A 71,320-nucleotide genomic window follows, 5' to 3' on the forward strand; every position below is an offset into this window, starting at 1 on the left:
AACTGGTTGCCGTTGCATTCCTTTCAGTACTTTAACGATAGGCTTCTTAGTTTACCATACCAATACCTGAACAATAACAGAACAATGATGTGCATTTATTTAATAAAATACTATTTCTTTTAAATGTGTATCATTTATTTAAGCTGAAACAACCAAGTAGTGTTTGGTTAGTTTTAGGGACAATGTGCAAAAAACATTAATTAAAGATGCTTACCACCAGATATAGCTTGAGCTAGTTTCCATCTGCAGTGTAGAGTCAACCACTAACAAAATAAACAATAATTTCAGCATTTAGCACCAGGACTAGACTTTTGGCAGTTTTGTGTGAGTACACATTGCATGTGACCCAGAGAGGTCAGCCCTGTGACCAGGCAGGCTCGATGGAAAATAAAAAATATGGGCCCCCTCTCTGTATTGGACTGTTGTGGTGAAGAGGAAGCTGAGTTGGGGGCAAAGCTCTTGATCTATCTATGTTCCTACCCACATATACAGTTTGGTCATGAGATCTGGGTAATGAAATACAAGATCACGGATACAGGTGGCAGACATGAGTTTCCTTTGCTGGGTGGTTGGGTGCAACCTTAGAGATAGAGCTGCTCAGTCACCCAGAAGGAGCTCAGAGTAAAGCCGCTGCTCTTTCACATCGTGTACTGAGGTGGCTCGGGCATCTGTTTCGGATGCCTCCTATCACCTCCCTCGGGAGGTGTTCCAGGCATGACCTACTAGGAAGAGGCCTCGGGAGCTGTCTCTGAGGTGGGCCCTGGTGTCGCCCAGAACAGCTGGAGGAGGTGTGCGTGGATTGGGAAGTCTGGGCATCTCTGCTGCCTCTGCGACCCGGCCCCAGATAAAGCAGAAGAAAATGGATGGATGTCTTGTCACCACATGGAAGATAATGAGGTTCCTCTTCATCTCCAACACAATGGACACCTGAATGTAACCAAATCAGCTGAACTGGAAAAAGGATGGCATGCAAAGTGTGTTACTATACACATAATATAACAGTATGTCCATATGCAAATGCTTACCATTTTGTAGTTTGCATTTATATAATAATATGTGTGTATTTCATAATTCCCTTTGAAGTAAAAGCAAACAGCGGACAGAGGCAGCAGGTGTGTCTTTGTGAAGCTGCTTGTTCTTCAGTGTCAGGTTTCCAAGGACTGGGCCTAATCATGTTTGAAGGGTCCATTTATTCATCGGTCGCCATGGTAACGCACTACATTTTGGCTCATTTCCATCCATCTGACTATACCCTACCCTACCTGCATTTGATATGTTTGTCCACCAGCTCACTTTACAGTTAGCTGGTACTTTTTTCAGTGCCTGCTCGGAGCCGTGGCGTTCAAGCGTATGTGGACAGTTAGCAAGTAGGCTTGGCCAAGCCGAGTCATAAAAAGTCTAATGGTGGTAACTGCCCGATTTAGATCACGGGACCAAGTTCATCAACTCTCAATGGTCCTCACTCAGTCCATTAACTAGGCGTAACATATGTCTGCAAATGAAAAACTGCAAATGATTTAGAATTTGGTGGTTAAATAACGTAGATAATAAATTATATAAACTTAAAAACATTTAAAACAAGTATAGTCTTCACACCTTACAGCTTGAGACTTTTGGGTACAAGCACTACTAAAGCATGCCAATAAACTATTCTAGGCTTCCATTTTCTGATAATCTTGCATCTCCAGTAAGATTTAAAAAATATTCCACTGATCAAAGAGGCCTGTTCCAATTTGACAATTGACTTATACCACCAGCATTTCACAAGCTCTATAGAACCAGCAGATGGCAATATGTAGTCACTAATTCAGTGTGCAAGAGAGCAGCTAGCCACAAGGAGCATGATTGTTGAGGAAATGTTCACACTTGTATTTGTGATTGCTTTAAAGCTTGATTTTATTGTACATGTTAGTAGGGAAATGGGAAAACCAGGAAACCTGGCTGGAGGATTAAATTGCATCTCTCCATACATGTTCTGAAAAGCATGTGATTCTTCTCAAAAGCTAATGCTTTCTATTTATAAAAAAAAAGAATAAAAGTAAAATAAAAGTAAAATAGAAAAGAAAAAGTGCAGCATTTGTACTGTACCTGCTGTGCATTTAAAGAATATTATTCAAACTATATACAATTAATTAATACACTTCAACTCAACAATCATTTTCATCTTCCAGAATATCCCCCCGTAAATTAGACAAAGCTGCACAAATTCTGAGGATTTTATCACATTTCTGAACCAAGTTAATTGGAACGGATTGGGACAGGATTCTGAAGTTCTTGAGGCGACGAATAACTCTTTCGATATGGACTCGGACGTTTGCAGTGGGCATGGTGCGAGGGGTGTCCTCCTCGGAAAGTTGCTGACTTCTTTTTGTGAAGGCAGGGACGACAAGCTGCACCTGTCGCTCTTGCAGCAGATCTGATATGAGAAAGCCTCGGTCTGCCATGACCACGTCTCCTGGGTGTAGGTACTCCAAAAAGCCACTGTCTGAGGTGATAAATTTGTCACTGCATTTACCTCGGTATGCAGTAGAGACGAACATTATCAGACCACAGGGAGCAAGTGCCAACAGATACTTGATAGTATTTTGGCCATAATAATGACTAGAAGACTCCCCCCTAGAGTCAAGGTGGTGTGGTTCCTGTAGGGGAGTCTCGGCGCAGTCAATCACACAGGTAGTTGTGGGGTAATGCTCTTTAAAACACTGTGGCATTGTTGCGAGGATTGTCTCTCGGGGCAGCCATGGGATGAAACGCCTCATCTTCTCCTCCATGATGTCAAACCACACAGACATGATCTTGCTCACCTGAGACTGTGACACATGAAACCGCTCAGCCAGGTCAGCCTGCAGCAAATTCAACCGTAGCTTCATGAGGGTCATGAGCACCTGATCACGAGCATCAAGTTGAAAGGTGTTAATATAATCTTTCAACAGCTGATCAGCTAAAAAGGAAAATTCTTGCAAAGAAAGACCAGTGTAGAGCAGGCTGAGGTGGTCAGTGCGAAGGAGTTCTTTATGGAGCTCAGCTGGACCTGAGCACTGTGTTGCCCGGTCACACTTAAGGGGTTGTTCCAGTAAAGGACTGGCCAAAGTGTAGTCATGATCAGGTGGTGGTGCAGACATCACTTCTTCATGGCACTGTGTGGCTGTGTCTTTCGCGGCGGCATTGATGGTAGATGCATCTGAGGAAAAACAGTTCGGTAACAGCATACTTTTCCCAAAAAAAATTTTTTTGGGGTAATTTTACACCAGTACAGAAATATACAACAAGCACTTAAGTTATGAATAACATGGTATGGACTATGAAAAAATGTATCTGTATTTATTTTCCATATTATATTCACATGCACTGATGAAAAGAAGAGGCTACAGCAATAGAGTTCGGGAATGTGACGTCACATCGCTAAGCATTATGGGATTAGCAGCCATTGTAAACTAATGGAGATTTTAAAAGTTAAAATACTGGAGTTATTGTTCACATTAAAACACTTGGAGACCACAGTGTGTTAGATGTATTTACCAGCAGTAACTCAGCAGCTAACGGAGTCGTTCCACTGGTTTTTTCTCCATTTTTTAATACTGTTTTAAGCTAATGTTAGTCTATGCAAAGATGGCGGATCTCCATGGTAACTGTGGACATTCCCGAACTCTATTGACACTTCTTATATAGTGATGGGATTAATGGGTCTTTACTGCCCTTTACTAATCTTTCAAACATTGTTCAAAAGAGCACATAACGTATTCTGACATAAATGTGAATTATTTTGGTGCTCAGAGGTTAATGATGTCAATTAATGCAGTGCGTGGTTGCATTAAAACTTTGTGTCAGTGTGAATAAGAAGCTAAACTAGTTACTCACCCGTTTGTCTCACTCCCACCCCGCGTGGCTTCTTCAAGGGGGCGGTGTAGCCCAACCATTTTTCGGGGTATGGATGCAATGTGGTTGGTTTCTTGTCTACAAAATGAAAAGAGCAAACATACGGGCGTTTTGGTGGATGTTTTAAATTCAGCGCCTTGAGCCAGCAGCGAAGATCCTCGTCTTTAGATGGAGGCGGGTATAGGTTAAATGCTGGCCCACAGCACTCTGATTTCACCGTCCCATGCTCAAAACAATGCTGTGAGAGAGATAAATTCTTCTTCTTCCAGTTATTATGGCACCCGCGGACAGAGCAACAAATGCTTGACATATTTGCATAGCTGCAGAAAGGTTCCCGTTAAACAGGACAACCGGAAGTAGCCAGACAAAACATGGCGACGCCTCACGCGATTTCCGGACTTAGCGGGCAGTTTTTATGTGTTTTTTCTGTCCAAATTGTATTGAAAATAAACGCGTGACAAAGGACATAAATTAACATAAAACGAAAAAAAAAAACTAAAAAAAAAAAAAAAAAAATGGGGAAAAACAAACCGGGGGTTACGGTGCAGCAGGCGAGCGCTTCTTCCCCATGTGAACACCAGGGGGAGGTGTTGCACAAACTTTCTTTAAAAGATACTTACCTCAAAAACAAAGCAGGTTGCCTAGGGTACGTAGGATAAGTTACCTTTTGGGTCATTTTATTTTATTATTTTATGCAGAATATCACTAAAAGACACAACTTAACAATCTAGGCTTCTTCTGACAAACGAAAGTGCAAAGATGATCACGATAGGCCTACGGTAGCCTACATATTTCTTTGTTTTGCACCTCTAAGAATGAAATGATTTGTGTTTTGTACCAACAGAACAAGGAAGGGGGTGCGTTATTTTCAGGTTTACTTAGAAGGTCCTTTTAGGTTTGTAAAATCCCGTATAAATGTTACGTAAGCACTCTCAATAACAGAGCCTTTGAAGCCGTTTCCATCCCAGACACAGAGTTGTCAATTTCACCATTAGCCTTTAACTTTCTGTGCGTGGAAAATCTTGAGTCATTCCCATTGGCCCCCTCTCTGTTCGGCTCTCACATTACATCATCCGAGAGGTATGAGAAAACAATCTGAAAACTGGATTTGATTAAAGAGAGGAGAGCGTGCGCCTCCCAAACAAGATCATGTTCTTCTGGGATTCGAGAAACATGGGCAAGATGGGGCATGCTATGCAGAGATGGGGGTGTTGTAGCAGATGCACAGTTCTACTAGATTAGATCATGCATCTTTAAAGGCACATTTTGGATTATACTGCAAAACATTCTCCTATATTCACTAGCTGGACATTAAGTGCTTTTTTTGCAGTGGGTTATCAAAGAATTAATTTGGATGTTGAGGACCTAACATTTAATATTAAATATTTTTTCTGCATTTAGTCAACATCTTCATGGAGATGTCAGTGCTCCCAATAGTTACAAATGTGTCACAATTAGCAAACCACAAAACATGTTGTTTAGGTAATGTCCTCTGCAAGGAACAAAACAGCCTCCACCTTGTCCAAATGTGTCTTATACATAACTAACAGAGTGCAGGGGCAAGTTTTCTTGGCGGAGGGGCCGATTTTCTTTATTGTTAATAGACTGAGGGAAGCCGCTGATTATAAGCCCAAAGTAAAGCACAACACTTGAAAAATGACCATGAGATAAATGACTTGAATTGCTTGAATTAAAGTTTGTCTATGTTGAATTTGAGTCGGTTTGAACTAATCCAAGATACAAATGCTATAGCGCCAATGGAACAATAAAACACACTTGAAATCAGACAAATAATTGATTTTCACGTGAAATGACACAAAATAAAAGAACTACTACTAGAGGTTTTATCTCGTCTAAGACCAGAATTTACTCAAACCTTACATTTAATCTCTTAAAGTAGATTTATGTAATTTCTTCTTTAAAACGATTATTCTTTTTCCAGTGCACTTCTTTCAAATGCCAGTGTTGTACATAATATATGACCTAATTGGGTGTATTGACAGTATTTACCTTTATTTCTCCCACTTAACTCTAATAGTGTTAAAAGTACTCTCTAATTTGTGTAACAATGTTTCTCAAAATCATCTTGAGGGCCAGAGGTTCTGTGCTGAAGGGCCGGATTTGGCCCTCGGGCCTGACGTTGCCTACCCCTGGTTAAGAGCCTCTAAATCTTCTTAAAGTAATTAACGTAGACATATATCAGATGCTAATAGTCATGGACGTGTTGAACTACTGAATTAACCAAGCTGAATCAAGAAGTCGAATCATCATATACATGAACACAGTCAGGAAGGGCATCTGGTTTTAAAAGCTATTCCAAATCCCAATTTTTACTTCAATACAGGTCAGCAAAGTCAGCCAGAAAGAGCTGTGCAACTTTCCTGAAACACAATGTCCCACACTCTGTCCTAACACCAAAGAGCTAAAGAAGCCAAAGCCACATTTATGTAAAAACATTTATTATTGGGAATATCAGCAGTGCGGTTTAACCGTTACATACAATAGTATATTTAATCTGGGCCCACCTTCCACCTGTGTCTTTCTGCCAAGCATCTTAACAGCGACCCCTAGAGGATACATACGTGTGTGCACTTTTCAATTTGAGATGGCATTTTACAATTAATATACATTTTTAAGGAATGCAAATAGTATCGACAAGCCCATTTCAGAAGAGACTCCACCACTGAAAGCGCAAGGAAGTAAAAAAAAAAAAAAAACTTGAAAAGACATAATAAAAGCAGTGTGAAGTTATAATACAGTTACAATATAAAGGTCCCAAACTAAACTATCACTTTTTACCACATTCAGAAATTAGCAATTGCTTTCATATGTAGTTTAGACTGTGTTGTTTCTCAAGTTGTTAATGTGGTCAACTACCATTGACTTAAACGTCTAATGAACATTTTGTTTTGACGTATTTCTTTTCCACACGTTACTAAAATGTCTAAAGCACCAAAGCCAAGTTGTTTAAACGTTACAAGAAAAAGCCTAAGTAAAGCATAGGACCTTTAAAAGTGATGATTTCATGCCAGCTCGATGTTCCTATTACACAAATATGTACATGCTTCAAGTAACCCCTGCTTAAGCGTGGTTGGTCTGACGCGAGTCTTCACAAAAATAGAAAAGTCACGATACATACAGTATTATGTGGTTTGTGTATGAGCATGTTGTAGCCGCTTGTTCCCATAGTGATAAAACTGCAAAAGTGTGTCTTTGGTTCAGATCTGCAGAAAATAACAGCTTGTTTATTAAAGGGAAGGTGCAGGTTTAAAAATGTATTGTGAGGTCAAAATGGACAGGGGATCGTCAAGTAGAAGTAAAGGCCAATTAGGCAAATGCTGTACGACGACAAAGTGACAACACTAGTTAAATTGAGCAGGAATAAATGTCCCAACTGTGATTTATATCATTTCTGTGGCTAAGGCTGTGTTCACACTTGGTCCACTGCGCTTCAACCAAACCAAAGACCATCAGGACCATATCAACTAACAACATGCAAGTAAAAGTAAGGTCCATGTTTGTGTTCCTGTCCAACATTGACACACTGACCCCTGCTGGCTGAAGCACTTACTACGCCCTGTGATTGAAATCCAGACCAAAGAAGCCTGACGTGAAGCAACCAAGTGGACTAAGTGTGTACATGCCCTTCTTTATGCAGAGCTAGATTATTTTCAAAGATAAAAAAAAACAACTCTGCATGTCCACATAATTCACTGTTATTTATATGTTAAAACGCTGCCCGTTTCTTTTGAATCTCTGAAGTACAGGCTCACATACCTCATATAAACGCTGCACATTCCCTTTAAATCTCTGATGCTGTGAATATTTCAAAACGGCTCAAACATAACCAGTACAATTTGACTTCTTCCAGATAAACGTTATTAGCCACCAAGGATTTTGCACCAAGAGGAAAGGGCTATAGTTACAATAAAACAAAGCTAAAACATCCAGTACAGTATTTACTTTGATATAGGGGGAGCTTATTATGAGTACAGCGGCAGGCGAGCACTAAACCATAACCCAAGGCATCTTAAAACAACCTCAATGTGTACGATTCGTAATATTTTACTTAAGTCGATATATGTCTGTTATTGGTTCTTGTTTCCCATGATTACAGCAAAACATGTACAAAAAATGGACAGGCTCGATAAGGGGCAAATGAAATGAAAACGACAGAAACAGATAAAAAAAAAGAAAAAAAAAACTAAACCATTTTACAGCGACAACATAATAATAATAAAGTATAAACATAAGGAAGTTTGTAGAAGGAGATTCCAGTTTTTCCCTTCTTGTCCGACCCATGTGCCGTTGCTCCACAGTTTGGCACAAGATTCCCCGAAGTTGAGATGAGAGCGTTGGCTGAAATATTAGATGAGATGAAACGGGATGGTCGTCCTCACAGGTCGCCCTCCACTCGCCTCCTGCGCACTGGAGAGAAAAGACAGAGGAAACACAAGCGTTACAAGACATGAAACCTGTCGCGCAGTTTAGACCTGGGTTTAGGTGCAAAACACACTCCATGCATTTGTGACATTGCTGCAGTCAAATCAGAAACGCTCTTGTTACGTACAATTTACAAACTCTATACAGAATAAATTGCTAAAATGGGGGGAAAATGTCATTCTTCTGAGCGATTTTCACATTAATCTAACAAGGAAAGACTAGCTGAAGACTCGGTGCTTCAGACAGTGCAGGAGACAGGGACATTACCCTTCTAGCCTGAGCACCTGACAGTGTTTTAACCTCCAAAAATATCAATAAGGACGTCCTGGCTACAGAGGGGACCTATTATCCATGTTGTTAGTGGGAGAGACTGGAGCATCTGGAGGGAGAACATCCCACACACTTCAGCTCATAGAAAAGGCCCCTCGTGGACAAGGACTGGGATGGAGGACGGACAGTTAGTCCATGGATACAATCTGGTGTGGCGTGTTTACATGCATGAGTTCATTAACATGCACTGTCCCGACCATATAAAGAAATTAAAAAAAAAAGGTTTTGATGCCTGTTGGGTATAATATAGTATCATTCAGGTATTGGCTTCTGTCTGAAATAGATTTTTTTCCGTCTATTATTCTAGAAAGCTGCTCCTTCATCAAAGACGTACTTAAAGTCATGTTTTGTTTTCATTCATGCATGTCTGAGTAATCTTTTAATCAGTGCTCCTGTGGTCTTTTCCTGCTGAAACACTTTGATCGTACTAACCCCAATGTTTTTAGGAGCGTGACTGAAGGACCTTTGTCGAGGTTTGTAAGACCTGTTAAACATCTTGTTTGGTTTCGTTGTAAATGTTTAGCTTGTTTCATTTCCAATTAAATAAAGTGACAAAAAAGTTGTTGAACACGCCACGCCATCCAACAATTTGTGTGGACAGTTTAAAAAAAAACTTGACGTTTCCCTTTAAAGTCAACATTATAGCGTCATAAAACGCAGCAGAAAGCAGTGAAAAGGCCTAAAAACAGTTGCTTCTGTTGCTTGTAAAATTATACAGTGGAAATCCTTCGTCATGCGTTGCACTCTTTGACCTCTAGGGGGCTGTTAGTGACTCAAGAATGTGGTAAAAGGTTTCTCAACAGCGTGAAGTGAGAGCTGTCATCTCCTCAAAGTCTGCCGCTCGATTGTTACAGAAACGTGTGCACAAACTCTGAAAGACGACCGGGTTAGTTAGTCTTAAATCACACTCCATGCTCCAGACCTGAGCCACGAGCGCTTTGCCCAGAGACGAGGCTACAAGAGAAAGCAAGTGTTTAAGAATCATCAAATCAACTCTGAACAAAGAGAAATTAATCATTCTCTCAATTAATCTACTTTTATTTCTTGCTTTAATGACCAAAAAAGGATTGTTATAATTATTTAGCTTTCAAAGAACCATTCAATTTAAAGCACATCTAAATCAGGAGTAAATAGGAGTAAAGGACATCATTATTATTATTATTTACAGAACATTTCACCACATGTGAACCAATAGAGAGAAAGCTTTGACTGGACGGGTTGGCGCATAAAAGTATTTTTTTTAAAAGCATACCCAGGTCGTTGTTCTTGGTGATAGCAGCTGCAGCTCTAGATCTCGGTCCTTGTTGAGTGAAGTGATATCCAAATTTTATTATCGAGTTGTTTTCTTCCAACATTTTTGCGATCTCCATCTCTACAGTTGTGCCCAGCTGTTGTCTCTGAAAGACAATGCATTTATACATAATAACATGTAAACAAATACAAAAATCAGCTTTCCGTTAGATAATGTGATCGCTTTATGGCATTATGAATCTTAAAACGATGCATTTAGTAGAGCTATTGTGTTGCAGATGTGCCGTGCTGTAAATAAACATTAACAAAGTCTGGAAGTGTCTACAATAACAGCAGCTGTTAAGCTGAAATGCACTGCCCTTGTATCTGTGTAGCACTTTATTCTTTAAACAAGATTATTTTTAATACTACAAATGCAAAACAAAAATGTGTATTTTTTTTTTTGAATGAGGGGACATTTTGATATTCGATGGAAATTGGATAAACAGCAAGCAATTGAAGAAGCTTTTGAGCCAAAAAAAAAAAACCTGCAGCTGAATGAACATATTTTCTAGTACAAAACATGCTCCTATTGACCAGCTCGACACAAAAAAAATACTATTACTGCAGGGAATAATCAAAGAATGGATTTGGATGAGGACCTAACCTGTTTTAATCTCAAATTCTGCCGACTTCAGTCACATCTCCATGGAGACGAGCTGGAGACGTACCCACTCCCGGTAAAGTTACAGTCGTGTCTTTGGAAAGATGAGCCACTCACAGCAATAACCCATGTTTGATTGTACATTTATGAGGTATTTTTCCAATGACGAAATGATCTATCATAAAATAAATGCTAGTATTTAAATTGTATTTAGAAGTAAAATATAATGCCTTCTGGACTTCAATTGAATGCTTTCTAATGTCCTCTAGCGCCTTCATTTTAGCATTTAAGAATGAATGACTTCTGTTGTGTGGTAAACCTTGTAATACCCTCAACTCGCTAAAACCTTTTTGGTGTTTTTTTTTTTTGTTTTTTTGCAGAGCGTTGACCTTCAGCTCTGCTTCTGATCCAGGAAGTGTGTGACCTCGCAAACGCACTGTGCTTCCTGACACTCTGGCTTCTAATAATGTCCTCCGTTATCAGGGACAGTCCGAAAACAATGACTGTTAAAACAAGTCTGTTGGTAAAAACAATCCCCCATCATCCAGCACGAGACATTACAGGCTGTGATATAGAACTCTATGCCCTTTATTTAGTGAGAGCCTGTTTGTTTGTACCTGGTTGTCTATTTTGATCTCCGTGAGTGTGTCGTTGTCCCGTAGCGCCTCGAGCAGCGCTTTGACGCCGACTCCGGTGATGAAATTCGACTCGATATTCAAACTCTTTAACGTCTTATTCTCCCTCAACATCTCGCTGAACACCTGCGAGAAAACAGGAAGTTACAACCACGTTCAAATGACGGACCAGACATGAGTTACATGGGAAATATAAATAAATCTCACCACAGCGATGGGGTCGTTACTCCGCGTCGCTGCCAGGCTGAACTTTTTCACGGTTGTGTTGGTCTCCATGGCTTTGGCCAAGTCTTTCAACGTGGGGATAGGAATGTTCTGGAAAAAGATACAATTAAACGTGAACAGGGCGGATCGCCAATGCTAACGCTGTGCTATTTTAGCCTCCAACTTCATCATCACGCTGGAGGAAAATCGTTCACAAATGTCGCCTTTACAAGCGGCTCAGATGAAGTTTATGCCACTACAGGAAATTCATTTGATTACCAGAGCTGTACAGTTTTAATTCATTTTGCATTTTCTTGTAGGATAGTACGTTTCTATTGCCTGAAGAAAAACAGACTGTTGTGCGCCCAAATATTGTGCATTTTCACCGAGTGCAAATGCGGCAGAAGAGGAAATTAGTGCCGAGTTTTCTTTGGGGGTCCGTCTAGTTCACTTCACTGTCTCAGGCTCAGATTGAAACTCACATGAACAATCAGGATGAGTAGGAGGGTCTGTTGTTATCGTCCAAAATGGTTCATTATTACAAATGTCAGAAGTAGCCGTAAAGTAGCACCTTGATGTTGTTGAGGTTGACTTCCGTTAGAGTGCTGTCGTTGCTCTTTATCCTCTGCAGAGTTTCCTCGACGTTCGTGGGGTTCGGAGGCTCGTCAAAAACAGGGGTCATCTTCTCTCCTTTCACCACGTCTGAAACAGGAAAACGACAAAAAGCTTTTTAGACTTTTTATGTCTTTGACGATAGAGGACACGGGTCTAACCTGACTCAATAGATCAGTTATAGGCAAACCTTTTGACGCAAGGGCCACATTGGGGTTGTGAACTTACCGGACACCTGGGCCTGTTGCGATTTAGGGCGTTTAAAACAACCGTAATAATTGTAGATAGATTGTAGATAGATATTGTAATCCCTACACATTCTTTATGATACAGAAAGCCTTATGCACGACCACTGCAGTCCGGATAGAAAGGCCAGACAGGCCACATTTAGCTCGTAGGCCTGAGATTGTCAACCTCTGATATAGATATTATGTTAGTGATAGGAACATTTTATTTTTTTTATTTTTTTATCACATTATAGCTTAAGTGGCGCTGTTTGAGGATGTGTTGATGGAGTAAACTAAAGGGAAATGTTTTTTTGAAGGCTCTTTTAATGAAATTTACAATGTACCAAACACTACAGACCCTAAATATAAAATCAAAGTAGGTTTTCATCAAAAATACTACATTTTTTATTTCATATTTGCTCCATTTTAGTCTGTGTGAACCATAAACGATTAATCTATTACTAAAATAGCTGTCGACTATTTCAATAATCGATTAGTCGTCGATTAATCGATTAGTTGTTTCAGCCCTATTACAATTGCAAAACACAAATACAAAACATTACAAATATTTGACAACAGCATAGGGACATGGGGCATAGTTTCAGTTTATAAGATCTTTTTTTCTTAGACATGTATTTTATCACCACTTGTAGATAAAGTGTCTTCTGTGTTCTGATCAATGAAGCATGCATTCAATGAAAGTGCACTCTAGTTTCACTTATGGTTCACTGTTCACACCCAGTCTCTTGACATTTGTGAATTTGCACGTCATGCAAAAGGCTTGAAGATTTAATGATGTTGAACTTGACTTACTGTTGAATCCCCCCTTGCCCCCGGTGCCGTCGTACGTCTGATTGTTGGTGACCAGTGTGTGAACCCCGAGGATCGCTGCAAACAAAGTCACAGCCAAAATCAGCACTTCTGTTTAACACAAGTAATTTAATAAAGCCTTTAGACACTGCGGGGCTTAATAATGGACACACAGGCTAATGCAGAGGTGAGCAGAGTCATGGGAAATGAGACAGAGCAGAAAGCCGTCTGTGTCGGGACGTCCCAGCAGAGCGCAGGGTCAGGCACTTTCAAGGATTCTCAGCAAAATACACAGCCTTCAGCTCAGTGGCTTAGGCAGAAACATGCTTGACAAAGGTCTGTGCGGTGAAATCGAGAGGAGTAGGGAAACAACGTCCAGATAATCAGTGTGTTGAGGTATTAACCGTCATGTACGAGTTTATAAAGGCAGCAGCAAATAAAATGTAACGCCTAAACAAAATATTTTCAATGCATAAATGGAAAAAGATCTGTGCTTTTATCGTTTCTAAATATTTGTATCCATTTGTGTCTATTCCAGAAAAGAGAGTTAAGGAAAATTGGGATATTTAAAGCATATTAGATCCGGCGGGAACATTTTGAACCATGCTTTTTGTATTTTTCATGAACTTCAAGTGTATTAAGATTTCATACCAGTTTTAATGACAGTCAAGGCCAATTCAGTCAATGCATATTTTTAAAGCTTTCCAATGCTCCTAATGCAAGATGGCGGGAAAGCAAAGGAATTTTCTTGTTCTTCTGATCCCACATCAACCCAAAACCAGCAAAACACCTCCTGCTGAAAAGCCCTGACCAAGATCTGGAGATGCACTGCAGTCGCCTACAGCTCCAGGCTAGTTGGCCTGGTTCAGAGATGGTCCAATGTATTTAAAACAGGAGAACAGCATCTCAAAGAATCATTCATTATCAAACTGGGCCATGCCAGTACATGAAAGTCTGTTGTACCATTTGGGCAAAAGCATCAGTAACATCAATGACAGTAGTGAACAGTAGCAGCAGTGTTGGTAGTATCATCTCACCTGCCAGATCGCGCAGCTCTGTGTCGGAGGCGCTGGACAACGCCTCCTCTATTTCGGGGTCGAGGGTCGTGACCTCTTCACGGAGCGATTCAATTGGTTTCTGCTTCGGGACAAAAGCTTTACCTGCAGAGACACAGAGGACAAGGAGGTCAATCAGGTGAAATCTTCTGTCGATTTCTATAAAACATCCTCGTTCTATTAAGACAAAGACCTGGATTTCTTCCTTTGTAAGTTATACTTTTATAAATCCGTTCTCTGCATTTGACCCATCCTCAATGCCGCTGGGGCGACCTGTCGGAGCAGTGTGTTTGTTGCATTTTGCCGAATCTTGATTTGAAATTATACTGTAAATCGCAACTGCTAAAAATGTCAGAAAATTCATATTCAGATAATGCAGGTATTTGACTCTTTCCATGAATATGTTTTTTCACAGAAAGTCTCCTTGTGCCAAAGGCCTGAGACAATGAGCCCATGTGAGAGACTGATTTCTTTTTGCCAAGATGGAAACATTTCCAGCACAAAGAAACTCAAGCATTTAGTTATAGACTTTACAACAGCAGCTAATCCAGGGCTTTTATGAACGTAATCGTCAAATTATAGCTAAGACAGATTTCACAAATAAATTGAACGTACTCAAAACAAAAAGATTATGCACCAGGCAGTTGATGTCTTAAGGGGCAATTTGAAGTCACTTGTGTTTTATACTTGTTAAACAATCTGAAAATGGTTTAAACATATTTCGATGTGGCTACAACATGAGGTAAGGTCATAAGACTGTGTTTCTGTTGTTACCAGAAATATGCTAGAATTCAATTAAATCAGCAACATCTAATAACATTTTATTATATTGTTTGGCAAATGATTGAAGATTTTTTATCACATTACAATGTTGTTCTCTTGTCAAAACCCAACTGGACGGTGGAGCCCTCGACTCATGAGTCTTTGAGTAATCCTCTTCTGGGTATTCTCAACAGCCCGGAGGCAGCTCCCAAAGAAGCTCCTTCTGAGGTCCTCATCATCCCAGGAATACTTTCATTGCGAAGTGAAAACACTTAGCTTAGCTTCACGAGACGGCACACGGGCACGGACTATATTTCTTTCTCTGTATTGAAATAGCTGCGTAGTATATGGAAGCAAGAGGAGGGGGGGAGTAGGAGGGGCTTATGGAAGATCGCTTGATAATCAGGAAGTGAAACTACGGGATATTTTATTTTGGCTGTTTTAATTTAGATCAATATGCATTTTCTAACAGTGTAAGATGGTGAAATATGAAATGTGAACTGTTTGTAAAGGTCCAACTACAAGGATAGCAGGTTTTAATTCTATTGATTTTCAGAGACTTTCATTTGTGACACTCAGAAATTACGTACTTTTCATACATGCATTCTTCCTATCCAAACTTTTCAACTATCCAAGCCTTTCTTTCCAACAACTATGGAAACTGCCATGGCGACCAGTCTGAGAAAAAAGGCATGAAGGAAGTCAGCGAACAATGCCGGAGTCTTGCGTTAACCGCTGGGGCAACTACACTTTCAGTGGCCTTAAAAGCGGTCAGCGGGCGCCTTTGTTTACCAAAAGACTTGAACTAAACCAAGGGAAGTGCCCCATTGCCACCCCCTCCTCCTCCTCCTCCTCCTCTTCGGGCCCAACTGCTCCCAATGGGGGCTCTGGCACTTCCTGTGGACTCATAAATACAGTCATCAGCCACAGTTTAGATGTTGAGGCTAAATGTTACACAAGATCCGGCATGAGCGGTGATCGTCCCAAGAGGAGGGCGTGTGATGATGGGGAGCACATGGCTGGACAAGTCTTTTCCAAAGTCAGGGGTTTTCTCTGGTATCTCTCTCAGGTCTTCAACTGAATTTTGACTCGACAAAGCAGACAAACAGAAATAAGCTGCATCCTGCACATACGGTGTGCATAAAACTTTTGAACAATCTGTCTTAAGATTATTCCTGACTCAGTTTGTGTGTCTTTATGATATTGGCGATGTCTCTCACTGAACACTCTGTACTTCTGGACACTTCAGGTCAGTTACAGCTGCTGATAATGACAGCACCGGTCGGTAACAGATTCATGGTGACTCCACGGCTGATTTTTCTTCTGCTTCGTTTTGCGTGAGAGAAATAAATAAATCTGCACACGATTCATAGCGTGGACCTGCTCTGGCCACACTTCCTCTCATTACACAGATGGGCCATCGCCTGGGACGCTTCAATCCGGCGGCCTTTCAGCTTTATACAGTTTGGAGCTTGAAAATGTGAAGGATCACGGCGGAATCAGTTATGGAAAGCTGACAAAGGAGAGCGCTAAATTATGGTATTCAGTGGTGAAGCGTGTTATAAATGTTACTCTGAAGAAGTCCTAATGGATGAGCGCACACGCAGTCAATTGCTGCGATAGTTCTGCTGTAAAAGATGATTGAGATGCCAGACCTCGCAGTCAGAAGAGGAAAAAAACAATGATATAGACTGAGTAAATTTATAGGGGATTATTTCAGATTAGCAGGATTTATAACGGGATTTTGGCTTCAACGATCCTTCTGGAAAATGCCATTCATCACGAAGAGACTTGAGAGGAATGAGTCTGTGGCTCCAACTGGATTTTCCACCGACGCATAATCACTAGTCAAGCTAATTTTACACCACCATTTAAAAAACGGTTTAGGCTACTACACTGACTCATGCTGTAGTGTTTGTCACTATGTGTGAAACTTTACAGTCCTGGTGCCATCTTCACATCATTCTTCATTATCACATTACGGATTGGGCTTTGTATAATTAGATCGCACCATAGCAGCACTGTGTCACCCACGTTTGATTGGGACATACTTTCGACTTGACAATGGCCACAACCCTTCAGAAGCAGAGGCCGACCAGAGACCTGAAGAGCGAGGTTTGGTTGGTTTGGTGCCTTTCTTACTACAATAAAAAGAAAAGCCTTTCACTCCCCCGTGCGCAGCCATCTCTATTTAATGTACAAACAGGACTAACTCGTTGTAATGATGCTTAAGAGGCTAAATTGCGGCGGCATTTAAAGGATCTGCATTACAGTTGCACACTCACACTGAGGGTTATGAATCAGCGGGGGTCGAGGATAACAAGGGGCTCGTCTGCATTCCTCACATCCATCACTGCGCTGCGAGTTTTCCATGCTGTCAGAATGAGCTCATAAGCAGGCACCGACTCAAACGAAGGGCATTTTGTAAAACTACGAGGTGGATCTGGAACTGTATAATCAACTCTGGACTAAACCGGGTCTAAAAAGGGTCCCAAATAGACCTAAAATGGACTAGACTGGATGTCTAAACCTAAACAATAGATTTTTTTTGAAAGAAATAATGGTTCACTGTAGCTTTGTCCATCTCCACTACCGTATGTCCATGAACATACACAGTTCCAATCGAATAAACACCGACAGAGAATTAAAATCGCCCCCTTTGTCAGCAAGTTGCATGATGTGTTCTGTTATATTCTCATGTTTTCTCAAATTACGCAGACAAAAACAAAGCTAAAGAGTTTATTGGCCGCAGCTGTTTTCCATTTGAGATTGCGTCACCGCTTTGGCTCTGAAAATTAAAAGATTGCATTTGCTCGTACGTACTTAGTTTGAGAACAGCACTGGAAAATTGGCTTCGGCATCAAAATAAAGCGGTGTTTATTGTGAACTTGCAGCTTGGGTTTAGTGCTTACTCAATGTACGAGTTAGTCGAAGTTACAAGGACTGCCTGTTCCTGTCGCTTTAACAAAGACCGACCGCACATACCTGTATCCACGTAACCCCCCTGGGCTCTAAGTCTATGTGTAACTATAGGAAGGTTTACTGTTTAACTCTGAATACATGCAGAATGTACAAGAAATACATGAGCAATGCCAATTCTCTTTGCAATTCTCAACCACGGTCACGGCTCTCAACTTTCTGAGAGGCACATGTTCACATTTTGGATTCAAATAGCCCATAGGTCACTGGACTCTAGATGCAGCGATTATTTACATTTCATTGTAAAAAAGGTTGAATCAATGGTTCAAAACAAGTGACTCAGTGAAAAGCATTTTCAAATACATGTAATTGTTAGATTCCTACTAACAATTCTGTTGGTACATTTTTTACTTGAGTAAAAAATCTGCTCAAATAGGTCTGCAACAAACAATTATCCTTTCAAAGTGTTTAATCTGACAATTGAATAATATTGAATAAATGTAATCACTTCTCAGTAAATTGTAAATGATCCGACACATGGTTAACCTGTTACTTGCCGTCCCCCCTGATCTGTGGTTAGGGTCAGGTTTAGGGTCAGGATTAGGGTTGTGACTAGGGTTAGGAACGGAAAACGTGACGTAAATTGTGTTTCACTCACACAGATTTTACACATGGGGGTCATTTACTAAAGACCTATTCATACTCCACAAGACGCGAGAACTTCATTTTGTTCCCGCAGCTCCTGTTCGGCAGCTCTTCCTGACACTTCGACCCAGCAGAGCTTTGTTCTGGGCTGCGAGAACTCTGGCTGTGATTGGCTGGATTTTTAGTGGGCGGGGTTATTTTGGCGGAAGCGGGAAGCGAGAATCCAATGTTTACTTTGTAACACCGGTGCGGAAAACGGGAGACAACATGGATAGTTTTGAGGCACCGCTCGCGGCAGTAAAATACTGAAGGATTACACGGACACACAAAAGGCAAAAAAGTCCTGGCGAGAAACACGCGGACGTTTTGGGCAAGGACGCAGAGAAAAGCAGAAGAGCCTGGCGCTACCTGCATGAAGTCAATCTTCAAAATGTTTGCAACACTGTGACTGATACATTTTATAATAGTTTGACCTCAAATGGCTCGTTTTATTCATTCCTTGTCTGTTTTGGCTGCGGAAAAAGGGGGCATGGCAGTTCAGCAGCAACACGTCTTGTGGAGTATGAAATGTCAGAGCCCAGACGGACTTTGTTCTCGTTCTTTTAGCCTCAAGAACAAAGTTCTCGCGTCTTGTGGAGTATGAATAGGCCTTAAGCGTTTGCTCATGTGCAAAGCAGGTAGCACGTGCAAAAGTGGATCAGCAGGAGACTCCTTTATGCATTTTTTTTACTCGCGTAGCATTCTCTTGTTTACATATCAGATTTGGGGCCCTAAAACCGTAATACAGGCAACATCTAATGGTAAATTAAGTGCAAAATGGCAACAAAATAGAATATTTTATTTTTGCACCCGCCCTGATAAATGACCCCCAAAGTTTTAGAAACTAGAAGGCCTTGGCTTTTAAATGAGGCATCACACTGGTAAATAGGCTGTGAACTCTCCTGTCAATAAGGTTTGAGATTTGGATGCATAATTGCGAACCCTAATCCTAAACTGGCAGGTAACAGGTTAAACAAAGTTTGAGACGCTTCCTTCTGGCTGTAGGTTCGGGACAAAGTGCAAATACAAATGATAAAAAAAACAAAAAACTGATTTTGTCCTCCATTCAGTTTGTGATTAAAACTGTGCAGGAGTATTTTATTGTTATGCTGCCTCCGTTTTTAGTATGTCTTGTGTGGATGTATCTGAAGCAGCATCATAGTCGCAAGACAAACTTCCCAATTGAGGGACAATAGAGTAAAATACATCATACATGAATCTTGTAAGCGTATAGTCCATAAAAATAGATATTGTGTGAAGAAAAAAACTCTTCCCTCAGAACATAGCTTGTTTTGGAGTCTGTGTTCATTCTACATTACAATCGTTCAATGACTAAATTAGCCAACAATTATTTCAACAGTTTAATAGCGATAGATTAGGCTGATACACGACAGCATCTACAATGTCAATATTAAGCCAAATTAAGATGGAAGCCTAAACCTTCTGGATAAACACTTAACTCTATTACTAAGGAAATTAAAAGGCTCAGATTTCACCAAGAAAACTGATACAATGAAGGTAGAGAGACATCTTTCATTCAAACACGCTGTAACATTTGGGTGTGAAGTTTCCTGCCTTAAGTGCAGTCCATGTTCACCACTGCAGGAGACCTTGAACAAATGAGGCCGTCTAATCTGACACTTATATCGATGCCTGCACTGCACATATGGCCCTATGATATCTCCAGTGACCCCGTATTCTCCAGTGACACTTCCCATGGGGCAAATTCACATCCACTGACTGCACTGCGTTATAAAGAGAAGGGACGGGCATAAATAATAGCTGGTCATTACTGGGAAATACTACACGGACATTCAACACCTCATTTCGACGCTATTGTGAGATCCTTTGTCACGTACAGCGCTAAACAAGGCCTGGGTTTTGTGAACAAGCTTGAGCGGTTCAGCGTTTTGTACTGACACATGTAAGTAACAAGGCGAAGCTGAGAACATTCTACAAACTCGCAAGACTGAACTGAATCTCTGAAAGTGAATTCCTCTTCAAGTAAATAAAAGTAAGTGACATAATGGGCTGCATTAGGCCAGGTAGTGTAGCAATGCAGAAACTTCCAAATAACTACACACTTAAGAGCCGGGGTGTCCAACCTTTTTTACACACTTTTACAAACAAAACCATCAGAGAGCTACTCATGCTTTGGTGTAGCTGGTGTAGATTCTGTTCAAAACCAAAGGAAAATACATTTAAAATGTGACTTAGTGCATGTAGAAACGTAGAAAGCCTTTGAGAGCTAATGTTAGCTGCCTACCGCTTGGAGATCCCTGCTTGGGTACTCAAATTGTAATTTACATTTACAAAGCATTCCTATTCATTTGTTAATCCTTAACCAGCACAAAAGTAGTGATAAACGAAACTGCTAAGATTAAATGTGTTTAGAGGCAGATGCTGGATAAGTGCCTGCGTTACCAAAGATGTTTGAAGTCGTCACTGACCTTTCCTCTCCCCGGTGAAGGGCACGATGTCGTCCCGGTCCTTGTGCTCCATGGCCTCCTTCTCCAGATACTTCATGAGGCTTTCTCTGTTGAAAGGTCCGGTGTCTTTTTTAACCGTCTGGTCTTTCTGGCGCATTCCGGCCGGGAGCAGAGCGTTCTGAGCGGACATCAACACAAACAGAGTTAGATCAAGCAAAATGTAAGGAAACTGACAAAAATGCTGGAACTTTGAACTACTATTTGATCCAAAACTTTTGGGAAAATCTGTATTGCCCATTGTGTTCATTCAAGACAGCTGTACAACAACACACCGCTCTGTAACAGGTAAGTCTATGACATTCATGACAATATAGCATTGTTCACTCTGGAGTCTGCACTGTGTTCAATCTTTATACAGTGTTATAAATTCTAAATATTTGTAATTGCATATTCCCATATATTGCCTCTTAAAGTTCCAGTTCTGCATTATTTTCTATTAATTATTCTCATCATTCTTTTATTCAAACCTTATTATCAGTTCTTAAGTACTATTATAGCGCCGCTGTGATAACGCAGTTTCCCTTTGTCTACGTTTGAGCGTAAGAGTTTATCTGTTAGAGCCAAGATACGCTCGAAGAAGAGGATTCAATAGTACATTATTCCAGTACAGGGCAACACTGTTGTTCAAGACTGACTTTTCAAGGTCAAAGCCAAATGACAACCTTTCACAACAGTTATTACAATCTCAAAACAATGTTCGGGAAATGCACAGTGAAGTTTCTATCCAGATATTTATGGCTCAATTAGCTTCCCACAGTCACTAAGTGCATTTCTCATGTCCCTCTGTTGTCGATAGTTTCCTGTGCGGTTTGAGGATTTGTCTCCAGTGGCTTTGTTTGAATTTAAATAAACGCCGCGGGACGGGCGGGACGTCTCCTCTACACTCCCAAATAAACAAGCTGCTGCTGCACGGACTCCTCTTCAGTCCAACCAAACACTGCAACACTGAGCTTTAAATGTGTCGAATGGGGCTAATGTTTTTAAATCAAACCCCTCTGACCTCTGGGTCCATCTCCTCCAGCGCAGACTCCAGCTGCTTGAGCTCGTCGGCCGACAGTTTGCTGAGGATCTCATCTTCATCCAGATCCTTGTACTTGTCCAGCTCCTTCTTGAACGCTAAAGCCATGACGGCGCCGGGTTTGGGTTCGAACTAAAACAGACAGACAGGACTCGACTGCAGCCGCACCGCTCCTCTGGGGGCACCTACAGACAAAAGCATAGAATTAAAAGAGTGGAGAGTTAGGCATTAGATAATCATGGAAATCCACTAAGAGGTACGTCAAACATTGTCCATACACTAACGTGAGCTTCAAACAATATCAAAATTAAACAAAAGAGCTGTTTCTCCAACACTGTGTCTAAACGCTTTCATGTGAACGATAACTCCACTATTTTACATTTTAAAATCTCCTGAAAATGGTTATGAAATGTGCCAGGAATCTCAGAAATGTTAGTGGGTTTTGAACTAAAATATAAAGATGTAAAAACAGATCTTGCATTGGATGGGAGGCGATTGCAGAACCTGCCAGTATTGTTCTCTATCAATCACTAAAGTTGACTATTAAACAGTAAATTGTACAGACTTGTTCAGTACTGGTTTAGTCGGGGTCTGCTTCTTGTTCAACACACTGTAGTCCTACATTAAAGTCCAAGTTTCAATTGGATTTAGCCCAAGTTCAGCCCATATTCCTGGTTCCTGGTGTAGCTTTAATTTAGTCAGATATATTCAGGATTATATATCTAGCCTAGTCCTGGTCTGGGTTTGCCTTTGTTTGACCCGCGAATCTGGACAATCACCTGCCAGTCCTTTATTTTGGAGAAACCAGGCTAAAGAGCTGCAGTGATAATGGCATTTGTGTTTTTGGAGGCTGTTGATTTCGTCTCTGTTTGACAATGGCAGGTCACAGCTGCTCTGAAACAATGACCAACAGTGATGCAACGCACAGCTGCAGCGATGAGCCAGCTTTCCCCGAAACCACAGCAAAACTCAAGAACACTTCCTGATGGCCACGAAATGTGCAAACTTCAAATCCATTTAATTGAAGTGACCAACCCGAGACTACAGTCACATGCCGTAAGAAAAGGATCAAAAGTACCAGGGGACTGAGAAGTGCACTGTACCAGACTGACGGAAGTCTGAAGAAAAGTTACATAAAACCAGATCAAAGTGGATCTGAGTCAGATCTCACGCTGTGAACGGGACACGGTGACCTCATCTTTTCCATGTTCAGGACTGTCTCACACAGCGCAGTCTCATAAGGAGGAGTCTCAACTGTTTCAACATGAAAGGAGTTTTCAGTGGATAAGCTGTGAGGTTGAGAGCAACAGTGACATAACAGCAGGACTTTTCAAAGATATTCACACCAAGTGTCACCAGGACAAACCTGCAGTCCAGGACGAACACAGGTCTTTCTTATTGGACTGTAATGAAGCAGGACTAAACCAGTCCAGACACAACTAGAATAGACCAGGACTAAACTGTGGAAAAAGCTGCAACTGTCATGGATAATGCAATGACAAAATTATTGCAATTCTACTAAACCATTTCAACACAGTACGTTCCAGTAACAAGAAAGCAATTTGATTTTCAGCAAATTATGTAAAAACAAAAAAATAAAATAATAAAGTCTAGACTAGATTAGACTCACACAATATTGCAGTAACGAAAATTGTGATATAGGCCTACGCAGCAGCCTTAGACTAAACCCAAAACCCGCAAACTAAAACATGTATATGCCCAAGAAAAGCAAGAGTCACAAAAAACAATAAAAACTCCCTCGAAAAAGAGATAAATCTCAAGGAACTTCTTGGTTATATAAAAGGTTGAATAAAAAAGATCACAGGCCTGTGACCTCTTGCTTTAAAGAAGCAGGATTCAAGTGAAAGCTTTTTTTAAACTCATTTGAATTTTCACTTCACAGAAACTCCATTTTACTACGATCAGTGATGGGACACGTATACAAAACAAAACACTGCTATTTGACCTAATGCACTGGATTGGAGTCAAGATGCTGCTCCTCAATCAATCCAGTGTCTGTTTTAATGCGTCTCCTCATCTTCTTCATTACACAAAATTGAGAAAAGCAACTACTGGGCCAAGCAGAAACTGGTGACCAAATTCAATAGAAAAACATTTCATCCAGTTGATTCCAGAACGGATCAAAGGCGTGGAGAAGGAAGACACACTCATGGTTTTACAGTGGCTACACAAATAAGACCTTGAGCATCGATTATTGAAAAAACAATAATCACGATTATTTTAGTCATAATTGAAATCACGATTATTCAAACGATTATTTGTTGCCTTTAAAAAAATATATATTTATTTTATTTATATATTTATTAAGAAAAAACAATGCTGAATATTTTCTGTTTTCTGAACAGTCACAAAAGTACAAATGATTTCAAGTTTGCCTCGATTAAGGAGAGGTCTCTGTTTCACACCTGCCCCCTGCTGGCCAGCCCTCACACCTGCGCAAGTAAACTGAGCAGCACGGCCTGATGACATCATCACACAACAACTGATGGCTCATGGCATGAGCCATGAGCCGAGATCGTGTTCACTACCAAACGCTCAGTGACTGATGCGCACGGAACACGCGGTGGTGGATGGCTGCCACGAGTGTTTGGCGTGTGTGCTGAAACTAACATGTGCTTAACTTCAGCTAAATAGCCAGCTTTTTTTCCACCTCCTAACCTACATTGAAGACGAGCGACCAAATATCATATGAACTTTTCAAACACCGTCCTAAAGGACTCCTTGGATTTCCAACTACAGCTACTTAACTGCAAACAACTAACCATCAAGCGGCCCTGCTCACGTGAGGAGATAGACTGTGTTTTGAGGCGTCATCGCAGACGTCTCCACATGAGAGAGAAAAGGAGGAGAAGCAGCCGAGGCAAAGGCAAGCGTACGAACCAGCAGCCTCAAAACCCAGGTGAGAGCCCGGAGATGGAAGGCCAGGGTGCGGAGGAGGTATTCCACTCCTACGCTGCTTCGGCAGCGAGTGCAGAGGAAACCCCTCTCAACGTATCCCTGACCTCTACACCCGAAGCCAAAAAAGGCAAAATGGCTCTCTCACTAGACGAGGTTCATGCAGACATAATAAAGACTCTTAATGCCTGTACAGACAGTTTGCTCTCAAAAATTGAAAACAACGCAAAATCTATCAGAGATGTTGACGAGAAAATAAAATGTCTGTTCACTGATATGGAGGATATGAAAGAAACTGTCCAAGCTGTGAAACAGGACTCCACTGAGCAGGAGAAGCGGATCAAAGCCTTGGAAGAAAAAAACAACGAGCTAGAGGCCTACCAAAGACGCTGGAACCTGCGCCTCTACGGAGTGAAAGAGGATGAAGGAGAGAACCGGAGAACTCTCAAGCGAAAAGTTACTGATATCTGCGGCATGGTGGCACCTGAGGTAGCCGACAGACTACACATCCACCTGGACGTCTGTCACAGGGTCGGGATCCGACAGGACGGGAGGACCCGGCCTCTAATCATCAGATTCACATCCAGGGACGTGAAGGAGACCATATGGAGCGCCACTAAAGATTCTGCTCTTCTGAAGACCCAGAAGCTCCGATTTGCCCTCGACTTGACCACACAGGACAAAGAGACGCGCATGATCCTCTGGCCCCGGGTCGACGCGGCGAGGAAGGCTGGGAAGAGGGCCTTCTTTGTCGGGGCCAAAGCCATTATCGACGGCAAAGTTGTGACACGGTAACGGTTTTGATATGATTTCTAAGGGACGACAGACTGAGTTATGACGCGGAATGGTATCGGACAAAGTCATTTCCCCCTATGTGTTTAATTCCTTCAATAGAAGAAAAGTGAGAGGGAGAAAAAAAGTTAGGAGGAAGAGAAAAAAAAAAAGAAAAAAAAAAAAAAAAAGGGAAATGTGAGAAAAGGAAAAAAAATAAAAAAAATAAACAATGACGCTTTGGTGCATTGGTTCTGTACTCTTTCAGTTGATGATTTATCATGGGTGGACACGCCCCTCTTTGGGTTATAATGCATGGAAAAATGTAATTAAATTGATAAACTTTTTTATTTTAGTTTATTTTTTTTACCCGCAACGGCTACGAAAGGTTAATTCCTATAAGCAACTTAATGCTGGCTAAAAGTCAATCAAACTCTGATCAGCACCTCTTTTAGTTATATTCTTCTCGAGACATACATTTCGATTGTTTTGTTCCCAACTACCTATTTTGTTTTGTTTTTGTTTGTTTTTTAATCTATGATCAAGGACTGCATTTTTAGTTCCTTAACAATTATTTCCTTAAATGTAAGAGGCATCCGTGATAGCATTAAAAGAAAAGCCATTTTTTTGTTTTGTAGACAGCAAAATTCTGACATTGTCTTTCTACAAGAAACTCACTCTACTGGTAACGACGTTAAAATCTGGAAGTCTCAATGGGGCGACCAATGTTTTTTCAGCCATGCATCTTCACAGTCAGCAGGGGTCGCCATTCTTCTCAACAAATTCAAAGGTGACATAATAGAATCATTTACCTCGGATGATGGAAGATGGATTATACTCACGGTCAAATTGGATAATACACTATTTTGTCTGTGTAATGTATATAATCATAATAATGTAACACTTTCCAAAACTATGTTTACTCAGCTATGTTCCAAAGTCAAGGAAACTCAAATGAAATATAAAGATGCTCTTCTCGTTATGGGTGGGGACTACAACGATGCCCCCGACGACACTGTGGATAGAATACCACCAAGACTTATCCAAAATTCCAGATTCAAAAGTACAACATATATCTCCAACGAGCTCTCTGTGATAGATGCATGGCGTTTTCTGAACCCACATATAAAGGAATACACTTGGAGTAATGCTAACAGATCCCTTCAGTCCAGAATCGATCTGTGGTTTACATCCCCACAATCCCTTCAATTTATACATGATATTCAACACAAGTACGCCCCGTTAACGGACCATAAAATAATTACCATTTCCTTGAAAGGGAAAAGCCAGATGAATAATAAAGGAATGCGGGGGTATTGGAAATTTAACAACTCTTTGCTTGATGATACTGTATTTTGTGAAGATGTAAAAAAGTTAATTATGGATACGTTTGATGGCAGAGCTTCGAACCAAATACAAAAATGGGAATATCTTAAATTTCAAATAAGAAGTGAAGCAATTAAAAGAAGTAAGGAAATTAAGAAACAGAAATTGAAAAAAGAAACAAAATTGATGGATGATTTAAATAAACTATTAACAAAAGATACTCTTGTAGAAGAAGATGAAATTGAAATAAAACGTATACAAGAGGAAATAAACAATATGTATATCCAACTTGCTAAAGGCGCATACGTTAGATCAAGGACCAAATGGCTCGAGGAAGGGGAGAGGAACTCAAGTTATTTTTTCTCTCTAGAAAAACGCAATTATAAAAGAAACAATGTTTCTGCCTTGAAAATAAATGATCAACTTAACTCAAATATTAAAGATATCTCCAGTCATGTGTATACGTTCTACAGTAACATATATAAGTCAGGAATTGAGAAGACTAAATGCGAGCAATTCCTATCACTAGTTGGAAACAGCGTACCGAAAATGTCTAAACAAGTTAAACAAAATTGTGAAAAGCAAATAACGAGAATAGAAATGGCCGAAGCAGTAAAATCAATGAAAAAAGGGAAATCCCCAGGCAGTGATGGGCTTACATTGGAATTTTATTTACACTTTTGGGGCTTGATAGAAAACCCCCTTTTTGAAGTATTTAATTGTTGTATCGAATATGAAGAAATGTCGACTAGCATGAAACAGGGCACGATCTGCCTCATCCCAAAACCAGGTAAAGACCCGATGTATATTGAAAATTGGAGACCGATAACTTTGTTGAATATAGACTATAAAATTTTAGCTCACATATTTGCAACTAGACTGAAAAAAGGATTAAATGAAATTATTAATGAAACTCAAACGGGTTTTATGGCCAAAAGACATATAAGTTCCAATGTAAGACTGATCCTGGACCTTATTGACTATTCTGAATACATTTACGCAGAGTCTCTTATGGTGTTTCTTGATTTTTACAAAGCCTTTGATACGGTAGAACATCACTTTCTCTTTAAAACCTTGGAATGCTTTGATTTTGGTTCCAATTTTATTTCCGCTATTAATATGTTTTACAAGAATATTGATAGTTGCGTCATGCTGTATCCAAATACAACCCCAAGGTTTCCCGTCCTCCGATCAGTGAGGCAAGGCTGTCCTTTAGCGCCATTTCTCTTCTTGTTGACTGTTGAAACATTATCTTTGTATATTCGGAATAGCTCTGCCATCGAGGGTATTCAAATTTTTGATCGTGAAATAAGAATTACACAATTAGCTGATGATACGGTTTTATTCCTGAAAGATAAAGAACAGGTAAACGCGGCTATATCACTGGTTGAACAATTCTCAGAAGCTTCTGGATTAACTTTAAATAAAACAAAATGTGAAATATTATGTCTTTATAAAACTGTAGACCAGTCAATTTGTAATATTCCTGTGAAAAGTAGTGTGAAATACTTGGGGGTCCACATATGTTTGGATTTTGAGGACAGACAACAACAAAATTTTAGACCTAAGCTGAAGAAAACCCAACAAATATTAAACATGTGGTTACAGCGAGACATTTCAATATATGGTAGAGTTTTGCTGATTAAAGCAGAGGGTATCTCGAGACTTGTATACCCAGCTCTCTCGTTATGTGTGGGAGACTCTACAATCAAAGAAATAAATAAATTATTCTTCAACTTTATTTGGAAAAATAAACGACACCACTTAAAAAGGAACTTGCTCATTGGACCCAAGGACGCAGGAGGAATAGAAATGTTGGACTTCAGCGATTTAAATCAAACATTTAAAGTGAAATGGTTACAAGAATGCATTAAAAAACCCAAATCCATATGGTACTTCATCCCAAATAGTATATATGGCAAAGTGGGTGGTCTACAGTTTTTATTGAAGTGCAACTTCAGCGTTTCTAAACTTCCATTGAAATTATCCAACTTTTACAAACAAGCATTAGATTCATGGAAAATATGTTACAAACATAATTTCTCCCCTCATAAGGTCACCTTGTGGAATAATGAGTGTATTGTAAACAGCAACCGGTCCTTATTCTTTCAATCGTGGATGAACAGGAATATAATCTATGTAAAAGATGTGGTGGACAACAACGGAGAGATATTGAAGTACGAGGTCTTCATAAATAAGCATCAGTTTCCTATAACCTACAAAGAATACCACTCAGTCACTAGAGGAATCCCAAACGGGCTCCGTTTTTTAATGAAAGACCGTCAAGAGGGTGTACGACTCCCAAGTGAAGACAAACTATACATAAACGGAATAGAACTGCTTAGCTGGAAATGTAACAATAAACATATTAGAAGGTGTATCCAAAAAACAAAAATTATACAACCTAAATGTAAGTACTTTTGGAACGCTATATTTGACAAAATTATGTGGAATAAGGCGTGGGCTCTGCCCTTTCAGTTCTGTATTATTAACAAAATAAGAGAAGTACATTACAAAATATTACAAAGATATTATCCTACCAATGAACTTGTCTCTAAATTTACAGATATAGACTCAAAATGTTGCTTCTGTCAGACGCTCACCGAAAATGTCACCCACCTCTTCTATTCCTGTTCATCAAGCTCCAAATTCTGGAAAGACGCCGAAATCTATTTATCCCAAAAATTGTCAATTACGATCTCATTCAAGTTGGCAAACATAATAACTTATTTCATGCACCAAAACAAAAAAATTGAAACAATAGTCAACCTATTTATTCTACTAGGGAAATATCACATACACAAAGCCAAATTCTCACAGTCCAAACCCATATTCAAAGCTCTCCTGATTGAGATTAAAAATCACATTAATGTTACCAAACGTATAACAAACAAAAAATCAATAAACCTAATCAACATATATGAAGAATTGATCCATTAATGCTGTCATTCTCATTTCTGTTCAATTGGTGTTCTTTTATTTCTTTTTATTTCTTTTTGTTTTGCTTTCTTTTATTATTTTGTGATATTTTGTCCTCTCATGTCTCTGTCATAGAGCTACCAAAAAGGAACATGTAAAATGCTATTTAAGTAATGTAAGGATGAACGAATCGAATATGAATGTTTATGAATATAAGATGTAAATAATGTGTATATATATATATATGTATATATGATTTAATGTAAATAAATACATAAAAAAAAAAAAAAAAAAAAAAAAAAAAGGCATGAGCCATGGCACGAGAAATACGAAGGGAAAATAATCCCAGCGCCATGAAATTATGCAAGTCTGCTTTGCAAAAATATATATATATATAAATATAATAAATAAAATAAGAAAAAATATATGTTTTTTTCGATTATGCTAATTTTGTATTCGTTTAGTGTAATAATCGAAATTGTAATCGCATATCAATTAATCGCACAGCCCTACTTGAGCATGTTAACTTGCAGATACACAAATTGACCATGCCTTTAACAGGTAAAAAGAGTAATCAGGTTGCTCGTTTAAAGGTGAAAGAGCTTCATGTAAATCAGAGATGGATTTGGTCAAAGAAAAAGCAACACAATGAGCGCTGCTACTATCGCACAACGACCAATCCTGAGGCGGCGTCCAAAGAGGCTTACAGCTGAGCGCTTATGCACATCCCCTGCATCCAAATCATATGAAAAACAGACGACGCAAGCCAGTCCTGAAAGAATTAACACTGAAAGCTGTTGTTTTTATGCAGGGCAGGTCTGAAGCTCAAACTGTATCAAATGGAAAACCTAACATGGGGTAATCCGAGTCTACAACTCGGCAAAACCGTGAAAGGAGAGGTTTAAGAGAGACTAAAGACTCAGGACAACAACAGGACAAAGAGAAATGATCATGAATCCTTTAACACTGAGGGCCAACACGAGATCCTACAGCCCTATAATAACAAACACTAAACACATCCTTAGGTCAAACACGTTCTGATGATGCTGAACGGGCAGTGGGACAGTTGTACGTAGTAATGTTGCGTGTAGACACAGAGACGATGCATTAGTGAAAACCTGGTTGAGTCCTTTCTCCTCCTCATCTGGGATAATCCTTCAAGAAACAACAGATGGACTCGGGCCAGTTACAGCGCGCAGCACTCACCTGCCCCGGGACGTGCCCTGAACCATTCACATGCTTTAAATACTGGGATCTTAGGGTTGGGATCGTCATTCAGCGATTATTACGACAAGCAAGACAAAGAGAAATGTATGAACTATTATATTATCACTGACAATAGCAAGTTTGTAAATCAATATATTTTTTGCTGTTTGTACAGGCTCCTTGTCGTCCAGGAATTTTCCGCTATGAATTGTAGTCCAGATATGACTAGTTTGTAGGGCGGCTTAATATTGATGCGGGTGTGCTATATTGCTATATTCTTGAAATATTTCCCTAAATCATTTCTACACAGTATGTTCCATTCGAGTAATTTGTTACTTGTTGTTATTCTTTTTTTGTGAAGCACTTTGGGCAGTTGAGGTTGTTGTAAATCTGCTATAGAAATAAAGTTGACCTTGACTTGATATGTTTTTCAGCAAGTCAGAACCAAATCAGGACCAACACTAGGCTAAAATGGAATTAAATTGAACTTGTACACCTTTAGTCAGAAGGAAGAATTCAGTGATTTTGGAATGTATTCTTCATACTATTACGGATATTGCGTCACCTAATGTTACAATACAATATATTTTCCTATGTATTGCTGCATATGTGCACTGTATATAAAAGTAGCCCGACTGGTTAGTGTTAAACCAGTCTGACAATTGACTTTAAGAAAGGGAAGAAGCCACTCAAGAAAAAAGCAAAACATCCTCAACAATCTTTTTTGCTGCTTTGTAAAGAACGTCTTGCTTTATTACTGTATTTCAGAAAAGTGCATAATGCAGCAAATACAAACATGAAACTGTTTTGTTTGTTTGTTTGTGTACTTTATTGTCCCCGTAGGGAAATTTGTTCTCTGTCTGCATTAGACCCATTTGCTTCCAATTTCAGGAAAATATTGTAAAATCTCTCAAACTACAATTAAAAGCAAAATCTGTTTCGCTGTTTCCTTACAGATCATTTATATCGCACAGCCGACAATTACATCAGCTTTAATGTTGTAAATTTCCACAGTAAATGTGTAAGTGTGAAAAATTATGAGTCAGAAAGGATTCACGAAAACTCCCTCAGAGATAAACTATGCCTCCTATGTTTAAATGTTGAAAACACAGTGATCTGTACTGTGATGCTTATTGCTGCCATAACAAATATAAGAAAACTGGGCAATGGATTTCCTCATCTGTGAATTACAGAAAGTCATTCCCAGGAGGCATTATTCAAGTTCACGTCCAAAACTTGCTTGTGGTTTTTAGAAAGAAGCTCTAATACATGGCTTATAACAGAACACATCATCAGCATCCGAACACAGGCAGACTATAGTTAGTTCACTTGGCCCCAGCACTGCTCCATAGGGAACTGCACTTCCTCCTCCCACCTCCTGCTGCTGCTGCTGGATCTGAGCCATTTGTTCAAGATCATGCTCCGAAAACGATAGGAGGAAAACACAAGTGACGCATAAAGTACAAAGGGAAAAAAAAATAGAAAAATGTGCATTGTGCAAGTAGGTGAACAATCAAGAACAACCAGTTATGAGATGATGCCTGCTTGTTTTGCTATTTGGATTTGGCAACACATTACATTTGTCAGTGCCAAAACGATAAATAAACTGGGAGAGACTAAGTGCAACAGCCACTGGTTTTCAGGAGGCTCTTGCAAGCAGCAAACACAGATAACAAAGACAATTGTTGTTTTTTACAACAGAGCCTGAAGGAGACAGAGTTTCTGTTTGCTGTCAGTGTTATCAAAATTAAAAGGTCAGCAAAGGTAAAACAAGCCACTTTAAAACCCACAACAAAAAGTCTCATAGCAGCGCAACATTTTGAAAAACAAAGTAGAGGCAGTGGCATGTATCCTGAAACAAATTGTCTGATATAACAGCTAATTATATTGCGAGCTTGGGTAATGTAGAAACTCCAAATCGGTAAGCTTTTGTGTTTAGTGCACAAATGCAGCATCTAGTCAAAGCAAATCAAAGTAGTGCCAAGATTTCTCTTTAAGTCCAAATAAACATAGTGCAGTGTGGTCCTTCTTGCCTCACATTCTCTGCCCCCTGTGCAGCCAGCAGCAGGAAATGGGTGTTTCCCAAACAAGCAGTCTTGATGTACTGGACATAATCCTTTGCTCTCCTCTGCTTTATTATATAATGAGAAGAGGTTTCAAGGAGCGTCCGGCCGGCCAACCCACCATGCAGGAAAGACCTGTAACAAAGCCTGGTCTGTCATGTCATCTGTAAACAAATGCTTCAGACCTTGATGGGATGGAACCGGAAGGTTTCGCTCTCAAACTATGCACAGTCATAACAGCAGAGCCTGTTTATCAGCAGCTCATTATTATCTGGTTGTAAATGGGCCGTGCTGCTTTCACCCAAAACGGTATGTCAGCGGGAAGTTGACATGAAATTCCACAGTAACAATACCTCCTTCACAGCCACCTGCCCCAAGGCTCTGAAAGGGAAAGACTCTGCGCTGCTTGAACTCCACAGAGGTCCTCTTTAGACGGGCCACACCCTTCACTCACCGCTAAAGCCCTGCTACTGGACAAGCATGAGCATAAACCCTACATTAGTCCACACCAACAGATAAAACAAACCCTGGCCTATGTCACAAGCCGTCTTGCCCAAGATACTACTGCCTCTCCCAGGTCTATGTCAACTATTGAGTCATGCTAGTAAAACCCTCCCCAGCATAAATCAGCTTCTGTCTGGCTTATTAAAGGACATATAGGTGATACATAACTTATGCGTGAAGCAGGATGTTTTATCTATAAATGATCATATTAAAATGAAGTACTGTGAATAGAGAGGAAAAGGAAGAAAAATCATCAACTACACTTGCCCTAATAATGTGTGGGGGGAAATAAGCGTCATCAATCTAAATCATAATCATACATGGCTTCTCAGACATATCAAACATCAACATTGTAGGATAAATGTACACGTTCTAGCAAATTCATTCATCAGCTGAAGTACAGGCAGCGGACTGCAACGATGATACGCTAGCGAAGTGGATCTTGACATGTTTACGATAACAGTTATAAAGATCGTACGAGTGAAGTGCGGGTTTGAGTTTTGTTACAGATAATCGTATATTAAGTAAAGGTGGTGTTTAAAATCCAGCTGCATGATGAGAGGGGGGCAAAATGAAGTGAAGCCTGGAGTTAGCCAGTAGCATGCTAGCCACTGCAGTCGCTCTTGTTGCTTTTAGCCAAACTCTGAAAACTCCGTAAGATTGCACACGTAACACCGTATTTCTATTAAGTTCGGTGTCTGGATCTCTAGCTTCGTGTCTTACCTGGAGACGACAGAAAGTGACGGGAGAAAGTGCAGCTATTCCCTGAGCGTCTGGTGCTTTGCTGGCTCACTACTGTCGCTGCCCAAGGGCGGTGACTCCGGAAGGCACGGGCAGCGAGTCCCTTGAGTGACAGGTGGATCGGCCAATGGGAGTAGAGCTTGCTTGATGACCGACCAATAGTGTTCCGTGGTCATATCCGCCCTCTCTCGCAGCATCCAAGGGAGCCTGGCTGCTTTTTTTGTTGTTGTTGTTTTTATCACTGATAGAAGATTTTTCCTCGTGCAACATGAAACATATGGCATAATTCTTGGTTGAGATAACGGTTAAACTCCCAGGATTAAAATCACTTAGAAATATATAATAATAAATAAATAAATAAATAAATAAATAAATAAAATCCCGCTGTTGTTCTATGTCATTCGATGTTGTCGTCTTATCATATTTTGCGTTCTCGTACAACAGCAATATAAACTATTCTGATTCTAATTGTAACAGACATGAACAAGTGTAAATCTTGGTAAGACAAGCATAGCAACATAATAATTGGTCAATATTTCAGAATACAATGTTTAATAAGTCTTACTGAGTTATCCCAATAAACTCATCTCAATTGTTTAAATAAATATTTTATTTATTCCGTCCAAATATCTCCCTTGTTCTTCACGTCATCTGGTGGTCAATATTATCCATTACAACAACAGAGCAAATCCCGTGAGTAAACTTTTTTCCCTTTTTTATTTTTATTTTTTTTTACAAAATGCTAGGAAAATTATGCAGTCAACAAAACAAGTTCGTACGCTTTATCCCAACAGCAAGTGAAGAAATGATCTTTAATCTCAAAAATGGGGTCAAAATCTGGCACGCGGAGGTTCTGCATATAACACCGGAAACAAAATCTTCAAAGCTCCCCTTCACTTCCGGGAGGTCACGTTTCTCTCTGGCTCGGCAGAAATGGCGGACATGGATGAATTGTTCGGCAGCGACGGAGACAGCGATAATGAACAGAGAGCCAGATCGGGTATGTGAGCTTGATTACAGATGTGAGCTTGATTACAGATGTGAGCTTGATTACAGAGGGCTGCCCGATTTTCAGTTCAGCGATGCCGTTCTCGTTCTCCCAACCGCTGTTTACGTGAGCCAAGTGCATCTCATCTCATCGCATTAGGTGTTCAAGGCATTTCCCGACATTTACTGTTTCAGTCAACAATCCTCCGGTTGCTTCACCACTAAAGTCGTCTTGTTAATGTTGTTTTCTTATGCAGCATTACATTGCAGAGGTTTCAGTTTATTTTCACGCATGATTAGGCAATGGAGATTTACAAGAGCGTCGGTCATATTATACGAAGTTCCAAACATCATGTTCTTGCAAATTTTGTTTAGAAAGAGGCATTAATGTAGAATATCCTGGTTCAATCCGTGCAATTTATACTGACTTTGAAGCACGCTCATTATGTTTTTATTGACGTACATTCATTTCGTGAGCTTGTGTCTTTTCTCTTTGTTTCAGAGTCTGGTTCGGGCTCAGGCTCGGACTCTGAGCAGGAGAGGCCGCGCTCAGCGACTCCTGCCTCGGGAAGCGGCAGCGACAGTGACCGTGGGAGAGATGATGATGATGAGGAGGGACAGGGGAAACCCAGCATGAACAAGGTGAAGAAGTTACACATACTATGCGGAAGTTGTCCAAACTGTTTTACCCCATCAACGGCCGCATATTGCACAGAGCGGAAGACCACAGACTGGTGGTCAGTGCACTGAAATATTGAAATTGGTGTGATTTTTTTTTTTCCCCCCATTATGTTCCTACACCTTATTTCAGGCTTGGAGCCATAGTTTCAGGTCCGTCTTCACAAAATATTAAGGGACAAAGTTTCATTCACTCCATACATGGTGAGGGTAAGCCACAGCTGCTCTTGGGGAAGACTGACAGGAGCACGTCTGCTCACTTCTGAGGCATCCGACCCTTGGACCACCACACACCAAACACTCACACATCACTCACGCAGCCTGGTGTTTCGTCACTGTCTTCCATACGGGTGGTAACCAGGCCCATCCCTACTTGGCTACATATTGGAGACCCCGAGGCAGAATTCATAAGCCTGTTTGTTGTGTGAGCTTCAAACCTGGATAAATGTCGGTGGTTGGTCCAGGAAGTGTCTATATTTCTGTGGTAAAGTCTCTTCTGTTCCTCAGGAGTTGTTTGGAGACGACAGTGAGGACGAGCGGCACAGTCAGCGCAGCGGCAGTGACCGGTCCGAGCGCTCGGGAAACCAATCAGACGCCAGCGTTCACTCAGACCAGGGCGAGCACTCTGACGCAGAGCAGCACAGCGGGTCAGACCGGGGCTCAGACAGGGGTTCAGACCACGGATCCGGGCGAGGCTCTGAAAGGGGGCATGAGGATGAAGATGAGGAGGGGCACAGGTCCGACGGGGGCAGTCCTGCGGGGAGTCTAGGAGGTAGTCCGGCTGGCAGCGCCATATCCAGAGGCTCCAGGGGCTCCAGGGACTCCAGAGGCTCCAGAGGCTCTAGGGACTCCAGGGGGTCCAGGGGCTCTAGAGGGTCTAGAGGGTCCAGGGGTAGCATGAGGTCAGACAGAGGCAGCCCACGTTCAGACAGAAGGTGAGAACAGTTTTATATTTTGTGTTTTGGTTTCCCCTTGAATTATTTTGGGATAACTTTTGACTGCATTGACCGTCATCACAGAAAAAGCTGTTTCTGCCGCTGAACTATCTGGCACATTTACTTTTTAAGTAGCCTTGATATGCAGCACAAAGTGTTCCGATCCAATATTTTGTCCCCAGCCCTTCTATATAGCCACACCAGAAAAGTTTATGCTACTTTATTATTATCCCCTAAGCTACCTACAGATGGCTCTGTCTGATCACATTGTTTGTCAAATTGTGGCTTTCATGTATGGTTTGTTTCCAACTAAAGATTTAATTGTTAAAATGATCATTTCTATAATATATTTATATATTTTTCAGAATTGGTATATTTCAAATCTTGTTTTTTTTCTTTGATGTGACTCCAGTGCGCGTAGTGTTCCAGGCACTCCTCAGTCTGGTCCTGGGACCCCCCCTCAATCCGATGGGGAGGCATCCGGCCGCGAGAATCAATCGGATGACGAGAAATGGGGGCACGGTGCGAAGAGCGACCAATCAGAGGATGAGGAGGGCAAACGGCGCTACTCTGATGAAGAACGCGACAATTCAGATGATGAAGGCCCCAGGAACAGGAAGTCAGGTAGATTTACTGTAGCTGTACGACATGTTCGAACGGCACAAGTTGCACTGTAGGATCGTGCCGAAATCACAGCAAATCCCTTTTAGTAGAACTTCATAAGAATAACTAAACAAGATCTACTTACATCAGGACTTTACTAGATCCAAACCAGGTTTAAAGCGAGACTTGATAAGGACAAAGCCAGGACTCAATGCATATCAAACAAAGATTGTGAAAACTACGAGTATGGTACTTTTTTAAATGTTACCCATGGGCTGTGGCTTTTTATAAACATGCACATTACCATGCATGACGGATACCAGGCGGCTCATGCAAGAGGAACTTCTTATTTTGTACACAGGCCCGCCCTCTTTTCCCACTCAGAGGAGATGCATCCAGGTTCCTTTTACTGAGTGTGGCTGGGGCGGCCGTTTGCTCAGAAAAGCGATGGTCCGTGGTACCGCTTCTTTGAGAGAAACACGCTGCTCACAAAACAGTGTTAGTGCTTCACTTTTCTGTACGGTTAAGGTGCGATGCCAGATCGTGGAAAACATCTTTGCTCCTCTCACTCCACCTGTTACCTTTGCAGCAAATGTAGGCACTCCTTGTTAGTACAATAGGCTTTTTTTTTTTACATTATTGTACAACTTTGAGCAGGAGAGTAGAAGTCTACCGCAGACACAGATTAGCTCTTTGTAAAAGATTTTTGAGATCCAGCTCCTTGGAGTGGAGTGGTTAACCTTTTGAAGTTAATCCCAAAAATGAGTTGGTGTATTAAGTGCCGAGATAAATATATAAATTCTATTAATTACTTTTGATCCTGTTTTTGACTTGTGGAACATTCTGGTCTTCTTCATTTGTCTGTATGTGTAATTCATGATGTGCTGTGTGTGTTTTTTTAGAGTCGGCGAAAGGCAGCGACAGTGAAGACGATTTCATCAGACAGAAAACCAAACCAAAACTTGCGTCAGACTCCGATTCAGACAGCGACATCGGGGGAAAGAAACGTAAGAAATAAAAAAAATCTTTAGGAACCATTTGGTAATTTACTTAGTGTGGCCACTTTCATCCTGTTGTGCAATGTTTCGACATCTACATATTTAAATAGGTAATATTTGTGGTTAGTGGGTAAAAATATGATTAGATCAAGCATTGTGCGTCAGTGGCTCAGTATTTATGTGTTTTGGTTTTTATCTCACAGCAAAAAAGGCTGCTGCAGACGACCTGTTCGGAGAGGCCGATGACATTTCTTCAGACAGTGATGCAGAGAAACCCCCCACACCGGGACAGCCAATGGTGCGTTCCATTCCATACGTCTATTTCATTTCACAGTGGACATATCATGCAAAATTAAGTTAATCCAGCATTATATCGGTTCTGAGCTGTTCTGCGCTCCAAGTGTGTCTATCACGGCGCACTGAAGTTGTAAACCATGCTGTAAATCGAAACTGAAAGTTACATTTTTAATAAACGATTCCTACAGCTGCCAGCAGGAGGAGCCCCAGTCAAAGTTGTCATCAGTCGCCTGTATTGCATTACTATTCCAATATAATTCTGTAACAAATAACGGTCATATTTTCAAATAATAAAACATACAATATTATGAGGCACCCAATGCTTGTCTTTTTTTTTTTAAGCCCCGTATGCAGCAGATATATACTCTAACGTCTCCTTGTATGCTCTCAGGACGGCGAGGAGGGTATGGAGGGGGACCAGGCCGAGGAGGAGCCAGTGCCCGAGACCCGGATCGAGGTGGAAATCCCCAAAGTCAGCACTGACCTGGGATCAGATCTGTACTTCGTCAAACTGCCCAACTTCCTGTCAGTGGAGCCCAGGTGAGAACACGTACTGTTTTCAGTCCTGTATTGGTCTTTGTGCCAAATGGCTGCGTTTACAATATTGGTCGATTGTGGCAAAAGAATTTCCTCCCATACCAGAATATAAATGTGTTAACCCAGCTATAAAGAAGTAAGGTTTAAATGTCTGTCTTTTGTTGTACCTTTTTAACTTTCTATCTGTAACTATCTGTTGTTATGGGTAGTCTATACTTTATTATAGTGGTTCTCAACGTGGGAGGCGCCAGAGATTGTAGGGAAGCGGTTTTTGGCTTTGAACAGGAGCTACAATGATCTGTCTTTTCTCCATAGGCCCTTTGACCCTCAGTATTATGAAGATGAGTTTGAGGATGAGGAGATGTTGGATGAAGAGGGGCGAACCAGGCTCAAATTAAAGGTATATAGCAGTTGATGTTTGTGATGTTATCAACCGGCGCGTTTTAAAACAAAATGTCTGAAAGTGAACGATTCTTGTTCTTGTAGGTTGAGAACACAATCCGGTGGAGAGCGAAGAGAGACGAGGAGGGCAACGAAACCAGAGAAAGTAACGCGCGGATCGTAAAGTGGTCAGACGGCAGGTGCGCGTCAAGAGAGTCTCAAACCATAAAAGAATGATCTGTGCCATCTCGTCTTACTTTTTATCTTCTTTTTGTCACAGCATGTCTCTCCACCTCGGTAATGAAGTGTTCGACGTGTACAAGGCTCCGCTCCAGGGAGACCATAACCACCTGTTCATCCGACAGGGCACCGGGCTGCAGGGACAGGCCGTGTTCAAAACCAAACTCACCTTCAGGTAAAATGAGATGAACACAGCTAATGAACAACAAATGTGCCGTCGTTAACTTGGAAAAAGCAAGAAAACCTCTGAGGCCAAAATTATGCGAAAAGCGACAGTGTCATTATATTGTGAAGCCTCTCAGAGCTTCATTAAGGCATGTCATAACCGAGGGCTAATAAAGTGCTGAAATGTAGCAACAGAACAAATGGAATATTATTCTCTCTTCAGACACAGAAGAAGCCATTTGCCAGGAAAGGTATTACTTTAACAAGAAAAGGAAAACAATAGAGGATAATTTGTGCATTGTCATTGCCAAAACAACATAATGCAGTTAAGCGGCTTTCACGAGTAGAAAGCGATGTCCAATTACTGCAAAGCATCTATGTGTTTATGAATAATCACTCGCATTGCTTCTCATAATGTGACACTGATACGACATAATGGATGCAGTTGTCATAGAAGGGGGCGGGGCTTCGCTGAGGGGGGAAATAGAATGTTTTGGGAATGTTCCACTCTTAACAAGTTTCTGGTGGAATGTGAACTTGTATATCACACATAAATAAAGTCAAGTCAGATTTTTCTGTAGAAGCGAAAAATGGGCAGTCATGGCTAGTGCTAACTAGCGCTAGCATGTAGCACGATGCTAGCTTGAATTATCATGTTAGCATTCTCCGTTATTTAAGGGCTTTTTAACCACTTTGCTCCTCTCCATGTCTTTGTATCTTTACTGGTTAGAAAACTATATCAATAATTCTGCATTTGGTAGGTAGTTTTTGAATGATTAGAGAAAGTTGAGATTTCTCTTTTCGTGGTTTTCCCCCTTAACTGTTTCAAACATGACCATAAAACATGACTATAAAACAGAAATGAGCCCTTTTGCATAAAACAGTGCTTCAGGTCTTTCTTTTCCTCATTTTCTTTATATTATCTGTAATTCTTTCATGGACAAATTGCCCTCTGCTGGTTTAAATGTGTCTGGAACTCCCCTGTTGTTGTTTTTTGTTTTGTTTTTAATCTCAGTCCGTCTGACCCTGAACACCATGCTCACAATAAGGCCCGGGAGACCTTTTTTTTTAAATCCAAGTAAAAAACAATTAAAGCTCTTGTTTAGAAATGTTCTCTATGCGGTTAATCTTTGCGAAAACAAACCAGTCTCTCCCAGTGTGACAGAACTAAGCCTCTTAAGACCAAGTCCAGGGATGTTCTGTTTTCTCTCCAACCACATGGGACGGAGTGGGTCAAGTGCAACAGCTCAACACGACTTAGCAACACCACTGCCGGGGTGTGGAGGGCTAAACGGGGCATCGTTGGATCGTGTAAAACTTTTAGCCAGAGTCAGCGTTAGCATTTTTGTGAGGAAAAAACGCAAGTAATACAGGCAAAGGAAAAACAGGTTTCTAGTGAGTTAACTTTGTATTGTTCTAGATTACAACAATATGGAAAATTGCAGATTATGCAATAATAATATTATCAGTCAGTGTTCTGTATTCGTCTTTTAACCAAACAATCTCAACAATTATGTAAGAGATTATGAAACAAGTTCAATCATTTATGTTTTAATATGATTTAGCCATCATTATTTGTACCCCGCGGTTGATCTAAATCAGTTTTTATGCAACCACAAGCCCAGAGCAGAGAGATTAATGAACTCCAATTGGATTAGTGTTTAGGATTTATTGGGCTTGTGGCCTTGTTTTGGGCAAGTTTTATCTTTTGTGAAATTATCTGCAGTGTGACATAAGAGGTCTCCTGATAAACATGGAAAACCTGAGGCCACAGCAGCGTAAAACTCTGGTGAAGAGAAGTCCAAACTGCTACAGGACAAAAATATTACTCAAGCTAATCCACTCTGGTTGGAACTGCTTCTCAACGTGGCTCTGCATTATGGGCACCACTTTAAAAAAAGAACCCAAAAGCATCCTTAAAAACTGCGTTCAGTACCACAACTTCAATCAATATGACATTTCAATTAATCTTCTACAGCCATATTTTGCATAATAAAAAGAATGTGACCAAGAATTTGATCTAAAAGTGTGGATTTAGACTTAATATTTTAGGTTATTTCTCTCCCACGGATGCAAGAAGAATTTAAAGGAATAGGCCACCGTTTTTACATACCAAGATATGTTTTGACCTACCCTTTGTCCAGTTAATATATCCCCGTCTGGTCTTTGTCCGTGCGCTCTGTCACGCAAACGGAGCACATACGCAGCCTCTCCCACATGTCACATAGCTCGGAAAAAGCTCACGATAGAAGCTACCAAGCTCTTCCACGTGTTCCCTATTTAAATAAAGTTACGTCAAGTGTTTTCATGCGAAGTATATTTACACAGAAATGTAGCATGTCGATTTTATAAGCAGATAAAAAGGGGGACTATATTGTGAGGCGTAATGATATGAGGAGCACAGCGTCCGCACAGTAACTCCTAAAGACTTCCCCAGCTCACTTCCGTCAATAGAAGCTGCGTGACTTGTACAGAGCGTTTTACAACAAGCAGAAAATATATTTTCGGAAAGTGCTCTCGCATTCCTACCTCATGGTGGAGGTCCTGAGTCCTGTGTCGTCGTCCGGGGTGAGTTGGAAATCTGTGAAACATTACTACACTATATACTTTCTGCTTGTTATCACAGCCCGGCACGATGCACGTAAAAGGCATTGTTCACAAGTTATCCACGCTTCTTCAACTGTTCTCTGCGAGCTCTCTACAAGTCACGCAGCTTCTACTGACGGAAGTGAGCGGGGGAAGTCTTTAGGAGTTACTGCGCGGACGTTTTGCTCCTCGTATCATTACGCCTCACAATATAGTGCCCTTTTTATCTGCTTATAAAATCGACACGTTACATTTCTGTGTAAATATACTTCGCATGAACACACTTCACGTAACTTTATTTAAATAGGGAACACGTGGAAGAGCTTGGTAGCTTCTATCGTGAGCTTTTTTGGAGCTATATGACATGTGGGAGAGGCTGCGTATGTGCTCCGTTTGCGTGACAGAGCGCACGGACAAAGACCAGACGGGGATATATTAACTCGACTAAGGGTAGGTAAGAACATATTTTGGTATGTAAAAACGGTGGCCTGTTCCTTTAAAGAACTAAGTAACTTTTAACCTTAATAAATCCTTTTCTTAGTCCCTCTTGGGGTTATTCAAGTGTTGATGGGATGACTGGGGTGTCTTGCATCCCCCCCGGGTGTCTCTAGCCAGAAAACCACACTTGCAACTTTCCCTCCACTAGGTCGGAGGCGCAATTCACTGGAATCACAGAGAAGGAGCTAACAGGCTAACGGGCAAAGCTAACTGCGGGCTAGCAGTTTAGCAGTGTTTACAGCCGAGTTTGAGCTAAAAATAAAATATCTCCATTGCGTAATTGGATGTACAATATCCCTCTCTCCCTTTTGTCTTTTCTGTCATTGTAGGATTTACTCTCACGGACAATTAATGAGTAAAATAAACGCAACATGCTAGTACGATAGTGGAGTGGAGTGGCGCTTACGGCCTCTACGGGCATGAGTTACTTAGTACTGCTTTAATACAGAGATGCTATTCATCAGATGTGTATGATTTGGTTTCTCTTATTGAGGATTAGAAATCCCTGTAAATCCATTAACAATAGACCCATCATTTTTAGCTTGTGCAGTTTAGCACTGGATAGGTTCATTGACCCAAAGAAGGTTGGGTACAGTCCGGGGAGTGTCTGGACTCTGCAGTATTTCGCAGCTCAGTGCAGCCTCGGGGCGGGACACTGCTCTGACCTGGTGTTATTTAACCACATCCAAACATCACTGTCTATGTTGAACCTTTATGTTAAACCTATATGTTAGACCTATATGTGCTGGCTGTTAGGTAAGGAGGAGAATGTAGGGCACAGAAGCACAAGCACTTTTACAGGCTTTTGGCTATGACACCTGCAGTGGCGCTTAAGGCCTTCATGTGCATGAGTTACTTAGTTCTGCTTCAAGTCAAGTGGTGGCCAAATAGTTTGAAAACTCTTACACATTCAAATCGTGACCACTATTTAATCTCTGCATCCTTTTCTTCCATCTCTAGGCCCCACTCCACCGACAGCGCCACCCACAGGAAGATGACCCTGTCTTTGGCCGACCGCTGCTCCAAGACCCAGAAGATCCGCATCCTCCCGATGGCCGGGCGAGATCCTGAGTCGCAGCGCAACGAGATGATAAAGGTTTTATATCTGTTTGTCCTCCCGTTCCTCTGAATGAGTGTTTTAACGACAGGGGAACGCAGGGTCGTCCCAGGGCAGGAGATAGGCAGCTCTCAGCCTGTAGCGTAAAAGCAGCACTTGACAGGATTTTATATTGTGGCTTTCAGAGTGCAGTGTTGATGTGAGGAGTACATAGCGTGGGAGATGGGTGGGGAACTGTTTGTTTTTCTGGTTTTGACCTAAGGTGCACCCATGCAGTTTTCATAATAATCTCCTATTTTAGTTTTAGCCTTAAACTAGAGATCCCCGAACTGCTTTGAAAATGCATTTAATTCATTACAGTAGATATTGACAATATATTTAAATTTACTGTTCATCTTTTGATCAAAGCGTCATTGAGTTTTAGTCTAGATTTAATCATTTTCCGTTTTATTCTACTAAAATTCAATATAGCTTTCAATCCAAGTTATTACATTTATTTTAAATCATTGATCTAAAGGTTCAATCATTGAGTTTACATATGAGGCTTTGTTTTTTATCAGCTGACAGCAATATTTGGTCGTTTTAGTCTTCGTTTTATTTAGTTTTAGACTCATTTTAGTTACATCCAGTTTCGACATGTTATTGTCCTGATCTGATCTCGCGCTAGGCCTGGTGGCACTTGGAAATATTTCATGATGTGATGCTTTGTGTGAAAAGCAGTATATTACTTTACACTTGCGTTCCACCGTTCACAAATCATAACATTTGAAGCAGTGGTTTAATTTTAACGTTTTTTTAAATCTTTTTGCAGAAAGAGGAGGAGCGCTTGCGAGCGTCGATCCGCAGAGAATCTCAGCAGCGGCGAGTGAGGGAGAAGCAGCACCAGCGCGGACTCAGCTCCAGCTACCTCGAGCCCGATCGCTATGACGACGACGAGGAGGGCGAGGAGGGCATCAGTCTGTCCGCAATCAAGAACACGTACAAGGGCGGAGGAGGGCTCAGAGGTGAGATCGGCTGAGGGCCCAAGTGATTTCAAAATAAGACCATACCCTCCCTTCTAGTTATATGTTGCTGTAAATCCCACATGTATTTTGATATAATACTGTGGCGGTTACTGTGGACTCTCACGCCGTTTTATTCTATTTCAGAGGAGCGAGGCGCCAGAATCTACTCCTCTGACAGCGACGAAGGCTCTGATGAAGACAAGGCCCAGCGTTTGATGAAGGCGAAGAAACTGGACAGTGACGAGGTGGGTGTAGTTTCCTGCCTCATAGACAGGGGGCGGTGTGAGACCGGACACTGCAATTCAACAAACCACAACATACTACTGAGTAAATTCACTTTGGTTGCACACAATGTCCTCTGCTCAGCAATGAAAGGGAATCACCCATTTCCTGATACTGGTGAAAACTAGTGTTGATAACATAAGGTATTACTATTACACTGTTTGAACTTGATTCTACATGTTTTTTTGTTGTTGTTTTTTGGCCATAAAATAGTTCAAGTGGCAATAGCTTTTTACTGTCTGGGTCCCGAGATGTTTGTGTAGACAGACATTATTTGAATGACTTGACGTAAAGTATTAATGCTAAGGTTTACAAAAGAATCTTCAATTATACAAAAGAATATGTCACTTTAGTGTCACATTCATTTTTGGATATTTCTTTTTAGTTAAAGCAATTTACCAACACTGTGATGACGGTGACCACAATACTAAAGATTAGTTGTGTTGTTTCTTCTAATTCTCTTTCAGGAGGGCGAGGGGTCCAGCAAGAGAAAGGCAGAGGACGACGATGATGACGACGAGGAGGAGGAACCTTCCACAAAGAAGAAAAAATATGTTATAAGTGACGAAGAGGAGGAGGAGGGAGAGGTGGAGGACGAAGAAGACGATGATGAATAATTACTTTTTTTTTTTTACATTTCTCTGTAACAGCAACCCGACCGTGGGCTGTTAATATTATGTTGTGTATATTTGAATGTGTGGGAGACTGAGTGTGTTTGTTTATGTAAAACAGAGGCGGGAAATAAAGCGCCGTGTCTTATATAACCTGCCTAATGTTATCTATATATGATTCATTCGTGATTCACCTTTAACACGGAGATTATGAAACAGAGCGTAGCATTGTGGTTGCCCAGTTTGCAAACACAAAGCTAGAGGTTAATGGGAATAGGTGAAGAATTTACCTGGGAGGTCACAGAGACCTGATACTGTACGATGACGCACAACCTGAGAAAAGGGTTTTCCCACTCAATGGTGTTGTATAGAACAAGTGTTGGTCTTTTTAGAATCCCCATTTTTCATTTGTAAAGTTAATGCCAGGGTCCCGTCTTCACCTTTAGGAATGACGAGCTGTGACCCAAATAAGGTTTAAGGCGAGACACTGCAGGTGAATAGGGAAAAAATGTAAATGTACAGATATCAATTTGAAACTGTTGCTGTCCATCACTGGCATGAATGTGAGAAAAAAATACTTTGCAAGTTTTCTGTCATTTTATCTTTTCATATAAGAACAAGGTGTTTTATGCCTAAAAATGCCCCAAATTTCCCATCTTTTCAGCAACGAAATCTGAATAATGGATAGAGCTACATTCAAATGTATGGTTTCATTTTATTGAATGAGTTACTAGGACTTTTTCAGAGGGGATTTTGGATATCTTGGATTTCTTTAAAATAAGCTGTGTTTTAGTGTAAAAATTGACATTCAAAACTCAATAAATGGGGCGAGGGATTAAATAATAAAAAATCCTTCTGAAAAAATCTTTCAAATATTGTTCAGTCCAAGGTTGAAAAATTTGAAGTCTTTAGATCCTACTGACGTGGACATAGTGTCGCCACAATGACAGAAAAATGTGTTTTGAGGAAAAAGGCCCTTGAAATTGCATTGTCCCATATAAGTCTATGGGGGAACATTGAATCAGCGCAATATTTAAACATGTTTTTTGTGAAGATTAGACATATTTTTGGTTTCCGGGTGAAAGCTTGTTTGTTCAGAGACCAATTTGGCCCAAAACCTGAAAACTGAAAAAATTGAGTTTTGCCTGTAGTGTCTCCCCTTAAGCACTAAATAACCCTTTAAGTTAGTCTGCTCCAGTCCATTAGGCAGACATCTTTTATTTATGTTAAAGCAAAGAGAATCATCCACCTACACCTCCAATGAGCTCATTGATTGACCAAAAATATCCATAATACTTTGCAAGGCAGTGTGTGTGTTTTACTTTGTCAGTAGATAAATACTGAAAGAAATGGTCCCTAGGAAAAGCTCGCAACGCACCACTGAGAACCACTGTCCTGAATGTTCGCTGCAGCTGGTCAAGCACATCCAACTTGCGCAATACACCTATGAAATACAAAAACACAAGTTCTGTTGCCGACTTCTTAATACAAATGCAGTGGGTAATCAAAGAACAGATTTGGATGAAGACCTCACCTATTTAAATTTCATATTTGAATCTTCAATGCAGGTTCTTGAGTCCTTTTCTGGACTCTGCAGTTAAAGTGTCGAACGTTTCGCTCAAGAACCTGCATTGAAGATGCCGGACAACTCCTGCACGACTGAGAGCACAGACATGTTTGGATGCTTGTCTCATCCCTATGGAGACGCCGGCCCGCTCCCAGTACAGATACAGTCAGGTCTGAGGAGAGGTGAGCTAGTGATGGGTAGATAATACCTCAAAGTCTGCGTCAACCATTGATGTAAATATAAAGTGTCAACTTTCAAAATTGTGTTGCACTGTATCGCAGTGTTGGTAGGCTTCATTGTATAGGCGCCATCTGGTGGTGAAAAAGCATTGCAGCAGCGAGTCTGAAAAAAGCGAAATGGGATGATGAAGAGAATGTCATCATTTATGCATCAGCCAATATACTTTTTTTTCTTTTTTTTTAATTGCTCTGTTATTGCTGCACATGGTTAATTCATCTTTTTTTTTAAAGGGTGATGGAAATGATGCAAATATCTGTCTTTTATTGAAGAAAGGAAGCAATGAAACCACGCTGAAACACTCTGAATTTACGTGTATTTTATTTGACGCAGTCTCATGCTCATGTACAATAACTAAATATACACACAATTTGCAATATTTACATAAGGAAACTTCTAGACAGGAACAGAAGAAGGGGAGACAGGGGCTATCACTTTTTTTTCTGGTGTTTGCTGTTTGCTGCTCATCAACAGAAAATCCCAGAGTCAGACCTGCATTAAAGCTTGAACCCTTGATTTGAAGTAGACCCCACTCTCTTTTTCCTGTCAAATTGCAATAAATAGTTATTAACCATCAAACACAACAAAATCGAGTGTGACAATGTGCCCCATACGCCGGGCAAGTTGTCACAAGTCGTGGGGTTGGTTGTCACTATTGTTTTTAATGGAGTTTTTTATGTTAAAGGGACTATACAGAGTTTAAAAATGTTAAAACTAAGTATTTTTATCCCCCTACATGTTCCAGCCATGTCCTACTGTGTAGAATGAGCTCAGACCTCCACAACTGCCTCTAAAATCCTGCACTGTCACTCAAAAAGGTGTTAATTCGGGTCCAAAGTGCCGTCATGCACGAGCTTAATATAAAAGGTGCAGTTACGCGTAAGACCAGAGGTGGCAGTAGTGAGTATAAAATGACTAACTTGCATCTTTAACCCCCCTTTTGCCCCTTTAACTTGAATTTTGCAGTCGCAATGCAATTTCACATGTGTTCATGACACTCATTTGAACTAACTGTTGTAACTCTCGTGTAAATGGACAAATTCTCAAAAATTACCCAAACATACTCTATCAAAGCTATTGTTAAAATAAAGTGATCATAAAAACATATTAGACACAAAAGAAAAAGCTGTCCCACCATGTTATACCCCATGTGACAAATGACCCCTCAGTTTTTGTGACAAATAACCCCGGGTATCCACTTTATGAATAATGTGCGCTAGCTAACAAATGGCCTAATCAAAGCTAACGTCTGTGTCTTTCAGATCAGTGTCTTTTGTTTCCGGCACTAACAAAAGGACAGCTCTCATTACAGAAATAACCCCAACATTAAAGGTTGGGAAAAGGCATAAAAACAATTCAAATGTGAACTGTCCTCATGTCTTTAGTCCAAATGAGAGAATTATTATTGGAATAGAGGAGGAATACCAATACACATATTAAATATCAGTACTCACGTTCAGCGCCCTCTAGTGTGGCTATAAAAAGCAATATGACAAATAACCCCAGTCTCCCCTACAGAGAAAACAGACCAGACCAAACCTTTTAGTCCGTCGAATAGCGATCAAAAGATTATAGCTGAAGTCCTGGCTATGTACTAACTAACCTATTTTGTATGGCACTTCAATATGGACATAACAGAAATGGCTTGTGTGCTTTACACAATATAAAAAAATCCTAGTTTGTGACCCTGTTCACTAACAATGGCAATAATTTGGATTCTGATCTGTTGAATCATTTTGTTATCAGGGCAGATTCGCCTCGTGCCCAAAGATTTGGGTGCGGCCTCGGGCGGGCGGTACTCATGGCCGGGAGCTGACATTGCTGCAATACCATCACCTGGTAGACGGGGGGACTCCAAAATAAACTTTTTTTAAACAGATTCCAATGGAGACTTTACACTTCGCAACAGGGGCGGACTGGCCATATGTCCATTCTGGAAGAGCACAGAAGGGCCACTGGCTCGAGGGCCACCGGTCCCGCCTCAACCGAGCTTTACCCAAATCTAAAAGCTAAAAAGAAAAGCATCAAAAGAGAAAAAGAGAAAAACACGGACAAAAAAACACAACAAAAAATGATAGAAAAAATAAATAAAAAATGTGACAAAAATTCAACAAAAATGTGACAAAAAAGTGACAAAAATGCAACAAAAATGTGACCAAAATTTAACAAAAATGTGACAAAAATTCAACAAAAATGTGACAAATATTCAACAAAAATTCAACAAAAATTCAACAAAAATTCAACAAAAATTCAACAAAAATTCAACAAAAATGTGACAAAAATGCAACAAAAATGTGACAAAAACTGAACAAAAATGTGACAAAAACTGAACAAAAATGTGACAAAAATGCAACAAAAATTCAACAAAAATTCAACAAAAATGTGACAAAAATTCAACAAAAATGTGACAAAAATTCAACAAAAATGTGACAAAAATTCAACAAAAATGTGACAAATATTCAACAAAAATTCAACAAAAATTCAACAAAAATTCAACAAAAATTCAACAAAAATGTGACAAAAATGTGACAAAAATGTGACAAAAACTGAACAAAAATGTGACAAAAACTGAACAAAAATGTGACAAAAATGCAACAAAAATGTGACAAAAATGCAACAAAAATGTGACAAAAATGCAACAAAAATGTGACAAAAATTCAACAAAAATGAAAAAAAAAAAAAAACAGAAAGAAAAAAAAACATACAAAAGGTGACACAACACAGTAACAGCACGAGGAAAAAGGTCAGTTTTGTGGGTCTTAGCTTTCAAAAGAGGACAGAATGCATTTGGTTTAGGCAGGGGGTAAGAGGTTAAAATATGTATTTGTGGAAGTGTCACAATTACGCTAATTTGGGCCAGGCTGGTCAGAGTCCAGGGCTGTTTTTCAGTCCCAGTCCGCCCCTGCTTCGCAAACACTGCTTTTAAGTGTGGCTCCAGAGACACATACAAACTCCACACAGAAAGGCCCTCGTTTGGCCCGGGTATCAAACCAGGGACCTACTGTGAAGCACGAGTGCCAACGGCTGCACCACGGTGCCGCCCACAGCTGTTCATTCTAACTTTGATTTCCACTGGCAGTAAGATCAGAGGGGCTGTTGAGTGGGACAACTGGAATGAAGTTTGTTGCTTTGTCTGCTTTTTCAGAAATCTATAATGGCCTACACACTCAATATACTATTATTATTATAATTATTATAATTATTATAACTATTATAATTATTATTATTATTATTATTATTATTATTATTATTATTATTATTATTGTTATTGTTAAAGATGAATTTGGCTGACTGATCCTCAAACTGAATGTACCAAAATGTTGCCTAATTATTGCCTGGCTCGTCAGACTGCTTATCAGTTTGTATTTATTTTGACAATGTGCCTATCTCACTGGTTAAGAATTTAGGTAAAAAGAAAAAAAAAAAAAAAAGAAGAATGAAAGAAAAGTCAAATTAGTTTTTAATAATTACCCAATAATTCTCATAGACAAACACATTACAGCGTCATATGTGCACAGTTTGAAAAATAAATTGTGATCCCTGGAGCGTAAAAAGTGCCCACAGAGGGTTCTTTCACTGTTGTAGCACACCAACCTCCCTTCCTAAAAGGTAGGTAAACCTTGAGCTTTGGGACTGTTGGTCAATATTCCTGCAAACTCAGTACATAAACAGTGCAGCCCTTCTCAGTGGGTGCTCTGCTTATTTGGTGGTGCTCCAGCGTGCAAGCGTTCAGTGCCGATTGGGTCATGTCTGGACTGTTTGCTGTTCGACGCCTGCTGCTGTGTGGCGGCCTGGGCCTTGTGCTGCCCGGCCTGGTCCTCGGAGCTGTGCTGGTTTCTCTGGAAGAAGCTGCTGACACACAGGTAGGCCTATTAAGTATTTTTTTATACAAAGCACAAAGGTGGAATGAAGCTATAATTTTGTTTGGTGCACTTTCTATCCTTTCAGCTTGCAAATGGTGCTCCCAGATTATTACAGGTAAATGTTAAAACTGGTTAATATGTATATACTAATATGTGTATAAGATACGGGGGATATATACATTTGGCAGTTATACATATATAGATATGTCCAAGATTCCTATTTGTTTCATTCAAATACTAATGCATTTGCTTGAGTAGTTATCTGCCTTTCTACTTTGAGTTCAATATGTAGCTGCCAATGCTCAAGCCACTTCTGTTCTTATTGGCACAGCACTGCATTGACTTGGTTTGTTTATTCACAGAAAAGAAGCACAGTCAACAACATGGTAAGTAAGATTTCTAATGACGGACCGCCTCTCTGTTTATTCAGAGACTCACCCACGCATCAGCATACACTCCCAACTCCTAAGTGGAACCAGTGACTTAACACTCACTAAAGTCGCGATCGTCTGATGTCGTTTGCCGAGTACAACCCTGAACCAGCTGTGAAAGTGTCAAATTATGATGCACATTGGGGACACGCTGCTGTAACGTAAGGATTTGTTTCCCAGGTGGAGGTGTACAGTGTGACGGTGGACTGCACAGTTACCTCACGTTTTGCTCACACCGTCATAACGTCGAAGGCTCTGAACAAGGCCAATAGCTCACAGGAAATCTTCTTTGAGGTGGAGCTCCCCAAGACGGCATTCATCACCAACTTTACCATGTCAGGGAACATGTTTTATCCCTACTCTGTATCGCTGTTGAAAAGTTTTTTGTTTTTGTTAACTTAGTGTTATGTCACATAGGGAAATTGAAGGTCGTGTGTATGTGGGTGTGGTGAAGGAGAAGGAAAAGGCCAAGAAACAGTATGAGACAGCTGTCAAAGCTGGACAGACCGCTGCGCTCGTGAAGTAAGTCTGACTATTGCCACTGGTGTTGCCATTACTTCATTTGCCCTTGTATTCACAGCACCACTGAACTGAACTGAATTAGCTGTATTTAAATCTAAATTTCATTATCTTCAGAGGGTGAACCAAGAATTTGAGATTTAAAGTAACTTAGTAACACTAAAGCTAGAGGCCTATTTATACTCTGGGAGGAGGAGTCAGGACCACCATTACCCCACCTCTTTCTTGTTCACACAAAAAATTGTTTCCATCCATGGTGGGTGGTGGGTCCACGGAAGGACGGCCTATTGATTCTTAGCAGGCCTGTTAGTCTCTCAGAAAAGGCTTCTGAAACGCTCTTTGTCTGACCCGTCAACAATGACCTGTTTGCCATGGGAGACCCTACCAGGGGCACGAAGCCCCCAACAACAGAGCTTCCAGCATCGTTTGGGTGCTCAGACCCTTCCACTACATTAAGGTGGCAGTTTGACGAAACATTTTTTCAATAATTAAAATAGTCTTTGCATTGGGCTGGACTGAGGTGAAACTCAGGGTCGTTGGATACTACTGTATTTATACCCAAGCCCAGAACACACTTTTAAAAACAAGAAATAGCTGGGGTTATGGCAGTCCAGACTCCTCCCCTCAGCACGCAACATATAAGTATCCCTAGTTTGTGTGTTCAAAAAGTCTTAAAGCCCGATCTTCCACCTGACGCAACAACAGCGTTAGCGCAGAAGAGAGTGACATTTTAGTGCAAACAAACGTTGCACCAGTGCCTGTGTGGCTTAGAAAGACTGGGCCGATTGACACGTGGTGAGACTGCGACAAGGACTTGTTGCTCCTTCCTTTCACAGTGCGCCCCTCGTCAGTGCAAAGGCCTAGTCTAAAGTCTGCGTTTGGAAACATAAGATCTGACCCTTAATCTTTTACTACAAGAGTGAGAAGAAGATTCTGAAGACAAAGGAGAAATGTCCTCAACTCAATCAACCTAGTCAAGTCGGCGACATCAGAAAGTCTTTCCTACGAGGGAAAAGTCCCAGTTCACCGAGAGCCAACACAAATGTGATTGTTATACATTTACTTGACTTGTCTATTCCAGGGCTTCAGGGAGAAAGATGGAGAACTTTGCTGTATCTGTCAACATTGCAGCCTTAAGTAACGTAACATTTACGCTGACCCACGAGGAGCTCTTACAGAGAAAACTGGGCCAGTATGAGATCTTGACACGAGTCAAGCCCAAGCAGCGCATTCAAGAGTTCAAGGTACACGTCCATGTTCTGTAACTAAAGCACACAAAAAGTGTAATCTGGTCTAAATTTCTATTTCAGATTGTAACAAACATCTACGAACCTCAGGGAATTTCATATGTTGATGTCCATTCAACTTTCCTCTCCAACGAGCTGCTCCCTCTAGTGGAGAAAACCGTTACAGACAAAAAAGTATCAGTTGTTGCTATCTAAAACATGTCCATATGCTAAAATACTGGACAGTTCATTTTATTACCCACTAAATAAAATAAAATGTTCCTTTCTCCACCTTCTTCAGGCAAATATCTTCTTCTCTCCAACACTGGAGCAGCAGAGGAGTTGCCCAGACTGTGAAGGAAGTGTGATTGATGGAGATTTTATAATAAAATATGACGTCAAGAGAGAAAAGGGTCTTGGGGACATTCAGGTAACTGACCATAACAACATCATTGGCTTTATACCAGTGTTACACAGAGATGAAGTTCTCAAGTCCCGGACTAGGACTCATTTTCCAAGTCATTTCAGGGACTCGACTCGAACATCATACAGAAGACTTGTCTTAACTTAGTTTGAGTTAAGTTAAGACTTAACTCAAACTAGTGACTCAGGTCTGGTCAGGGGGTCAAGTCATAAGAAATATTATTTGAGCAAGTTAAATGGTTAAAAATCATTTATTATGACTGCGAAAGGAGTACAGGCACAGAAATCCCTCAGATTTCAGTATATTTGTTTGAAATGCATGCCTTTTAGCAATTGTTTTTTTAATGTTTTGATACATTTGTGGGAGACATGGTTTTGGACTGAGGGCTCGGCCTGACTACAGCTCGTGCTGGGGGGGCTTTAAAAAAAAAGGGATGTAAAAAAGGTTGGGAACCACTGCTCTAGAACACCCTAATATAAACCCGCATTGTTCTAGATATTGTGCATCTAACCTGGGTGCGTACATGTCTTAAAGTAACACAGCACTTTTAAACTATTGGATAAAGTTAAAAGTGCAAATGACCCCAGAATACCACCTGAAGAACCTCAAGTACTACTAGTGGTACACACAGGTTTAAAAACACTGCTCTGTACGCAGCAAGGCTCGTTAAAAAGCCTATGTTACACAACTGTAGCATGAGATAACAAACCTTGAACAATTTTATTCACGTGGGGCAAACCTGAGCAGTTAGATGATTTCTGCCTGTGGATTGTCAAAGCAGCATTTGAATCTTTTAACCTGTGTGCTAATTTACTGACCGATGATTCTAAATATGTTCCTCATCCAGGTCATCAATGGATACTTTGTTCATTACTTTGCTCCCCCTGACCTCCGCCGGGTCCCGATGAACGTTGTGTTTGTCATTGACGAGAGCGGCTCCATGTCCGGCCCAAAGATCTGGCAGGTGACTTGTTATATACAGGATTAAGATGATTCCTTCTTTCTCTCAAATGAATTGCATTGAAATAACATGATTGTTTCAATAGACTCGAGAAGCGATGGTGGCGATAATCCAAGACCTGCGTGAAGACGACCATTTTGGCATCGTTGTATTTGATGACAGAGTTAGGGTCTGGAAATCATCACTACAGCAAGCAACCAAACAAACCGTTCAAGATGCGAAGGAATTTACTAAAACAATTAGAAGTCGAGGAGGTCAGCTAGTCATGCTGTATTTCTGTCTGTGCACATTGTCCAAGAATTCCATCTAACTTCAGATTATACAGGGACAGATATTAATGCTGGAGTGTTGAAGGGGGTTGACATGCTTCGTACAGCAAGGACAGATGGGATACTTCCTCAGAGAAGTTCTGATATGATTATTTTACTCACCGATGGCATGCCCAATTCAGGTTTCTAACTCTCTCTCTATTCATTTATAAATTATTCGACTTGGTCTTTGTGAACTGTTCATCTTTTGCTTTTGTAATTTAAGGAGTAAGTAATCCTGTCCAAATCCAAAAAAATGTGCGTGAAGCCATTGGCGGAAACATGTCTCTCAACTGCCTCGGCTTTGGGAATGATGTGGAGTACCCCTTCCTGGACGTGATGAGCCAGCAGAACAAAGGATTAGCCCGCAGAATCTTTGAGGACTCAGATGCTGCTCTACAACTACAGGTAAAGCCATGGATTTGTTCATACCATAGGGGACACTTAATGTTTTATGTCATGATTTTAGGGATTCTACGAGGAGGTGTCCAGTCCCCTGCTCTTAGAAGTAGATCTGAAATATCCCAGCAACACCGTGGACTTCCTGACCACAAACCACTTCAATCAGTTGTTCAATGGCTCAGAAATAATAGTGGCCGGTCGACTGATGGACAACGATATCGATAACTTTCTTGTAGAAGTTTTTGGAGTGGGGGTGCGTACTTGCAAAAATGAAGAAGAATAAAACATGCCGCCACTTGCCAGATATTTGGTTTGCAAATCTTCCAAAACATAAATGTCATCATGTTCTAGTATGAAGACTACCAGGTCCAGGGCCAGGCCAGTGTCTCGGACTGGGGTGTGATGTATCCTGATGAAAAGTACATCTTTGGAGACTTTACTGAGCGCCTGTGGGCATACCTCACCATCCAGCAACTTTTAGACAAGAGGTCTTTCTTACTTCAGACTTTTTACTTAATCCACAGTTATCTGAAAGACAATAGTGTTATTGATGATAGGTTTGTTGTATTTCTTACTTTTAGCAAAGTTGGAAGTCCTCAGGAAAAGGACAATATCACGGCCAAAGCTCTGGAGATGTCTATACTGTACAACTTTGTGACTCCTCTTACATCAATGGTTGTAACTAAACCAGAAACTGATGACACACCCCAAGTGGCAGATAAGCTAACAGAAGGTACATCCTCACAAGTGTTATTGTTTTCTCGCAATTAAAAAAAAGCTTTGCCCCACAGAACAACGACAACAAGCGGAAAGATCTGGTTTGACAAGTAAGAGATGGCAATTACATCGACACTTATTTCAAACATTGGCATTAATTACCTGTAACTGTTTTCTTTCATTCTTTTGCTTTAAGCTGCAAGAAAAGTTTCTTATCAGGCCCCAAAGCGACCGACTTATTTGGGTAAGATTTCACTGTTTTGTTTGATTGGCAGTGAGTTTAATAAATAAGGCCTACATGAATATAGCAGGCCTCCGCCAGTCAACGCATTTGATGTTCTGAGCTTATGAGTTATTACAGATGTCCATGTCCACTCTAGACCCTTACTCGTCATTCACTATACAGTATAGACCCCACTATATAGAAGACCAGTGGTTCCCAACCTTTTCCCTGCACATGCTGCCCATTCCAAAACTAATAATTGCTAATAATGACTTATTTCAAACAAATAAACTGAAACTGGAGTGCTTTATGCACCTGTAGTCCTTTCTCAGTCATATTTGATGATATAATTTGCTCAAATAATAAATATCACTTATGACAAGAAACACATGGCAGAGTGTTTCTTGAGAGCTAAGAACTGAAGTGAATTTCTCCATTGTGAGATCAATAAAGTCTTAGCTTATCTTATCATACTCTGACCAAGCATAAACCCATGAAGGTACAGTGATGTTGAAGAAGTTTATAGGTTCCTTTATATTGTAGTGGATGGAGACCCTCACTTTTTGATCGAGCTGCCCGACCGAGAAGACGCTCTGTGTTTCAACATTAATGACAAACCTGGAACTATTTTCACTTTAGTCAAAGACCAAGAATCAGGTATTTTTTAATCTTCACTAATTACAGTTATTTCCTAGCATTTTGTCACTAGTTTTCTTTTTTCAATGCTGGCTTTAAGGTGTTCTGGTTAATGGCCAGATTATTGGAGACAAGGCAGTTCCCCCTGATGGTCAAATCAATACATATTTTGGACGCTTTGGAATTGTCCATCAAACCTTGGGGGTATATCTAGATGTGACCACTCAGGACATTTCCGTACTACAGGACGGCAATTGGGTCAAACTTCTGTGGTCCGGGACAGCATCCCTTAAAGGACCTAAGTGAGTTACAGCTCCAAAGCACTGCTCTGTCTCGCTCTCTTTTTTCATATTCATTCTGCTTTTAATTGTTGTTTTTTTCGCTCTTTTTGTTAGTATGGATTTACTTCTGACCAAAGATCGCAGCTTAACAGTTACTTTGAAGGACTCTGTGAAGTTTGTGATCCTGCTACATAAAGTTTGGGAGAAGCACCCGTACCACAGGGACTACCTGGGCTTCTACACACTCGACAGCCATCTGCTGTCTCCTAATGTCCACGGTCTGCTAGGTAACTATACCGTATACATGGGCTCAGATACTTTTCAGACTTATTCAGATTCAGAAAACTTTATTGATCACAAAGAAAAATTCATTTGTAGCAAACTTCAGAACATTTCACAAACACATTGCAGACAGTCTCTGTGTGTCACTCCCAACAATACAGACAAGAGTAGAGGCTCAAGAAAACAATCGTCCAACAATAAAAGTAGTGCACATTTCAGAAGGTCTATGTTACTTAATGAACACACTCCCCTTCAGAAATCAACAGCTCAGTGACAGAGGGGACGAAAGAGTTGGAGAAACAATTTGTTTTTCGAGATTGTACAAAATAACGACATCTGAAAGATATGAGCGACAGAGCATGGAGAGGCTGACCCAAGATCATTTAGCTTCTTTAGCGCCTGTTAGTTTGTATCTTTCACAGACAAACCATTGTACCAGCAAACAATTGAAAAAGTTAAAGGAATAGGCCACTGTTTTTACATACTGAGATATGCTCTTACCTCACTTTAGCCGAGTTAATATATCCCCGTCTGGTCTTTGTCCGTGCGCTCTGCCAGGCAAACGGAGCACATACGCAGCCTCTCCCACATGTCATATAGCTCCAAAAAAGCTCACGATAGAAGCTACCAAGCTCTTCCACGTGTTCCCTATTTAAATAAAGTTACGTGAAGTGTTTTCATGCGAAGTATATTTACACAGAAATGTAGCATGTCGATTTTATAAGCAAATAAAAAGGGGGACTATATTGTGAGGCGTAATGATACGAGGAGCAAAACGTCCGCGCAGTAACTTCTAAAGACTTCCCCCGCTCACTTCCGACAATAACCTTTAGGAGTTACTGCGCGGACGTTTTGCTCCTCGTATCATTGGTAGCTTCTATCGTGAGCTTTTTTGGAGCTATATGACATGTGGGAGAGGCTGCGTATGTGCTCCGTTTGCGTGACAGAGCGCACGGACAAAGACCAGACGGGGATATATTACCTCGGCTAAAGTGTTGTAAGAGCATAAGATAAGATAAGATGATACTTTATTGATCTCACAGATGGAGAAATTGCATTCGATGAGAGAGCATCCGGCAGCAGCACCCATTCAGTGCGCACCACTCTTTTTTTTTCCTTTGGTGAAAGATTGTTGTGTCGCGGCCGCCATCTTCACTGTTTTGGTCACAGGAGGAGCACTGGTTATCTCATATCTCAGTATGTAAAAACGGTGGCCTATTCCTTTAAGAGTCAACTCTCTATGAAACAGCAGTAAAAGTTGCAGAGAATCCTTTTATTTAGATTTCCTTAAAAGGTAGATTTTCTCTTGTCTGTATTTGCATCAAGAGCAACTTGTCGCCAATCCACCACTTCAACAACTTCACCGTGAATGACACTGCTGCCCAGAGAGGGTGATGTGGTGCGTTTTAAGTCGATAGCCATGTTTTTTTAGATGTTGAAAGGGACTATACAAATTTAAAAATGTTAAAATCAAGTATTTTCCTCCCCCTACATGTTCAAGCAATGTCCTAGTGTGTAGAATGAGCTCAGACCTGTTCACCACAACTGCCTCTAAAATCCTGCACTGTCACTCAAGGTGTTAATTCGGGTCCGAAGTGCCGTCATGCACAAGCTTAATATAGAAGCTGCAGTTACACCTAAGACTTGAGGTGGCAGTAGTGAGTATAACATTGACCAACTTGTATCTAGTCCCTTTAAATCAAGATAGTTACTGTCGCACCATTGGACAAACTCTGTCAATGCAGGGCCATAATTCATTTCAGATTCTGACAGTAAGGACACCAGGACTGTGTCGTCTGAGAACTGAACCACGAACCTGTTCTTCTGAGTGGCCCGGCAACTGTTTGTGTACAGAATGAATAGAAGGGGGGGCAGAACACACCCCTGAGGAGATCCTGTGTCAGAGATGGACACGGGAGACATCTGAGCACTTGCTGGATCCTGTTCAGCAAGAAATTTAAAATCAATAAAAGAAGCTGGTCAGGCAAATTAAAACAGTGGCAAGTCTTTGAATCAGGATGTGGGGTTGCATCTTATTAGAAGAAAAGTCGGCAAGCAGAAGTTCTTTCATTATTTCTATTTCTACTTTCATTAATTTAGGTCAGTTCTATCACAGTATTGAATTTGAAGTGTCCGATCTCCGCCCTGGAGGGTCCCCAGAGAAACCTGACGCCACAATGTTTGTAAAGGGGCACGAGCTCAATGTGACCAGGTATGACTCGATATGACCTTAGCCACTTTAATGTCAGCACAATTCATAAAATGAACATCTCATTCTCATCCAACAGAGGCTGGCAGAGAGACTTCAGGAGAGATATCAAGAAGGGAGAGAGCATCCCCTGCTGGTTCATCCACAACAATGCCACTGGCCTCATTGACGGAGAAGCAAGGGACTACGTTGTGTCGGGTCTCTTTAGTACTTTGTAAATGCTGTAAAGATTTGACTGAAAGGTTAATCTAGTCAGATCCCCGATCATTTTACACTGATAAACAACGACAGATAATCAGACTTCTGCACTTGTGGTATATTCTACATGGCAATAAATCTTTTGGGGACAATTGAGTATTTTTTTCTTTACTGGATTCTTTGAAAGAAATAGGTGTGGGCAGATCATGAGTAAAACCAAACCAAAGTTTAAATATTTAATTTGTACCTCAATTTGAATGAATGGAAGCAATGTTGGCTGGTAATAGCTTTATCAGACTATTTTATTGCACTAGGCTACCACCTAGAAGTGACTACTTGAATTGACTGGTTGATGCCAAACCTGTGGTCAGTATGGGACCCAACCAGAGATCTAGTATACAAGAGATAGCCGGTTATCTATTCAGCCCAATCCATAGTAATGATCCCGTGTGGCTTGTGAAACAAACATGGCTGCTCCTTCTCCTCTTACGAAACCTGTTCCTTAAAAAGGCAAAAAGGCGGGAAAGGGTGGACCAGCTACGAGCCTTTACAGTGCTCTAGAGCCTGTCAATCGTAGATTAAGGCTTCAAGTTTTTGTTGCTGGTGTACAAAAGCCAGCGTGGTTAAAAATATGATACCTAGCTCAGAGTTGTCACATTGGCCATATCAGTTTTTAGAAAAAAAGAAACTCTTTGGAGCCAGGCTTTAAACGAGGTCCAAAGCTACATTAGAATCCTGTTTCCAAAGGGCCTTTTGAAGTCGTCCCTGGGCACCCGGGGTGGTATTACAGCAATGTCAGCTCCCCGCCATGAGGACCAAAAAGTATCGCTTTCTTCGACCATTGGACCTATTTAACACAATCACTGTGTCAATGACCAATCACTGGTGTGATTGATTGGTGTCATATGACTTGTACCAAATATGGCGACCTTCAGCAGCAGCTCTTTCTTTATTTCAGTGCTCACAACCATATGGTATGGAGCACAAGTTCACAAAACAAAACAGAACAAAGTAATAACAAATATCATTTCAACAGAAGAAGAATCTTTTTCAAAAAGGTACAAAATTTGCTGATCACATTTTGACTTTGATTTTAAATAAGTGAAATAAATTTAAACATTGAAGGGTGTCTTACATAAAATTTTGGCAAATATTTTTCCCTATTAATGACAACTTCCGCCTTTGAACATTCAAACAGTAAATGAAACTCATCACCGACATCATTATCATTACAGAGATTACAATAACGAAATTTTCGGTCAATGCCTTTGTATCGGCCCACTACTTTTGCCAGTCGATTATTTCCGGTTCTTAAATTATAAATAGTGTGTCTGTGGGAGACATTCTCACACAAAAGATACTTTTCTAATTTAAATATGGTCTTAAATTCCATATAAACATCACAAGACGACATAGTGCCACATTCTCCTCTCCATTTCTGTATGAACTGGTCCTTTAGGGTTCTTTCCACTGTGAGTTTCAGCCAGTTAACATTGGGGATTTTCTGAGAACTACAAATATAGGAGAGACCGCAGTCATCGAGGATCTGTTTCACTTGCAGTAACCATGGAGACATGTATTCACCTTTTCTAAACAAGTCAAACAACAGGTTGTACATTGTGCGGCTGCACTTGCTTTCCCCAGAATCCGATCATTCTCTTCTTAATCATTATCGACAAAGGGTATTGCCCCATCTCCCTGTACACCATGTTACTGCAAGTGCTCATTTTTACTTTTAAGATGTATTTTAGAAACCGAAGATGAAGTTTCTCACATACTTCCGATTTTTCAAAGCCCCACACTTCACATGCATACAGCATTATGGGGCAGACCAACTTATCGAAGAGTTCCAATGCAACATCAATTGACAAATCAAATTTCCTACATCGTGCTAGGACTGTAAACATAGCTCTTGAAGCCTGTGTTTGTAGCTCTGCAATTGCATTCTTGAATGAGCCATTATAATTAAAGAGAGCGCCTAAATATTTAAAACATTGAACAATCTCCAATCATTCTCCATTACATGGTAAATTTAATGTTGTGCCATCCACTTTCCTTTGCCCAAATACTGCTACTTTAGTTTTGCCACTATTCATTTTCACAAATTTTGCACATATAATTCAAGGCACTCTGCAGCCTTTCTTTAGTTGTGGACATGATGATGGTGTCATCCGCGTACAATAGCAATAGAAGTTTCAGGTAAACCTCTATTGTTGAATCACCAATATTAACAGGCTCACATCCATTCTCCAACAAGTATTCCTCTGGATCATTCACACACAAAGCAAATAACAAATAACTGGCAAAAGTGGAAACGTTGCTTTTCCATCAAGTTTAATAGGCTATAGTAATATGTTGACAGTCCAGAGTAGAAAGTGCCAGCACGTGCTCTGAGCGCAAGCCGTCCGCCAAGCATCTCTCCCCACTGGCTCAGTCCTACATGATACAAAATGGCACAGTGAAAGGGTTGGTCAAGGTAGTTTTCTTTATTGATACACTCGTGACATAGCTTGGCCGAGGTGTTGCTTTCTGTGCTTGATACGTGTGTCGACACCTTGGCTTATATAGCCCAGCACTAAGGTGAGCCACTCACTATTTGTAATTAAGTAAATACTTGTAATTTTTTGCAGCCCCTGCTGGTTCATCCACAGCAACGCCACCAGCCTCATTGGAGAAGCAAGAGACTACGTTGTATCGGGTCTCTTTTGTACTTTGTAAATGCTGTAAAGATTTGACCGTAAAGTTAATCTATTCAGATCCATCATTTTACACGTGTATACACCGACAGATAATCAGACTTCTGTGACTGTTCACCCATTTTATTGGGTGAAATGTTCATTCAGCTGTCTTTGATCACTAAAGAACTCTGTGTTTAGAGATGCACCGCATGCAGCTCAAGCTTGTCTTGTAGTTCTGTATTGCACACACGCATTTAGATTTAAACATTGGGATGTGCCACTTTGGGATGAGGGATCACTGTAAACAGGGACCTGAATCAGGTCAAGTAGTTGCGGCTCTTGTTTGAAAAAGCCCAGTGTGTCTCGGGGGCCTCCTGTCCTCCTTAGAGACTAGGTACTGAACAGTATTATGCTTCATTATGTAACCACGGCTGAACATTTCTATGTAAACATTAGCGTCTTACACAGACCAGAAACCACTTTAACTTGCAAGACCTTATAAAGGATCCACTTTTTAAACTTTCCTAGAATTCAGTTTCTCAATGAAAATCTTTCAGTTTCCCCCTTTTGCTTTAAATGGCAGACTGATTTATACAACTTTTCACTTGAAAAGAACCAAAGAGTTCCCGCAATGATTGAATCTCACCATTTTGTATCTTTCAACCGATTAAAAGCAGTGTTGGGTTGAAAGTAATTAAAGTTCCCAGTAAACCTCTCTCTGCGTCTTCTGTTTTTGCTGTCTCATGGCATGTCTTTGTTGTTGATTCACTTTAATTACGGATAAATCAGTTTTATGCTTTAGTGCCGCATACGTTCCGTCAGGGACCATCATTTGATTGTAGACATGAAGTTACAGAAGGTCAGGTGGTGACATGATCACATCATCAGTTAAAACAGGCTTGTAAATCTAAAGAAATGTCGCTCCACTCCATTATGCTCATCACTTTGAAATGACCAACAGATGATTGTGCTTATGCTTGAGGCCCAGGCAGTGGCTTAGTGGTTAGAGTGATGTGAGACTCTCATTGTGTCCTTCCTTGGGAAAGTCTATCTCTCCTGGAAGTCGGATCAATTCCATATGGCCTGACCAACAAAAGGAACCTGGATTTTACCAACTGTTCTGATCTGGGGTCGCTGCAGTTGGTCAGATACAGGTTCAGCGACACCATGTGGTCAAAGAATGAGATCAGCTGAAGACCTGAACCTGCTGCATGACCAGGTTATTCCATCAACGGATTTCTTCTTCCCTGACGGCACAGGCATATTCCAAGAGGACAATGCCTGGACCACCCCTTTTCACACATGGATTGGCCACCACAGAGTCCAGATCTTAACCCCATTGAGAAGCTTGTAAGTAATGTATGCAGTGAACTCACCTTCTAAAACGATTTCCTCTTTACGCCTATACCTGACTGTTGAACTGTTTTGTACTAATGTTACCTTTACTGGTGCTGTACTGTGTGAGTTCTTTTTCGGAAAGCGTCTTACTGGGATTGCTGACCCGTTGCGCGTCTGGGTGAGAGGGGAATGTTACTGATCTCCCTGCGTCGGCCAGATGACGCACTCGTCCACACACAAACACGAGCGGAGGACATTCAAGTTAGCAAGCCCCCATTGAGCGATAACACTGCCCTCCCTCCCTTCATCTCCCCCACCCGGGCCCGTAGACAAGCCACTGAGGACGACCAGAACAAACCGGCTTTATCTCCCAGAGCACAAAAACGCTGAACGAGACCTGCAGTGATTTGACTTACATAAAGGTTTGTACTTTCTCTATCCGACAAAGAGGCATTTGACGTAACGCACTGTCAGGGCATGGTCTCTTGTTAATGGTTAATGGAGAGGAAAAAGGATATACTGACGTTCTGAGCAGGGGCTGAGTTCAAGAAATAATGTTATGAATATGTTATATAGTCTATTTTATGATCTTAAAAGAAACATAGTTGAAAATAATCAATTGACCCTATTTGCTAACAACAACTAACATCGAGGTGAACATTACAAAGTCAGATCGATACAGCTCAATCTTTCAACACTGTTTTTGATTGAACTGTGTGGCAGCGATGGCCTGATGACTGGTTTAAACACATGTGCACTGTCCTCTGATAACGGTGCAGTCAAGAACTGAGGAATAGACTCGGTCAGGCTTGAACATCCACTTTTCTCCACTGATTGGACTTATTGAGTATCTACCAATGCTTTACAAATGCACAGTAGTTGTTATGAAGCATTTTACAGGTCTTCTCAGGTCACTTTTCAATAACAACCCTGAATCTTCCTTTTGAAATGAGTCGATCGCTTCTCACAATCACTTGGAGCCTGAGGCCACGTGACTGTACCTGAAATCCCCGACTCGCACAGGCCTGTTTGCACATGTCCCCGCGCTATCTTCTCTAAATGAATGAACTCCTGCCCCACGAGAACTGTATCTATAGACTTTAAATAGCACACGGTCTGAATATTTGATGATATACTGCAATAGTGTATGGTTTTGCCTTGTAGAGAGAGGCTGTTGTCAGGGCGAATGCTGTATCTCAGACTGCAGTGTTATGTAAAGCCTGTTCTGTTTGGAGGGGGGCGTCAGCCAGAGAGATTTAATGGGAAAAGAGCGAGAGAGACGACTGCAGCACTGTACCGCCTTCTATTTTGCTCCAAGTTTTGTTTCAAGAGTGTTGCAAATTTCCTGACATTTCTCAATCTTTATTTCAATTTTCGGGCTCTCCCATGAGTCAGAACAGAAGTCACCGCAGTAAACCGTCTAGCTCTTGATGTGCTGGCATTTGAATACATTTGAATTGGCAAAATAAACAGAGGGCAATGAACGAGTGAAATCAATGGCGCTGCGGTGAAGAGGCGTAAATGGAAAGGTTGAAGTGGCGGATGTTCTTGCTGCTGCGGTGGAGATGAATCGGGAGTATATTAGACTGCAGGGCCGCCTGGTGGTAGTTAGAGTGATTTTACACATTTGAGAATTGGATGATTCTCAATAGTCTGTCTAGAAAGATCCAACTTGACTTTATTTTTCATCCTGAATGTTTGAGAATTCTTGTTGTATGTTCAGTTGATCCTACTAAAATTCTCTTTTGAGCAGAGAACAGTTGGTGCTTTTTGTTTATCTCAGAGTCATACGTCCACTCACTGTGTCCTGGTTGCCTTGCAGTGTTCACTTTGTCGATTAAAACATGTATGTAATCTTAATTTTAGTCCAAGACATATTTTAAGACGCAGAAATTAGACAACAATAAAATGAAAAGTAAACTATTTTTCTCGCCTATTTATTTTCGTGCTTTTCATCTTTGATAAGATAAGATAAGATGAGATGATACTTTATTGATCTCACAGATGGAGAAATTGCATTCGATGAGAGAGCATCCGGCAGCAGCACCCATTCAGTGCGCACCACTCTTTTTTTTTCTTTGGTGAAAGATCGTTGTGTCGCGGCCGCCATCTTCACTGTTTTGGAGGAGCACTGGTTGATGGGAAATCCGTAGACGATGACCACGGCGGTGGAGCTCTTGCGCTTGGCCACGATGTTCTTGGCCACACAGGTGTAGTTGGCCGTGTCGGACAGACGCGTCTGCTTGAGGATCAGGTTGTGGTCCACGGTGATGTAGAAGTTCCTGTCCTCGGCCGGGTCGATGATCTCGTTGTCCTTCAGCCACTCCACCCGGATGACCTTGGAGGATGGAGAAACTGTAGCTGCCCTCTGTCTCCTCTGATCATCTGAAACGGTGCACCGCCTCCTGGGCTTGTCCCCGTCTCAGAGCGTGGTGTCCTGCACTGGTCAGCTCCACCTCGTCCTTCCTCTTCCTCCTGCACAGCTCCCTCCACAGTCTATCACCATCTCCTCGTTGGTCCCTTTTGTTGTTTCCTGTAGCTCCTCCTGTGACGCCTCCTCCGTGCTGCAGGTGTGGGGGCTCTTGGTGCCTCTTCACTGTTCAGTGTCTCAGAAGAAGATGTTTGTAGATCTCAAATGGGTTTAGCTGATAAGCTAGCAGTTTGTTTACCTTCAAAAAGCTGATATTAGGACAGTTGATATTTTCATCATATTTATGCGATAGTGGGGTCAGTAATAGGATTGTAGTAAACATGACAGGAAACAACACAAAAATCCAGCGAAAATATGAAGGAAAGAATTAAGGTTTCCAAATTAAAAATGTTTTTAGTGGTCCTAGTGATAAGAGTGGTGCGCACTGAATGGGTGCTGCTGCCGGATGCTCTCGCATCGAATGCAATTTCTCCATCTGTGAGATCAATAAAGTATCATCTCATCTCTCATAAAGAGATGGACAATAAAGTAACTATGACATCATCCAAGACCTGGGAGGACCACGCCCCCTAAGTGCAAACCTGACCTACAGCTAGGACTAAAATCTGATATTTTTTGTCAAGTAACAAAACCTTTTGAACTTGGTGACATCGTTTTAAATGGGCCTCATATCATTTGATTTAAAACAAAGGGAACAGGTCTGGGCTTTGTTCACACAATACATTGAAATTGTATTTAGTTGTGCTGTATTCTAAATACTTGGAATAATTTCACGTTGATTTACATTATAATCATGCATAAAAATGGCGTATGATTAAAAACATTTGCTACATCGCCTGTTATGAACTTATTAGCACTAATTCAGAAAGCAAAAAGCGCGAACGACATAGCGCTCAACTTTTCCTCGGCTGTTTTGATCTTTTCATTCTCTTATTGTTATGAATATGAAACTGAAATTCTCAAAGTGAGTATTCTAGATATTCTTCTAAATACATGTATTCAGTCACTACAACACTGTTTGTTCATGTTGAAGAAGCTCCATGAAGAGTATGTGATTAAATATGTTTAAATTGAATAATGTAATAAAACTAGACTAAAACTTGAAATAATCATTTGACATTACATTGCGTTTTTGTCAAAAGACTAAAGCTGAAACCCGCTTTTAAAATAAAATCTTCCCTGGAGGCAGTGGCTCTACTCCAAGCTCTTTAATTATGATGTATAATTTTCGAAACAGCCTGCGTTCTCTAGAGGAGTGAAGGATCGGCGTGTATTGTTTTCATCTGTCAGTGAACAGGTAAGCTTTGATTTGAGTGTGTGAAAGTCTTTGTCACTGACTTGTTTCTGATGTGGCTCCATTGTGTTGCACAATGGAGCGAGATCAAAGCTGTGTGAACTGTCTGTCAAACCACCAGAGATCATTCAGGACAAATGTCTCTGAGTCTGCGATTTGGGGACATCAAAACCCTGCTTTTGGCCACAACCTTTAGACAGTCACCGTTATCAATCTAACTTTTGTTTTCAAGCACAAAAACATATAAAGGCCTAAGTGATATCTCAATTTTACGTAAAGGCCTAATATTAAGTTAGTATTACAAAGTCTGACTTGCATTATTTGTATATTTTGGTTTAGTTTTACGTAACTCGTTGACACACTTTTGAACAGATCTGTTTGCGAGCAATGTTCTACATCTGGCCTAAACCTTATGACCTTAATGCAGTGACTTACTTTGCAGCTTGAACCTTCTGTAGTTGTGTTACCCAAAGCTCCCACTCCAAAAGCTCTTATTGCCGTGTTTTTTTGCAACTCGGTGCCCTTTCCTTCGCTGCAGCTCAGTGTATCCCGTCTCCTGCTGCTGCTTATATAAGAAGAACCTAATAAATAAAATAGAAACTCCACACCTCTCTCACTCTCTCTACTTTCTCCCCCGTGTCTCACCACGGGACAGTCCAGCTTACGTCCAAGCTGCTTGTTGCGACGCGGGATGCTCTTCTTTATTTCATTGACCTTAAAACCATTTGGGTCACTCTGTTCTGTGAAGGAGAGTGGCCTTAATCTAAAAAACACAGTAACCCCGCAGGCTGAAGGCTGTAATAAGGCTGTAACAGTTCAGCTAAAGCGTTGACCTTCATTGAGGTACTGCGTTTCCCTTCCAGGATTCTCTCTTTAACTTAACAGAACCACCTGAAGGAAGATGTGTGATCTAAGGACTTTATTTAACCAGGAAAGTAGCTTAAAATGTACATGTTCTTAGTAGTTGACCCGACGGAAACCAGATACAGGCAAAATGGATAGAAACTCTGTACCTGTCCTTGAATCAAGCCCAAGACCTTCTTGCTAAGAGGCTACAGCGCTAACTGTTGCCCCTCCGTCTGTGCTGTCCATTAGACCTATATTTAATTCAAGCCCACATCAATTTTATTATGTCCATTGGATTAGGCTGCTTATTTCTTAGTTTGTTCATCCATCCATCCATCCATCCATCCATCCATCCATCCATCCATCCATCCATCCATCCATCCATTCATTTTCTTCCACTTTTCCATTGCCAGGTTGTGGGGGCAGCTGTTGGAGTTGTCCAAATCACGCTGCACCTGCCCCTATAGCTCCTCCTGCAGGTGGTGGGTCCACAGAAGGACGGCCTCATGGTTCTAACTGAGCCTATTGGTCTCTCATCAGGAGCTTCTGAACCGCTCTTTGTCTGACCCATCACTTAGAACCTGTTTGCCATGGGAGACCCCACCAGGTGCACGAGGCCCCCGACAACAGAGCTCCTATCATTCGGGTGCTCAAACCCCTCCACCACGTTAAGGTGGCGGTTCCAGGAGGGGTAATTTGTGCATTTCACAAAATAAGCTTTTACCCAGCAAAACATGCAATAATACTCTATTAGGTTGTACTTCTGTTTCCATATCAAAAGAGGACACTATGACGGAATTTGTAAAATTATTCTGACGTACCAAGGAAAAAATCACTAGAACACAGCTAAGAAGGTTAAGTTATAAGCTAACATGGCTAACATTAAGCTAACATTTACCATTAGGAATTTAGCTACAAAATCTACAGTGCACAACTTATTAAATTTCCTCAATTCTTAAAGCAATACTAGGTAACTTGTTAACCTTAATAAACCTTTTTCGTAGTCCCTCTGGGGGTAATACAACTGTTAATGTGATGATTGGGAGGTATTTCATCTCCCCCTGGTGTCTCTGGCTAGAAAACCACAAATGCAGCTTTCCTGCACCGGGTCGGAGCCACCAATACACACTAATGGAATCACGAAGAAGAAGCTCACAGGCTAACGGGCAAAGCTAACTGTTGGCTAGCGCCACTTAAACAGTATTTACAACCAAGTTTGAGTGAAAAAAAAAATCTCCCTTGTGTAATTGGATGTACAATATCCCTCTCTCCCTTTGTCTTTTCTGTCATCGTAGTATTTACTCTCACGGACAATTAATGAGTAAAAAAACGCAACATGCTACGACACCTGCAGTGGTGCTTATGGCCTTTAGGGGCATGAGTTACTTAGTACTGCTTTAATTCAGATGTTTGTGATTTAGTTTCTCTTATTGAGGGTTAGAAGTCCCTGTACATCCATTAACAATAGACCCATCATTTTTAGCTTGTGCAGTTTAGCACTGGATAGGTTCATTGACCCAAAGAAGGTTGGGTACAGTCCGAGAAGTATCTGGGCTCTGCAGTGTTTCGCAGCTCAGTGCAGCCTCGGGGCGGGACGCTGCTCTGACCTTGTGTTATCTAACCACATCCAAACATCACTCTGTCTATGTTGAACCTATATGTTAAACCTATATGTGCTGGCTGTTAGGTAAGGAGGAGAATGTAGGGCACAGAAGCACAAGCACTTTTACAGGCTTTTGGCTATGACTACGGTCGAGTGGTTGACATTCCTGCCACACAACTCAAAGATCTTGGCTTCAGTTTCCGAAATGTATATTTTCTCAGGCACTGAATGATCCGACAGATATAATTAAATAACAAATAAAGTCAGATTGTCAGAAAGTATTGTGTTGCCTTAAAATGGTTAGAAATAACAAGAAGTTTTGGTAGTTAGAGGTGGATAGGGTAGCAAAAATATTTACTCAAGAGAGTGTAATATTACCTAAA

At 40.8% G+C, this 71,320-nt stretch overlaps 4 protein-coding genes across 5 annotated transcripts; 2 read left to right on the plus strand and 2 right to left on the minus strand.

Moving 5' to 3' along the window:
• Window positions 1-2,113: 2,113 nt before the first annotated feature.
• On the minus strand, window positions 2,114-4,207 carry LOC306961744 (uncharacterized protein). Of its 2 annotated transcripts, XM_079554617.1 has the most exons (3): window positions 3,859-4,207; window positions 2,611-3,181; window positions 2,114-2,481 (listed from the first exon to the last, which is right to left on the minus strand). In XM_079554617.1, exons 1-3 carry the CDS (start codon window positions 4,184-4,186, stop codon window positions 2,148-2,150), a joined length of 1,233 nt encoding a protein of 410 aa, XP_079410743.1. In that variant the 5' UTR covers window positions 4,187-4,207; the 3' UTR covers window positions 2,114-2,147. The 2 variants fall into 2 exon arrangements, with proteins under 2 accessions (XP_079410743.1, XP_079410742.1); XM_079554616.1 differs by having other exon boundaries at window positions 2,114-3,181.
• Window positions 4,208-7,934: 3,727 nt separating this feature from the next.
• tmod2 (tropomodulin 2) lies at window positions 7,935-34,526 on the minus strand. Its single transcript, XM_079555256.1, has 10 exons — window positions 34,387-34,526; window positions 21,941-22,143; window positions 20,902-21,058; window positions 14,069-14,191; window positions 13,035-13,109; window positions 11,954-12,084; window positions 11,386-11,493; window positions 11,161-11,304; window positions 9,902-10,046; window positions 7,935-8,304 (listed from the first exon to the last, which is right to left on the minus strand). The coding sequence occupies exons 2-10, from the start codon at window positions 22,064-22,066 to the stop codon at window positions 8,273-8,275; spliced, it is 1,041 nt and encodes a 346-aa protein (XP_079411382.1). The 5' UTR covers window positions 22,067-22,143; window positions 34,387-34,526; the 3' UTR covers window positions 7,935-8,272.
• Window positions 34,527-35,309: 783 nt separating this feature from the next.
• On the plus strand, window positions 35,310-46,417 carry leo1 (LEO1 homolog, Paf1/RNA polymerase II complex component). The gene is made up of 14 exons (XM_079555399.1): window positions 35,310-35,404; window positions 35,894-36,033; window positions 36,577-37,004; window positions 37,417-37,628; window positions 38,510-38,614; window positions 38,809-38,903; window positions 39,294-39,442; window positions 39,755-39,839; window positions 39,926-40,020; window positions 40,101-40,235; window positions 44,270-44,405; window positions 45,178-45,370; window positions 45,515-45,615; window positions 46,120-46,417. Exons 1-14 carry the CDS (start codon window positions 35,338-35,340, stop codon window positions 46,267-46,269), a joined length of 2,091 nt encoding a protein of 696 aa, XP_079411525.1. The 5' UTR covers window positions 35,310-35,337; the 3' UTR covers window positions 46,270-46,417.
• A 5,372-nt stretch (window positions 46,418-51,789) lies between these two features.
• Window positions 51,790-60,891, plus strand: LOC306961881 (inter-alpha-trypsin inhibitor heavy chain H3-like). The gene is made up of 22 exons (XM_079554827.1): window positions 51,790-51,930; window positions 52,016-52,045; window positions 52,293-52,316; window positions 52,542-52,696; window positions 52,779-52,883; window positions 53,962-54,124; window positions 54,191-54,301; window positions 54,408-54,536; window positions 55,378-55,494; window positions 55,577-55,745; window positions 55,817-55,942; window positions 56,026-56,207; window positions 56,269-56,454; window positions 56,553-56,689; window positions 56,783-56,934; window positions 56,993-57,028; window positions 57,115-57,162; window positions 57,685-57,798; window positions 57,878-58,079; window positions 58,173-58,345; window positions 60,441-60,552; window positions 60,629-60,891. Exons 1-22 carry the CDS (start codon window positions 51,814-51,816, stop codon window positions 60,765-60,767), a joined length of 2,727 nt encoding a protein of 908 aa, XP_079410953.1. The 5' UTR covers window positions 51,790-51,813; the 3' UTR covers window positions 60,768-60,891.
• The last annotated feature ends 10,429 nt before the right edge of the window (window positions 60,892-71,320 follow it).

Source organism: Gobius niger, assembly GCF_951799975.1.
Source record: "Gobius niger genome assembly, chromosome: 4".
Taxonomy (NCBI): domain Eukaryota; kingdom Metazoa; phylum Chordata; class Actinopteri; order Gobiiformes; family Gobiidae; genus Gobius; species Gobius niger.

What these genes read in the sequence shown, in the direction of transcription:
- LOC306961881 (XM_079554827.1), top strand. Translation starts at nt 51,814, where the DNA reads ATGTCTGGACTGTTTGCTGTTCGACGCCTGCTGCTGTGTGGCGGCCTG. An exon ending in AGGGTCTTGGGGACATTCAG is followed by an intron (nt 54,537 to 55,377) that starts GTAACTGACCAT and finishes TTCCTCATCCAG; the next exon opens with GTCATCAATGGATACTTTGT. An exon ending in GCATCCCTTAAAGGACCTAA is followed by an intron (nt 58,080 to 58,172) that starts GTGAGTTACAGC and finishes TCTTTTTGTTAG; the next exon opens with TATGGATTTACTTCTGACCA.
- tmod2 (XM_079555256.1), bottom strand. Translation starts at nt 22,066, where the DNA reads ATGGCTTTAGCGTTCAAGAAGGAGCTGGACAAGTACAAGGATCTGGAT. An exon ending in GGGCAAGGGGGGATTCAACA is followed by an intron (nt 12,085 to 13,034) that starts GTAAGTCAAGTT and finishes TTCCTGTTTCAG; the next exon opens with ACGTGGTGAAAGGAGAGAAG. An exon ending in CACCAAGAACAACGACCTGG is followed by an intron (nt 8,305 to 9,901) that starts GTATGCTTTTAA and finishes TTTTCTCTCCAG; the next exon opens with TGCGCAGGAGGCGAGTGGAG.
- leo1 (XM_079555399.1), top strand. Translation starts at nt 35,338, where the DNA reads ATGGCGGACATGGATGAATTGTTCGGCAGCGACGGAGACAGCGATAAT. An exon ending in TGAACAGAGAGCCAGATCGG is followed by an intron (nt 35,405 to 35,893) that starts GTATGTGAGCTT and finishes TCTTTGTTTCAG; the next exon opens with AGTCTGGTTCGGGCTCAGGC. An exon ending in TTCCTGTCAGTGGAGCCCAG is followed by an intron (nt 39,443 to 39,754) that starts GTGAGAACACGT and finishes TTTTCTCCATAG; the next exon opens with GCCCTTTGACCCTCAGTATT.
- LOC306961744 (XM_079554616.1), bottom strand. Translation starts at nt 4,186, where the DNA reads ATGTCAAGCATTTGTTGCTCTGTCCGCGGGTGCCATAATAACTGGAAG. An exon ending in GGTGGGAGTGAGACAAACGG is followed by an intron (nt 3,182 to 3,858) that starts GTGAGTAACTAG and finishes GTTTTTCCTCAG; the next exon opens with ATGCATCTACCATCAATGCC.